Source organism: Rutidosis leptorrhynchoides, chromosome 9 (assembly GCF_046630445.1).
Source record: "Rutidosis leptorrhynchoides isolate AG116_Rl617_1_P2 chromosome 9, CSIRO_AGI_Rlap_v1, whole genome shotgun sequence".
Lineage (NCBI taxonomy): Eukaryota > Viridiplantae > Streptophyta > Magnoliopsida > Asterales > Asteraceae > Rutidosis > Rutidosis leptorrhynchoides.
In genome coordinates this window covers 283,040,893-283,112,981 of record NC_092341.1, presented here as the reverse complement: position 1 = coordinate 283,112,981, position 72,089 = coordinate 283,040,893, and the positions used below count along the sequence as shown (strand labels likewise).

Below are 72,089 nucleotides of genomic sequence, written 5' to 3'. Positions count from 1 at the left end.
AGGTAAAGTTGGTAGAATTGGTTTCACATCAAAAATTGGTTCATCAAACACCTCATCTATTGCAGTAACGCTAGAACTAGGTTTGTTAAACACTTCATTCTCAAGCATTAAAATGTATTTCTCTAGCATGAGTGTTGGGATATAAACCAGTCTACGCTTAGGCACATAATCTTCACGTTGCATGTTCTTTTCAGTTTCAACAAGATTTTTCAAGAAATCAGGATTCGATTTACCTATCTTAGCATTGATTTTTTCATACATTAAGCTAATTTGATGGTATTTCCTAGATTTACGATTTACAATAATATCATCAAAATCAGCATCAGAAGCATGTACAAAATGCGATGGTAAACCAGCTTGAAAATAATCAGAATGATATAATCCTGGAATCTTTTTGGAAGCATCTTCCAAAATTTTCGGATGTTCATAACCCAACCCCCACTTTTCACCATGAATCGTTTTTGGTCTATTCATGAAAATCGTTTGTTTTGAAAGTTCTATATCCATGATAGCTTTGGATTGCTCTGTTCGATAGAGTTTTTCCTCATATCGAGCAAGTTGTGCTTTCATTTGAAAAGATTCTTTTGACAATAAAGAAATTTCAGTGTTCTTTTCAATTATGGTGTTTTCCAATTGAACGATTTTCTTGTTTAGTTTTGAAAGTGTGGGTTCATGTTGGTTTTTCAAATCAGAAAGATCTTTTTTCTAAAAATTGAACTTTTTCTGCAAGTCGTTCCGATTTTAAACGATAATCAGTTCTTTCAACTTTAATTGGATGAATTGTCTTTTTCAGATCTTCCAACTCAGTTTCCTTAGAGTTGAGTTGGAGAGTCAATTGTTGCACATCCGTTTGCAATTTGGATGAGGAAGGTCTGGTCTCATTCATTTTGATTTTATCTTTTAAAACTTTGTTTTTAGATTTTAAGCCTTTGACTTCTTTTGACATTGAGACCAGATTCTTCATCAAGTCATTTTGCATTTTTATAAAATCAGGTGAGATTTCAGATGATTGTACCTCATCATCATCGGATGTTGAGTCAGAATTCTCCATTGCTTCCTTAGCTTTGTCACCTTGCAAACATTTGCATGTTCTACCTCTGAATCTGAATCGTCAGTCCAGTTAAACCAAGTATCATCAACCGGTTTTAGCTCTCCCCCAGTTTCCACAATCTTAGCCATCAACATTTTCTTCTTGTAGTAAGCTGCGTCCTTCTTCTTAGGCATCTTGCACTCACGAGAGTAATGACCAGCTTTGCCACAATTGAAACAAATTGAATCTTCCTTCTTGGAATCATTAGCACGTTGTTGTTTAGATTGATCAGCTTTCTTGTAGTACGAGGAAGATGACGAGTTTTTGCATTGATTGCTTGATTTGCCTTTAAACTTGTGTTTGTTCAAGGCTTTTGTGAACATGGCTGCCATCTTGACTAATTCAAGATGAGAATCATCAACATCAGAAAGATTCAAATCTTCTGAATTAGTTGATTCTTCAACAAGCACTTTCTTGGATAAGCTTTTGGAAGACGTCAACGATTTGCTCTTCTTTTTGGCAATTAGGGCAAGTGGATCGCTCGGAGAAGACTCTTTCCTTCCTTCTTGAAGTTTAGACACTTCAGGTTGGTAATGCATAAGAACTCCAATAAGCTCATAAATAGTCAACTTGTCAATCTCTTTAGTAGATCGAACAATGGTTCCATAAGGAAGCCAATCAGCATTGAGCTTTTTGAGAAACTTCATGTTGACTTCAGCATTTACTTTTATGATCTTGCACCTTTTCAACTCATTGAGAACACCATTGAAACGACGATAGGTATCCTTGAGTGGTTCATCAGTTTCCTGCTTGAAATCTTCATAGAATCCCAGAGCCTTATTCAATTTAGTAACGTCTGACATGTCATAACCTTCTTGCTGTCGTTTGATCTCATCCCATATATTTTTTGCTGTTGTGTTGCTATCAACATTTTCAAACAATTCATACGGGATAGCTTGCATAACAATATTCTTTGCCTCTATGTCACCCCTGAGCTCTCTCACGCTTATCACCAGAAAGTTCATAGACTGGAATTGGCATACCAGTATCCGGATGATAATCAACAACTGGACCATCTCTCAGAGAATCCCAAATGTGTTTTGCTTTCTCACCCTTATAGTCTATGTACTAAGTGATACGGTGAAGCCACTGAGTGTATTTGCCATCAAACAACACTGGAGGACGGGAATCTGATCCAATGATCAAAGTATCTTGAGTAGACATCTTGAAAATGAGGTAGATTCGGTAAAGATTCTGTATTACACAAATGTAAGATGAAAAATCACAACAATCTGATCAGAATGTCAGATTCTGTAACAGATTCGGTACTGTAGCAGATTCGGTAAAGTAGCAGATTCGGTAAAGATTCTGTATATCAGATTCTGTAAAAGAAACTGATCAGAAATACAAGAGACACACCCAGATTCAGTATAGATTCGGTAATCACAAGAATTGTAGCCTGTAACCACTTAAAATAATGGATTAAGTGATATAGAAACTCAGATTCTGTATTTGATTCGGTAGTCAGATTCTGTATGAATTTGAAGTTCAAACTCAATTCAATCCTTTTGAATTAGATTCTGTAACCTTTTTGCACAAGGAAACACGTTAGTATCACACAAAATATCGAAGATACCGAAAGTATAGGATACCGAATGTCAACTGTAGCAGTTGACAATACCGAGTCTAAGTTTAAAACTTATAAATATGACAGAATCCTTTCTCAAACCACACCAATTAGCTGCGTATAATCAAACCAAATGTGATAGAATCACAATCACACCACAATCTGCAACACTTAAGATGAATTTAAGTAATGAAGTAGACTCGGTATGACAGTTACGATACCGAGTGTTGATCAAATCTTCAAAACTTAATGAATTGAAGAAATTGAACCGTCAGAAATGTGATTTAACACCTCACGAACACAACTGAATCCTTAAATCTTCACAAAAATCCAGAATCAAGCTTGAATTAAGCAATACCGAGAGTTTTAGCCACAAACTCTAAAAATCAACTTGATTCTCCATAATTGAAGTTAAAAAGCTGTAATGATGATCGAAACTCTTTCTAAAATACCTAATGCACCTTTGTTGAACTTATCACAAGAATCTGAACGTTAGATTATCAAATTCGATGATACCGAATGTGATTCAAAATACCGAGAGTAATCAGATTCTGTAATCTACAATCTCTGGATCGATATAGTGATGTAGAATCACTTCCTGGAAGCTCTGATACCAAATGATAGGTCAGATCATGTTGAGATTGAGAGAAATGATAAGATAAAGAGAGATTCGGTATGTAAGCATGAGACTCGGTATTAGAGAGAATCGGTACAATTACATTCCACAGCTTCTAGAACTCGGTTACAATGCAATGACTATCTAATTAGCACTACTTAGGTTCCTTATATAGCACTCTTCTAAGAAACCTTCATTTAAGCTTATTTTCACATTAACACTATACAACTTCGGGGCCCTAACACATACATATAAAGCTATCTTATTCGAAGATTTAAACTTCTAATCACTAGAACATAGTTTAGTTAATTCTAAACTAGTTCGTAAACAAAGTTAATCCTTCTAACTTGACTTTTAAAATCAACTAAAAACATGTTCTATATCTATATGATATGCTAACTTTATGATTTAAAACGTGAAAACACGAAGAACACCGTAAAACCGGACATACGCCGTCGTAGTGAAACCGGGGGCTGTTTTGGGTTAGAAAAATAAAAACTATCTTAATATTTGAATTGAAAGTTTGTTTTCTGGAAAAATGATATTACATATGAACATGATACTATATCCAAAAATGATGGTTAAACACAAAGTGGAAGTATGTTTTTCAAAATGGTCATCAAGATGTCGTTCTTTCGACGAAAATGACTACCTCTTTAAAAAATGACATGTAACCTGTATTTCCAACTATAAACTTATACTTTTTCTGTTTAGTTTCATAAATTTCAGTTTATTATGAAACCATAGCAACTTGAATCACTCAAAACGGATTTGAAACTAATAAATGACGGGTAAAACAAAATTGGATAAATTTGCTAGTTTTAGCTACGAAAATTTTGTAACAAATCTAGACTAAACATATCCTAACTAATTTATATTGTATTATACATATTATGTAATCTTAGGATACCATAGACACATATGCAATGTTTTGACATATCATATCGACCCATCTATATATATATTTCGGAACAACCATAGACACTCTATATGCAGTAATGTTTGAGTTAGCTATACAGGGTTGAGGTTGTTTCCAAAATAATATATATACTTTGAGTTGTGATCTAGCCTGAGACTTGTATACACTGGGTCGTGGATTGATTCGAGATAATATATATTGATTTATTTCAGCACATCTAACTGTGGACAACTAGTTGTAGGTTACTAACGAGGACTGCTAACTTAACAAACTTAAATCATAAAAACGTAATAAAAAATATTGTGAATATATTTAAATCATACTTTGATATATATGTACATATTTGTTATAGGTTCGTGAATCGACCAGTGGCCAAGTCTTATTTCCAACAAAGGAAAAATATGTGAAAGTAAGTTATAGTCCCACTTTTAAAATCTATTATTTTTGGGATGAGAATACATGCAGTTTTATAAATATTTTACAAAATAGACACAAGTGATCAAAATTACATTCTATGTTGAATTATCGAACTGAATATGCCCCTTTTTAGCATGGTAGCCTAAGAATTGGTGTTTATTATAATTGCCACCAATTGACGCGAATCCTAAAGATAGATCTATTTGGCCCAACAAGCCTCATCCGAGTTACGGATGCTTTAGTACTTCGATTTATCATGTTCGATGAGAGTCCCGGAATGATGGAGATATTCTATATGCATCATGTTAAGGTCGGTTACCAGGTGTTCATCATATGAATGATTTTTATACAGATTGCATGTTGTTTATGAGAAATGAAAATATGAAATCTTGTGGTCTATTATTACGATTTGATAAATATATAGGTTAAACCTATAACTCACCAACATTTTTGTTGACGTTTAAAGCATGTTTATTCTCAGGTGATTATTAAGAGCTTCCACTGTTGCATGCTAATTTATGGACAAGAGTTGGAGTCAGCATGCTTGTATAATATTATTTAAAAACTGTATTCGAAGACTTAAATTGATGTGTAATATTATTGTAAACCATTATGTAATAATCGTGTGAAAACGCTATATTTTAGATTATCATTATTTGATACTCGTCATAATATTTTTAAACCTTTATCGATAAAATAAAGATTATGGTTTGTTTTAAAATCAAATGCAGTCTTTGAAAAACGTCTCATATAGAGGTCAAAACCTCGCAACGAAATCAATTAATATGGAACGTTTATAAATCGATATGAACGGGACATTTCAGTTGGCATCCGAGTGTTGGTCTTAGAGAACCAGAAATTTACATTAGTGTGCCTTATCGAGTACGTAGGATGCATTAGTGGGTCTGGACTTCGACCGTATATTTTTCTTTAAAAATGATTGCTTAACACTTTTTGTTGAAAACTATATACATTTAACATGTAAATATTATGTGATATATTAATCTCTTAGCGTGTTTGATAATGTGTGATAGATGTCTACCTCTAGTACAAATCCCATCGACTCACCTAATAATAATGAAGAGTCGAATATATTTTGGGAAGATTCACAAATTCCCGAAGAGGAACCGGAAGAAGAGGAACCGGAAGAGGAGGAACCGGAAGAAGAGGAACCGGAAGAAGAGGTTCCGGAGGAGGAAATTTTAGGAACCACTAAAAAATAGACAAATATAAGAAAACCCTCAACTAATGGACCAAAATTAATAATGGTCAATGGTGTTTCCGCCGAGGAAGCAAAATATTGGGAAGATTACCAATTTTCCGATGAATCGGATCCCCATGAGGATTCTGATGATGTTATAGAAATTACCTCGACCCAATTTGAAAAAGCAAAAGAAAATAATAAGGGAAAGGGTATTAAAATAGAGAAACTTGATTTCAACCCCGATGAACTATATATGTATCGTCAACACCCGTATTTCTTAAGTTGTAACAATAACCCAGGAACCTCTAAGCCACCAGGTTTTTCTAGACCATTTGTGAAAAGAACGGCTCGTATTAGGGGAGCACTATATATCCCTAGAAAGTTAGCAAAACAAAACAAGTCCGAAGAGGAAGAAACAAGTGAGTCGGGATAAAGAGTTGTAATCATGAGGTGTAAAATATGTAATATAAGTGTGCTTGTACTATTATGTTGTATGTGAAAATTGCTTGTATTATTTGATAATTATCTTTTACAAATATAACCCTTGTCTATTTTTATAGTATAAAAACAAAATGGATTTTAAGGATAGACAACCAAAAATTTTAGAAGACCTACCCGGGGACATGATTGATGAAATCTTGTCTAAAGTCGGTCAGAATTCGTCGGCACAGTTATTTACGACAAAATTAGTTTGTAGAATATTTGATGAACGTTCCAGGCATGCCTTAGTTTATAAAAGGATTTCATTTGAAAGATGGGGTATATCACATTGGGGACACCGTAAGTTACGCCTTGTTTTCTTTAAAGCGTTAAATGCGGGAAACCCAAATGCAATTTTACGCTACGGGTTAAAACCTATTTTGACTCAACATATCCCAACATAGGACTTCGAACTTTAGAAAGAGCTGCTAACATGAAACATAAAGAAGCATGTTATGCTTACAGGTTAGTGATGTTCGCATCTCACCAAAGTGAGAAAAAGAACATCGGATTTCAACTTTTAAGTAAAACCTTCCCACAAGTGACGGATTCAGTAGTTGGGGTGAGAAACAAGGTTTTTAGATTATTACGGGGCTGTTGGACATTACGAAACCCTCATCCCTTCGACGATATTACAACATGCTGTCTTGTCAACGGCCACAACGGTTATGTTCCACAAGACCAAGGATGGGAAGTAGTCTTAGTAAAACCAGAATGCATGACTTGTTTATGGACGTATGAATTACGTGTCTTTGTTGAACGACTTGCGTATTAACTAGAATTGTCTTCGCAACTACTTTGTATCAAACTTTTTATGTGCTATATTTCATGCTATATGTAAAATAGCGGTATTGTAAGTTTGCAAAATATTGTATATAAGTTTGAATGTGAAATATTATTGTAATCAGTTTTTAATATAGAATTGTAGTAGTTGAATTGTATATTAGCTACTAAGTATAAACTTAACGGGTAGGTACTACCCAAATTAAAACTATAAAACGCTAATATGAAGAAAAAGCTTTTATAAATAAGTTCATATTATGCTACGAAATACTATTGACTACTCTTAATATTCTATATGATTAACTTAATTCTTTTGGCTATTTTTGAAGGAAATGGCACCGACTACTCGTCAGAACTTGAACATGAGCGAGGAAGACTTCTGTGTTTTGCTTGCTGCGAATATAGCTGCGGTGCAAGCCGCAATGCAAAATAACAACAATACCTCTGGTTCTAGCAGTGGAACAAATTTCACAAGAACTCGTGTAGGATGTTCCTACAAAGAATTCACTGCCTGCAAACCTTTGGAATTCGATGGAACCGAGGGTCCAATCGGATTGAAACGGTGGACCGAAAAGGTTGAATCGGTGTTTGCCATAAGTAAATGTACTGAAGAAGACAAAGTAAAGTACGCTACACATACCTTCACAGGTACTGCGTTAACATGGTGGAATACCTACCTCGAGCAAGTGAGACAAGATGCTACTTACGCATTACCATGGTCATCATTCAAACACCTGATGACTGAGCAGTATCGTCCCAAAAACGAGGTCAATAAGCTCAAGGTAGAGCTTAGAGAATTACGAACGCAAGGTTTCGACATCACCACGTACGAACGACGATTTACAGAGTTGTGCCTATTGTGTCCAAGTGCGTTCGAAGATGAAGAGGAGAAGATCGACGCATTTGTAAAAGGGTTACCGGAGAGGATTCAAGAAGATGTGAGTTCACACGAGCCCGCCTCCATACAAAAGGCAATTCGAATGGCTCACAAATTCATAAATCAGATTGAGGAAAGAATTAAGGAGCAGGTGGCCGAAGAGGCCAAAATAAAGCAAGTCAAGAGAAAGTTGGAGGAAAACAGTGACAAGAGTTACCAATACAACAACAACAACAATCACAACCACAATCGCAACAACTATCCCAATAACCGCAACGTCAATCGCAACCACAACAATCGCAATCCCAACAACAACTGCAACAAGCGTCCCAACAATAATAACTTCACCAAACGTCCCAACAACAATAACAACCACATCAATCCCAATAGCAATCTCAATAACAACAACAATCATAAAATTCCATGCTATAGGTGTGAAGGATATCATCCGGGTAAATTTTGTGAAGTAGTATGTACCAAATGTAATAGGAAGGGTCATGCTGCAGCGAAGTGTGAAGCATTCGGACCAGTGACTAAAAGAACAAATACTGCCCACATTATTTGTTTCGGATGCGGAAAGAAGGGCCACTACAAAACTACGTGCCCAAACCAGGGAAATAATAATGGGCAAAGCAGTGGGAGAGTTTTTAACATTAATGCAGAAGAAGCGCAGGAAGACCCGTAGCTTGTTACGGGTACGTTTTTTATCGATGAAAAACCTTCTTATGTTTTATTTGATTCGGGTGCGAATAGAAGCTATATGAGTAGAGATTTTTGTGCTAAATTAAGTGGTCCATTGACGCCTATGAATAATAAATTTTTACTCGAATTAGCAAACGGTTAATTAATTTCGGCAGATAAAATATGTCGAAATCGAGAAATTAAACTGGTTAGTGAAACGTTTAAGATTGATTTGATACCAGTAGAGTTAGGGAGTTTTGATGTAATAATTGGCATGGACTGGTTGAAAAAGGAGAAATCAGAGATCGTATGTTACAAAAATGCAATTCGCATTGTACGAGAAGAAGGAAAAACCTTAATGATATACGGAGAAAAGAGCAACGCGAAGCTAAATATTATTAGTAATTTGAAGGCTCAAAAGCTAATAAGAAAAGGTTGCTATGCTGTGCTAGCACATGTCGAGAAAGTACAAACCGAAGAAAAGAACATCAATGATGTTCCCGTTGCAAAAGAATTTCCCGATGTATTTCCGAAAGAATTACCGGGACTACCTCCACACCGATCTGTTGAATTTCAAATAGATCTTGTACCAGGAGCTGCACCAATAGCTCGTGCTCCATACAGACTCGCACCAAGCGAAATGAAGGAACTCCAAAGTCAATTACAAGAACTTTTAGAGCGTGGTTTCATTCGACCAAGCACGTCACCGTGGGGAGCTCCTATTTTGTTTGTCAAGAAGAAAGATGGTAATTCAGGATGTGTATCGACTACCGAGAGTTGAACAAGCTTACCATCAAGAATCGTTACCCACTACCGAGAATCGATGACTTATTTGATCAACTACAAGGCTCGTCAGTTTATTCAAAGATTGATTTACGTTCTGGGTATCATCAAATGCGGGTGAAGGAGGATGATATTCCGAAGACTGCTTTCAGAACGCGTTACGGTCATTATGAGTTTATGGTTATGCTGTTTGGGTTGACTAACGCACCAGCTGTGTTCATGGACCTCATGAACCGAGTGTGTGGACCATACCTTGACAAGTTTGTCATTGTTTTCATCGATGACATACTTATTTACTCAAAGAATGATCAAGAGCATGAAGAACATTTGAGAAAAGTGCTAGAGTTGTTGAGGAAATAAAAACTGTACGCTAAATTTTCAAAGTATGCATTTTGGTTGGAAGAAGTTCAATTCCTCGGTCACATAGTGAACAAAGAGGGTATTCAGGTGGATCCGACGAAGATTGAAACTGCTGAAAAATGGGAAACCCCGAAAACTCCGAAACATATACGCCAATTTTTAGGACTAGCTGGTTACTACAGAAGATTCATCCAAATTTTTTCCAAAATAGCAAAACCCTTGACTGCATTAACGCATAAAGGGAAGAAATTCGAATGGAAGGATGAGCAGGAGAAAGCGTTTCAATTGTTGAAGAAAAAGTTAACTACGGCACCTATATTGTCATTGCCTGAAGGGAATGATGATTTTATGATATATTGTGACACCTCAAAGCAAGGTATCGGTTGTGTATTAATGCAACGAACGAAGGTAATTGCTTATGCGTCTAGACAACTGAAGATTCACGAGCAGAATTATACGACGCATGATTTGGAATTAGGCGCGGTTGTTTTTGCATTAAAGACTTGGAGGCACTATTTATATGGGGTCAAAAGTATTATATATACCGACCACAAAAGTCTTCAACACATATTTAATCAGAAACAACTGAACATGAGGCAGCGTAGATGGATTGAGTTATTGAATGATTACGATTTCGAGGTTCGTTACCACCCGGGGAAGGCGTATGTAGTAGCCGACGCTTTGAGTAGAAAGGACAGAGAACTTATACGGGTAAAAGCTATGAATATAATTATTTGTACTAACCTTAATACTCAAATAAAGGAGGCGCAACAGGGAGTTATAAAAGAAGGGAATTTGAAAAATGAAATACCCAAAGGGTCGGAGAAACACCTTAATATTCGGGAAGACGGAACTCGATATAGAGCTGAAAGAATTTGGGTACCAAGGTTTGGAGATGTGAGAGAAAAGGTACTTAAGGAAGCACATACAACCAGATATTCAATACATCCCGGAGTGGGAAAGATGTACAAAGATCTCATGAAACACTTTTGGTGGCCGGGTATGAAAGCCGATATTGCTAAATACGTAGGAGAATGTTTGACGTGTTTCTAAGGTCAAAGCTGAACAGCAGAAACCATCAGGTCTACTTCAGCAACCTGAAATCCCGGAATGGAAATGGGAAAACATTACCATGGATTTCATTACTAAATTGCCAAGGACTGCAAGTGGTTATGATACTATTTGGGTAATAGTCGATCGTCTCACCAAGTCAGCACACTTTCTGCCAATGAGAGAAGATGATAAAATGGTGAAGTTAGCACGACTATACTTGAAAGAAGTTATCTCCAGACATGGAATACCAGTCTCTATTATCTCTAATAGGGATGGCAGATTTGTTTCAAGATTCTGGCAGACGTTACAACAAGCATTAGGGACTCGTGTAGACATGAGTACTGTCTATCATCCACAAACTGATGGGCAGAGCAAAAGGACGATACAAATGCTTGAAGACATGCTACGAGCATGTGTTACTAATTTTGGAAACAGTTGGGATCGACATCTCCCATTAGCAGAGTTTTCCTACAACAACAGTTACCATTCGAGTATTGAGATGGCGCCGTTTGAAGCACTCTATGGTAGAAAGTGCAGGTCTCCAATTTGTTGGAGTGAAGTGGAGGATAGACAGATTACGGGTCCGGAGATAATTCAAGAAACTACCGAGAAGATCATTCAAATTCAACAACGGTTGAAAACCGCCCAAAGTCGACAAAAGAGTTACGCGGACATTAAAAGAAAAGACATAGAATTTGAAGTTGGAGAGATGGTCATGCTTAAGGTTTCACCTTGGAAAGGCGTTGTTCGATTTGGTAAACGGGGGAAACTAAATCCAAGGTACATCGGACCATTCAAGATTATTGATCGTGTCGGATCGGTAGCTTACCGACTTGAGTTACCACAACAACTCGCGGCTGTACATAACACTTTCCACGTCTCAAATTTGAAGAAATGTTTTGCTAAAGAAGATCTCACTATTCCGTTAGACGAAATCCAAATCAATGAAAAACTTCAATTCATCGAAGAACCCGTCTAAATAATGGATTGTGAGGTTAAAAGACTTAAGCAAAATAAAATACCAATCATTAAGGTGCGATGGAATGCTCGTAGAGGACCCGAGTGCACCTGGGAATGTGAAGATCAGATGAAGAAGAAATACCCGCATCTATTTCCAGAAGATTCGTCAACACCTTCAACAGCTTAAAATTTCAGGACGAAATTTATTTAACGAGTAGGTACTGTAGTGACCCGAACTTTTCCATGTTTATATATATTAAATGAGATTGATATTTACATGATTAAATGTTTCCAACATGATAAGCAATCAAACTTGTTAAGACTTGATTATTTGAAATGAGTTTCATATAGACAATTGACCACCCAAGTTGACCGGCGATTCACGAACGTTAAAAACTTGTAAAAACTACATGATGTTATATAAATGGATATATATATATATATATATATATATATATATATATATATATATATATATATATATATATATATATATATATATATGGTTAACATGAGATTATGATAAGTAAGTATCTCCATAAATATGTTAACAATGAGTTATATACAAACAAATGTGATTATAGATTTAAGAAACTCGAAAATGATATATATATAACGATTATCGTTATAACAACGTCTTACTAAATACATATGTATCATATTAAGATATTGTTACACTATATTTAACAAGATAAAATGATAATTAAGTAAATCATTAAGTGTGTTAACAATGAACTACATATGTAAAAACAAGACTACTAACTTAAGGATTTCGAAACGAGACATATATGTAACGATTATCATTGTAATAGTATTTTAACATATATATATGAGGTTAAGATATATTTATACACCATGTTATTTTGTTAACATAACAATTTAACATCTTATTTAAGTATTATAACAATGGATTAATTACATTTAACAAGATCGTTAACTTAAAGGTTTCAAAATAACACTTACATGTAACGACTAACGGTGACTTAACGACTCAGTTAAAATGTATATACATGTAGTGTATTAATATGTATTAGTACACTTTTGAAAGAGTTCAAGACACATATCAAAGTACTTCTACTTAGCAAAAATGCTCACAATTACATTCTCATTCATTTTCATCAACAATTCTACTCGTATGTACCCGTATTCGTACTCGTACAATACACAACTTCTAGATGTATTTACGGTTGGTATATACACCTTTAATCATTCATTCTTAGCAGCAATCTTAGAGTCAAAAACATGTGGAACCATTATTTAACAACTTGTATAACTAGTGAGCTAAAAACAAACTTAAGGATCTTTTCTTTTCTTTATAACAAGTAATCCCGTTTTTATGATTTCACCCCATTTTTCCATTCCATTTTCTCATACTTACACTCCAAATTCTCTCTCCAAATACTCCTAACATCATACTTGATCATCTCCAAATATTTTCATCATCTTTTAGCTTCAATTACAAGCTTTGATCATCATAAAAACAACCATTCAAGAACACTTCAAGAAATCTTTCAAACTTGCTAGCTTACTTCCAATCTTGCAAATCCATTTTAAGTGATCATCCAATCTCAAGAAATCTTTCTTATTTACAGTAAGATATCTTTCTAATTCAAGGTAATACTCGTACTCAAACTTTGATTCACTTTCTATAACTATAACAATCTTATTTCGAGTGGAAATCTTACTTGAACTTATTTTCGTGTCATGATTCTACTTCAAGAACTTTCAAGCCATCCAAGGATCCTTTCAAGCTAGATCTATTTTTCTCTTTTCTAGTAGGTTTATCCACAAAACTTGAGGTAGTAATGATGTTCATAACATCATTCGATTCATACATATAAAGCTATCTTATTCGAAGATTTAAACTTGTTATCACTATAACATAGTTTAGTTAATTCTAAACTAGTTCGCAAACAAAGTTAATCCTTCTAACTTGACTTTTAAAATCAACTAAACACATATTCTATATCTATATGATATGCTAACTTAATAATTTAAAACATGGAAACACGAAGAACACCGTAAAACCGGACATACGCCGTCGTAGTGAAACCGGGGGATGTTTTGGGTTAGAAAAATAAAAACTACCTTAATTTTTGAATTGCAAGTTTGTTTTCTGGAAAAATGATATTACATATGAACATGATACTATATCTAAAAATCATGGTTAAACACAAAGTGGAAGTATGTTTTTCAAAATGGTCATCAAGATGTCGTTCTTTCGACGGAAATGACTACCTCTTTAAAAAATGAAATGTAACCTGTATTTTAGACTATAAACTTATACTTTTTCTATTTAGTTTCATAAATTTCAGTTCAATATGAAATCATAGCAACTTGAATCACTCAAAACGGATTTGAAACTAAGAAATGACGGGTAAAACAAAATTGGATAAATATGCTAATTTTAGCTACGAAAATTTTGTAACAAATCTAGACTGAACATATCCTAACTAATTTATATTGTATTATACATATTATGTAATCTTGGGATACCATAGACACGTATGCAATGTTTTGACATATTATATTAACCCATATATATATATATATTTCGGAACAACCATAGACACTCTATATGCAGTAATGTTTGAGTTAGCTATACAGGGTTGAGGTTGATTCCAAAATAATATATATACTTTGAGTTGTGATCTAGCCTGAGACTTGTATACACTGGGTCGTAGATTGATTCGAGATAATATATATTGATTTATTTCAGCACATCTAACTGTGGACAACTAGTTGTAGGTTACTAACGAGGACTACTAACTTAACAAACTTAAATCATAAAAATGTAATAAAAAATGTTGTGAATATATTTAAATCATACTTTTATATATATGTACATATTTGTTATAGGTTCGTGAATCGACCAGTGGCCAAGTCTTATTTCCAACGAAGGAAAAATCTGTGAAAGTAAGTTATAGTCCCACTTTTAAAATCTATTATTTTTGGGATGAGAATACATGCAGTTTTATAAATGTTTTACAAAATAGACACAAGTGATCAAAATTACATTCTATGTTGAATTATCGAACCGAATATGCCCCTTTTTAGCTTGGTAGCCTAAGAATTGGTGTTTATTATAATTGCCACCAATTGACGCGAATCCTAAAGATAGATCTATTTGGACCAACAAGCCTCATCCGAGTTACGGATGCTTTAGTACTTCGATTTATCATGTCCGATGAGAGTCCCGGAATGATGAAGATATTCTATATGCATCCTGTTAAGGTCGGTTACCAGGTGTTCATCATATGAATGATTTTTATGCAGATTGCATGTTGTTTATGAGAAATGGAAATATGAAATCTTGTTGTCTATTATTACGATTTGATAAATATATAGGTTAAACCTATAACTCACCAACATTTTTGTTGACGTTTAAAGCATATTTATTCTCAGGTGATTATTAAGAGCTTCCGCTGTTGCATGCTAATTTATGGACAAGAGTTGGAGTCAGCATGCTTGTATAATATTGTTTAAAAACTGCATTCGAAGACTTAAATTGATGTGTAATATTATTGTAAACCATTATGTAATAATCGTGTGAAAATGCTATATTATAGATTATCATTATTTGATAATCGTCGTAATATTTTTAAACCTTTATCGATAAAATAAAGGTTATGGTTTGTTTTAAAATCGAATGCAGTCTTTGAAAAACGTCTCATATAGAGGTCAAAACCTGGCAATGAAATTAATTAATATGGAACGTTTATAAATCGATATGAACGGGACATTTCAAAAAGCACCCCTTCATGAATCTACATGAACAACGTCGGAGTTTGGAAAACGACCTGTCCAAACAAAAGATAAGGCGCGTCAAGTGTTAATCTAAACCCTCATTTTGGGCGCTCCGCCATCCATGACTGCACAAATTGAACACCTGGCATGGCGGATGGAATGTTGAACAATTGGTATGCCATAATGGGCAGAGACAAGGCGAAGAAACCACTTGAGCCTTCCGCGACGTCGGAGAAATTCATCAGAGAAATCGCGACACACCCGCTGCCCGCTATCCACACGACGCCCCTCACGTTGGGCATGTTTGACGGGAGCAACGACCTAGAAGATTTCATGCAATAGTTTGAGCATGTAATTAAGACCCAACACTGGGACAACGCTACGGCGTTCCATATGTTCCCAGGACAACTCCAATCCAGCGCTCGGGAATGTTTCACTAAGCTACCTCCGCTAAGCGTTTCCAGTTTTGCTGATTTAAGAACAAAGTTCATCCAACGCTTTCAGAACTTTAGGAGGACAGAGTTAACGCATTTGGACGCGTATGGAATCAAACAGAGACCAGGTGAATCGTTGACGAACTTCACTACTAGGTTTACGTCTGAATGTAAAAAAAAAACTGATTTGTCGGAGTCACAGCAGATCTCCACTTAAATAATGGGAATATGCCAGATCAGACACTTGTCGTTAGTTAAGTCCATGAGACGGAAGTTACCGAAAACTTTTGTGGATGCCGTCAGGATGGTACGCGACTACATACGCTCCAAAGAGTTTGCTGACGCAGCCGTTGCGGATCGTAAGTCTGGCGGCAAGGATGACAAGGATGACAAGGGTAACAATCGCTACCAGCATTCTGAAGGACGGTACAAAGGTAACAGCGGAGGCAGCAGTAGAAGCCGTCTCGGAAGTAAATTCGATAGCCGTAACCACCACCCTTATGAGAAATAGGGCACCAAGAGATTGTCAGCAGAGGAAGAATCCCTCATTAAGTATTTATCCAAAACACCCAAGGATATCTTGGCAACGAAAAAAGCCAGCAGAGATTTCCCTCCACCCAAACCCATGAAGCCACACTTTGCGGTAGACGAAAGCTAATACTGCATTTTTCATGAGGATAAGGGACATGACGTCGATGACTGTCGGGAACTGAAGAAGATTATCATTGAACGTCTTATGCTAGGGGAGTTTAACCATTTAAAACCTTCAAACAAAGGAGGCTCCGCCACTAGAAAGTTCGCATGGAAAAAAAGTAAAGATAAAGCACATGAGAAACACATTCACATGATACAAATGTGGCACTCGGGTCATGTTAGGAAAGTTGAAGCGTTGAAAGAGTGGGAATGTGCACCAATCACGTTCCCAGTATTCTGGAAAGTCTGTCCAACAGATTTACCTTTAGCAGTCACTGCTACCATTGGACGTTGTCGCGTATCACGAATCTACATCGATACGGGTGGCGCTATTGACGTTATATACGAACATTGTTTTTTGCAGTTGCCACAGGACGTAAGGGATAAGGTCAAACCGCCGTTGCACCCCGTCGCAGGCTTTACAGGTGAGACAACTTGGCCCCTGGGACGTGTAAGTATCGACGTAATGTTAGGAGATGATCATCAGTTCTGTACCGTACAGTTGACGTTTGTGGTAGTTCGTAGTCAATCCAAGTATAACATAATTCTGGGACGAACAGCGTTACAAGAGTTGGGCGCCATACCTTCTACGGTTAATGGCATGTTAAAATTCCCCACCATGGTAGGCGTTGCGACTTTATTTTCAGATCGCACTCTAGTTTGTGCCGAAGTTAGCCTGCCGGATTTCCAGACCGCACCCGTAAAACAGGAGGGAGGCGTTATAATTAATCACGCATTTCCTGAAAAGATCATCAAAATTGGTAATACTATTTTGGTGGAAACTAAAAGTGCTCTATGTGAACTATTATCTAACAACGCAGATGTCTTCGCTTGGCAAGAGTCAGACATGACGGGAGTACCGAGGGAGATAGCGAAACATCGTTTGAACGCAAATCCAAGCATAACACCGGTAAGGCAGAAAAAGAGAGGCATGGCACCAGAACGCAACGCATTTCTACGTAATGAGGTCGAGAAACTTGTTGACGCTAACATCTTGAGGGAAGTCCGTTACCAAACATGGGTAGCAAACCCAGTTCTAGTTAAGAAAGCTAACAGATCATGGCGCACGTGTGTTAACTTCAAAGATATTAATAAAGCATGCCCAAAGGACAATTATCCATTGCCGAAAATTGATTGGAAAGTCGATCGCTTGCCGGATACCGTTTTAAATTCTTCCTTGATGCTTATAAAGGGTACCATCAAATACAGATGGCTGAAGGAGACGAAGACAAGACAGCGTTTCACACTAACAATGGAATATTTTGCTACACCAAAATGCCGTTTAGGTTGAAGAACGCTGGAGCAACGTATCAGAAAGTGATTGACGCCGCTTTCAAGGGTCAGATTGGGCGTAACGTCGAAGCTTACGTGGACGATATTGTGATCAAGAGCTATACATAAGTCACTCTCCTTAAAGACATCCAAGAAATGTTTAATTCCTTAAGGAAAATTAATATAAAACTTAACCCAAAAAAATGTAGTTTCGATTTTGAAGAAGGCAGTTTCCTCGATCACGTCATAATGCCACGCGACATTAGAGCAAATCCAAAAATGATTCAAGCTGTAGATGAGATGGTAGCACCAAGAACAAAAAAGGAGGTTCAGAGTTTAAATAGAAAGCTAATAGCACTATCCAGGTTCCTGTCAAAGGCAGCAGAACGCTCGTTCCCATTCTTTCAAGTCTTGAAGGCCAGTGTAGGCAAGAATTTTAACTGGACACCGAAAGCAGAAAATGCCTTCTAAGAGATGAAGGCCTTGATCAGAACCCTACCTACGTTAACCGCTCTGGTACCAGGTAAAGTATTTGTTTCGGTTGACGGTACCAATGTTTCGTACTTGTTCACAAATATTTTCAAGATTTCAGGAGAAACTTTGACTGTGTACTTAGCAGCGGGTGCCAAAGCAATTAGCTCAGTACTCATAGCGGAACGTGATGGGAACCAGATGCCGGTGTACTTTGTCAGCAAAGTTTTGCAGCATGGCGAAGTTAACTATAATCCTATGAAAAAATTTGTTTACGCTCTAGTTCATACCACAAGGAGGTTAAGGCGGTACTTTCAAGCACATCACATTCTGGTGCTAACTGACTCACCTATCAAATAGGTATGACGTTATTGGACCGAACAAGTATGACAGAGTACGTTTCTAACATTTGCGTTGTAGGTTCTAAGCAAACCGGAGATTTCTGGCCGAATGGCGAAATGGGCGATTGAACCGGGGGAATGCGAAATCAGCTACGCCCAGCGTAACGCTATTAAGGGACAAATCCTGGCTGATTTCATGATAGAATTTATCAATCTGGGACCGTCAACACCTATCGATGAAATGGCACCTCACGCTGTGACGTGGGAACTCTTTACTGACGGGGCGTCTAGTTCAGAAGGGGCTGGTGCCGGCTTGATACTTACCAACCCAGATGGCGAAGAACACATTTATGCTATATGCTTTGCATTTCCTATTTCTAACAATGAATTCGAATATGAAGTGTTACTTTCCGGGTTACGCATAGCGGAAAAAATGGGTGTTAAGGCATTGAAAGTTGCGGTTGATTCCCAGCTGGTAGCGAATCAGCTGAATGAAAAGTTCGAAGCCAGGGACCCGACCATGCAAAAGTATTTGAAATTAGCGGAGTAAGTTGCCAATAGATTTGATTCTTTTTCAACCACGCAAGTGTCACATTCAATGAACAAAAAAGCTAACGCCCTCAGTAAGCTTGCTTCGTTGACATTTATCCACTTCGATAAGGACGTATAGATTGAAGTTGTTGATTAAAAATCTAATGATGTGGTACAGGTATCAAGCTGTCGTGCTTATATAACCTAAACACTGCTATACAGTTTATTGGCAAAACATGTTCAGGAACGTTCAACTTTCCTTAACATTTATAACGTGATGTTTTACAGGTGGCAGCTCCAGTTGAGGAGGTGAACACTTGGATGAATCCAATCATCAATTATCTAAAAGATGGCAAGCTACCCGTTGACAGTGTTGCAGCTATGAAAATATACATGAAAGCACCCATGTACATCATACGTGACAATGTACTTTACAAGAAGTCCTTTTTGGGTCCGCTACTTCGTTGCGTTGGTCCGCAAGAGGCTGAAATGGTAATCAGGGAAGTACACGAAGGAACATGCGGGATTCATTCAGGGTTCTGTACTGTTGTAGGAAAAATTATGCGTTAGGGTTACTACTGACCATCCATGTACCGTGACACAAGTAACGTCATCAAAAATTGTGTTTTTTTTGTCAACGTCACGTGCCACAAATTCAAGTGTCGTCCCATGAGTTGATTCATATCTCATCTGCTTGGTCTTTTCACAAGTGGGCAATTGATTTGGTTGGTCCGTTTCCGGATGGGCGTCATTTTGTCATAGCGGTTGATTTCTTCACTAAATGGGTGGAGGTAAAACCCTTGAAAAGCATTACCGGCAAGCAGATTGTCAACTTCGTATGGGAGGAGATAGTGTGTCGTTTCGGTGTACTAAAAGAAATAGTTAGTGACAATGGGAAACAATTTGCATATGATCCATTTCGAGCGTGGTGTGATAGCCTAAACATTAAACAAACCTTCAGTTCTGTTGCGCATCCGCAAGCAAATGGACAAGTTGAAGTCACTTACAGGGACATTGTCTCCGGCATCAAAGCTAGGTTGGGTACATAGCGTAAAGGCTAGGTTGACAAATTTCCAATGGTTTTGTGGGCGTTTCGTACCACCCCTAAGGGAAGCAATCGGGAGACGCCTTTCAGTCTTGTATATGGGTCCGAAGCAGTTATTATAGCCGAGATAGCTGTTCCAATGCAACACGTCATGGAATTCAGTGAAGAAACTAATGAGATACATTTAAGGGAAAACTTGAATTTGTTGGAGGAACGCAGGTGCATAGCAGCCATCAATGAAGCGTCGAACAAACAGAATATTTCCAAGTACTACAACTGGCGCATACATGAACGTTCGTTCCATCCCAGTGATTATGTCTGGTATAACAATAATGCTAGCAGGGTTGAGGACCTTGGAAAGTTGGGGCCTAATTGGGAGGGTCCATATGAAGTTGTGGATGCCCTTGGTAACGAGGCGTACAACTTGAAAATGCCTGACGGTAAATTTGTGCTACGCACATGGCATGCAACCAATCTCAAAAAAATCTACATTTAGAATGTTTCGCATGATGAAACTTGGTGTTTTTGAATTTTTAATGTTTACTTTTAGTTTGTGATTGATTACCACAACTTTGTAAGCACGATGAAAAAAATTGTTTGGTTGTTTCGTTTGCATTTTAATGCATTTGCCAGTTATTATTTATGCATTATGTAACTGTTTATGGCAACACTCCGGTGTAATAATTGTAAGTCCATTCCTACGTTACACATGCCTTGAACAAAGTAATCTAGCTTTCGAACGACATGAACGGCACTACGCGTAGAAACGTGCGATGAGTGAAACCATAACGGGATGCCTTCGGATTTCGTACCCATCGTGTCCATCCCGGCATGGTCTAGATACATGCATGTCATGACAAATTTATCAAGTGTAACCTTGAAATGACACGCTACCGTGACAATGACAGCGTGCTAAATGTATGAACAAACGGTACATGTTACAAAATACAACAAGATATAAAACATTAAATAAAATTACACAATGTTATCCTAAATAAATTGTTTAATTACAATCATTAACGGTTGACAAAGAGTTACAATGATAAACACCCGGTCACTTTGGAATCATCTTCTCAATCTTCGCTGCGTCTAGTACTGGCTGACTACTTATTGCCTCAATAAAGGGAACCTTCACCTCCTTTACTTCTATGGCAACCGCATTATACTTGTCGTACTCATCCGGGTCCAAGTGATCTTGAACTACTTCAGGTAAAGGGTCAGGAAGCGTGGCGTTTTCATTAATCACGGTGTATGTTTCCAAACGCCCCACGCCTTTGGCAGCATCATGTAGCCTGCCAAACAGTTCCATGACATGGGACGACGTAATGGCTTTATTGAAGATGGTGGGAATCATGGAGCACAATTGCTGAAAGTCATCTGTTGCCTTCTTATGGACAGCGGTTAGCTCTTGTACCTGCGTTGTGGGGAGCTCCTTGCTTACCTTCTCCTCAGATAATTCCTTTTGGGCCACATTCAAGTCAGCAAGAGCCTGTTTTTCCTTTTTGGCAACGGTGGCCAAATTTTTAGTAGCCCGTTGCGCCTCCTTCAATGCTAAGAGCTTTTCACACTCTGCCTCCGCAACCGCCTTCCTGTGATTCCCCATCTCTTACCTCAAAGTTTTTATCTCAGCATTCACCTCCTTAAAGAGCATCTCGGCCTTGCGGCAACGCTGCTCCAGTAAGTTCGACGGAAAAACTTCGTCATGCATCAGCACTAGGCCTTGGTGAATGTGTTGTATCCTGGCATGGCGCGCAGTGTTATCCGACATTTTTTGTAGTTCCTCCGCTAAAGCAGGCGGGCAGATCCTTTGAAGATATTCGAATTAGGAGTACGCGTCACCATGAGACACGTCCCAAATGGTGTTGAGATGGTTGAAGGTTGGCTATTTTCCAAACCCAGGAGTATGTAGAATCTCCTGTGAACCACTGTGGTGGCTGCTTTGTTGCTGTCCAGAACCAGTACCAGAACTAGATAGCGTTACAGCTTTGTCCTTAACGTGAGATATGTCTTCAATATTGATGATTGGTGGGTTGTTTGTCGCCCTGAAATAATAACTTTTATTAGTTTCCGCCATTGTGATCCTAGTAGCGTATTAGCATTATTATCAGGATTGTAATAGTACCCACCCTGGCTCGGCTCGTGTTGAAAACTTGCCAAGTTGCTCTCAGCAATTTCCTTTGCGCTTTTCGGCCTTTTGTTTCCGCTGGGAGTACCAAAAACGTGGCTGGGCTGTAACGCTTCTGCCTCACTGAGGGTTCCGGAGCAGTGACGAATATTGGTTTTGGGTTGGTGATGGGTGTTGATGTTTGAGTTTGCGTCACGCCTCCCATTTCGGTGGTGGCGTTGGTCAATGACTCGACACCTTGTTCCCCTTCCTTCCGGGGATCACCTTCCGGAAGCTTGGACTTAGGTATCCTTTTAAATCTGAGCCCTTTGATGTTTGGGCGGCACACAACTTGTCCAAAATCCATCTCTGCAAGCAAACACAATTGTTAAATATTAAAAGGTGAAACCAAAAAACTTACAAATGACGCTACGGCATGAAGAGCATACTCGTTCCATTACATATCACCATTGGCACCATGTCCGTCCAAGGCCAGTAACATTGAACGTTACCAAGATTTAGCATCACTTCGCCGTAAGGATGCATGTTGAGCTCCGCGTCCTTGTAGAAATTGAACAACTCCTTTTCTTCCGGAGTCAAATCCGGTGTCTTCGACAGTTCATGTGAACAGGTGAAGCGCCACGGAACCAAATGGGCATGCCCTTCGCCAAGCGTGTCCCTGTGAACAAATATAAACATATCCCTCCAGTCGTGAATGGATAAGGACTTCTTTGAAGTGAAATTACACTTCTTTTTGAACGTATACCAGCCCTTCCTGGACGCTGACAACTTGAACGTTGCTTGGAAAACGTTAAAGAGCGTCGGGCGGTTTTGTCCCCTAAAGAACATCTCGAATATAATCACACGCTACCACGCGTGAGGGTGGAGTTGGGAAACATTAATCGGATAGTGCTCCAAAATAGAAACAATGAACGGCGTAAGTGGCAAACTTAAGTTTCCCACAGAGATCACCTTTAAATATAACGTGAAGTAGTCGGGGGGATTATGTGCACGTTTTTCATAGCCGCCACCACCATCATCTGCCATCCGGCAAGCGGTGGATATTGGGTGACGTACTTTTCTAATAATTCGATCGTTATGTAGATGTACTCATGTTCCACGTCTGCCTTAGACATGATATTTATACTGACCTTTTTAATTCGAAGAAACGGTATGAGAAGGGAGAATACAAGGCACGTGAACTAATTTGTACGATAATAGCTTCAACAATTTGTTTGTAGACAGAGGTAGTAACTAACAAACTAAGGGTAAAAACCCCATATTTATAGGAAATGTTTCGAGTGGGCCTCAACCTTGGGCCTTAATCCTGGATGTACATGTGTCTTTTCACCACGACCTCCTGACCATTAGATTTGCATCGTTTCATTACTTACAGATGTAATGATGGCGTTTACCTAGGGAACAACAAGCTTGACGGCTGATGGGATGGTTTATGTGTCAAAACCACTCATGATGTTCTTTTAATATTATAAAAATGAGGCTGCCCAACACCATTTTGATCGCGTACAAATACCATCACTTCGTGGGGCGCAGCACCTAATATATTTGCCTTATATTTTTGGAAGCAGGCAGATAATGTTAGTTTGGTCACGTACAAGTACATTTTGTACCTAACCAAAATGGGAGGACTTAATGACGTCCGTCATGTCACGCAGCTTCACGTGCAGCGTCATGTCCAGCTTACATGGAACCCTTGGTCGAGCTTAACAGCGTATTCAAGTCAACGCCACGTGTTTGGTTGCGTGACATTTCTAACGGGGTTGACTTGGTATTGCTGAGCTGGACCAAAGCCCTACACATCAGGAACGTGGGGAACGTGGAGTAGGTTGTAGGCATGATTAGAAGGTTCTAATGACAGATATTAAGAGTGGGCATTATTATAGCGGTTATTGTGCATAACCGTCGATTATCTATCTATAAATAATGGCTCTAAGCCTTATTTGAAGGCTAATCAAGCACACATACTCTAATCTTCTCTTCATTCCTACCTTGGAGGCTCAGCAAAATACAAACAACATCACACCCTTCATATCCCATCTAACCGAAGAAACCCCTTCCAAAGATTAGACTATTCTTTTACTTACCTGCACTCAAACCGAATAATTTTGGTTTGATCAACACCCAATTATAAATATTCCACCATGAGACTCGAATACAACCTCAAAGCTGATGAGTTACCTCGATACAGATAGGTAACACATGATTTATTTATATACATTAAACATTGTTTTAGTTGTTTATAATTACAAACATAATTTTTTTTTAAAAGGTAGTATATAGTTTATCTATAATTAGTTAAGGTGGAACACGCCTCCGAGGTCAAGTGGTTTACCTCAATACCTTGAGTATTGGCTGGGTAGAGGTCATGAGTTCGATCCTTGAGGTCTACATTGCCCCCAAGAAGTTCCAATGTGAGGTTTTACAGTTCCACATTTTAGGAATTCGGCATGGTCCACATGCCCGTATGGATTGATGGATAAGGTCCCTGTTATGCGGTTTGAGTTTTCGCCCAAAAGCATGTGTGTGCGTAGAAAATGATCGGGTGAGTGGTTTCTATCTCCGTCAATAATTCGAAACCTTGCATTTCAATAAAAACTAGTTAAGGTGATTACATCAATACAGTAGAGGCGAACTATCAATCCTAACTATTCCTTAACAGATTACTTTAGAAAACAATATGTATAATGATGAATGGAAAAAACCTGTTATCAAGTGAAAAGTATTAATCGGTAGTTTGGTGTAATCGCTAGTTAGCTTAGGCTTAGATTTCAATTGTATTGGTTGTAGTTGTTGATCTTAAAAGTAAAAATCCTTTTTATTCTTCATTTTTAGTGTAATCGGTAGTTTTGTGTCCTTTATTTGGCGCTGAGGCATGGAAGGGAGCCACTACGAAGAAGTTTCAGGAGTTACGAAGGAAGCTTCAAGCTCATATTGGTCATGGGTTGAGAACGGGAATGGAACTCTATGAGATCGAATCTCCCGTTGTTCCTCAGTAGCTCAGTGGTAGAGCGGTCGGTTAACATTGGTCGTAGGTTCGAGCGATGAACCAGAGTATATATTCAGATCCGAGCGACCAACGATTGTGAGTATATAACTATATATTCAGATCTGACCACATGTATCAATGGAATGTCGGATGATTGTTAGGCAATTGTGTCTTGAAGAATTTTAATTATGGATAATGAATATGATGATGGATGATGATGGATTTGAAGATGATGATGGATTATGATGATGATTACAAAGGATGAAATCAAGACGACGATGGATGATTAGTAAACCACTTTCATTTTAATTATTTATATCCATGATAAATAAATAAAGGTAGAAATAATAAGAGCGGCTGATAAAAGAAACATGTGTAGTGTATATATTGCTGTGATAAGGGAATTTTTAATAACTGGGCTAGCCTAAAAGCCTTTTTGTGCCCAACTCTCATGAAGTTCATATATATATATATATATATATATATATATATATATATATATATATATATATATATATATATATATATATATATATATATATATATATATAAATTATTAAGATTAAGATGTTAAAATTAATAACATTGTTTTTTTATAACACTTTGAAGTTTTAATGTTGTTGGTAATTAAGTATATTAGGTTTTCCTAAGACTATAAGTGATAAATATTTTGTGGGTTAACACATGTTTAGAAATTTTTATTGTTTTTAGATATTGAGTTTACATTTAAGTTGGTCATTTAACATTTTTTCTGTTAAAAAAATTTATTTCTTAACAGAAAAAATCAAATATTTATGTCACACCATTTAATTAACAAAATAATTTTTTAACCATCATTTTTTACTATCGATTGCATATTTGCTATTTATTATTATATTATTATATTTGACAGTTAATTTAATTTACTTATGGCAATTAATTTTAAAAATACAAAAGATATTATTATTATTATTATTATTATTATTATTAATATTATTATTATTATTATTATTATTATTATTATTATTATTATTATTATTATTATTATTATTATTATTATTATTATTATTATTATTATTATTATTATTATTAATATCATAAAAGATATGTTTAGCAAAGTCTCGCTTTTTGATTGCAATCATATATAAGCAAATTGTAATTATAAATGTATGGAACAAACTAATTTCTTGCAAGACCGTTAGTTATAATTACCTAAATAGAGTCGTCCATTAATATTAGTTAGTGATTTACATAAGTAAATATAAACGATTAAACTATTGATGTGTATATCATTACCAGACTCAATTATTAATATTTCATCATAACTCCATTTAAAAGCAAATTGTCAACGACTCACAGATCCTACAGTTTTTTTGTACCTGGCCCAACCTGAAATCTAAGTCCATCGAAGCGGGCCTCGGCCTTTTACTAGTTTATCATGTTAACGACATCTCTAAGAATAACCGTTAGAAAATCTTGATTATAAACAAAAGTTAGCAAGAAGATAGTAAATACATCAATTCAAGAAATATGACAACCTAAACAACAAAATCCATACATCGCAACACCTAAAATATAGAACCCAAAACCAAGCCCTAAATTTCCAACCTAAACCCCAACAAAACTACCTTAAAAATTAAATAACAAGAAAAACACGAAAGAAAACTAAATGAAATCTGCAACTTGAATCCTCAAACTACCTAGTACCAAATAAAACCAAAAACTCAGAACATATCATTCTAAGAGTCCAATCCATATATTAATGTTCATCATCTTCATTAGCGATTCTTGTGAAACTGCCTACTACCAACTAAACAAACATAACAGATTTTCAAAACCGGATAATTTTACTAATGAGTATAGGATTTGTCGCGCGTTGTTGCAGCCGGAATGATTATCGTTGTACAAAACGCTATGTTTTCCAATAAAATGTTTTATGTTTCTCAATAAAACATTTTATGTTTTTGAATAAAATATTTTACTCGTAGTGAGCTTAAAAAAACTAAAAAAATAACCCGGTTCAACATATCAAATTCACGTAATTTAATTTTCTATAATTAAACCAATTAAACTCACATAAATTAGATAAAAAATTTTAATCAATAGTAAAATATGAGAAAGAAAAGAAAAAAAATAAGAAAGAAAAAAAAATAGGTTGTATGAGAAAAAAAAGGGTTGCAAAAAAATATTATAGGGTTATCATTAAGTTGCCTAAAATGCAAGTATAAAAAAATAAATGTCAGTCAAAAGTAATTAAAAACTGTCATCTACTAACTATTCATGGTGTTGGAGCAGTTTCTAGCTTCGATTTCGTGTTAATATGGTTTTTTGGTGATTTAAGCTTGAAGAACAAGTGTCGACGGTGAGGATGAAGATACTCTTACTGTTTTTCAACTTGTATGATGTATTTGTGCATTGTACGTGTGTGTTTATATATGAAATCAATAAATAGAAGCAGCAATCAACAACAAACACCACAATTAGATTCAAATGATCATTGGATTGATTATTGAATATAGATTGATATGAATGTATGCTTGTGTACGTGTATGTTTGTGTATCTAGGTGAATACAGTAGACATCAACAATAATTTAAGAAGATGACAAATAATAAAACACCACAAATTTGAATAATAAAGCTTGAGTCAATTGATCAGATGGTGCCGTGTTTGTGTATAAATCAATATGCAATTGATATTCTAAATCGTACCTTAAAATAACTAGCAATATACCTAACAATTATCACACAAATCAGGAAACTAAACCTGTCCGTATAGCAATTATCAAGTAAAAGACTAGTTCATTCCACAAGTTCATTCCACATGGAGAAATGTAATTAAAAAATTAAAACTAGTAATTATCCTAAGTAACTTGAGAGGTTTCTAAGAGTGAAATTAAAACTAAAACATAAATAAACTAGATCTTAAACCAGTAGAGACAAAGGTATCCACTTAGAATCCATTCCCTAGGATCAAGAATGCTCGATTAAATCCGTTGTTGATAATTTTAATGCTTGTGACACTGTATTTATCTGTCGATTCCTCTAATTTGAGAATATTAACCTAAGAAAAACTATCGTTAACCTAGAATTACAAACCAATTCACAATCACAATTACTCAAGTTTATTATCCAACTTAGGTTGTTTTGGTGTCCCTTGCAACCTCAAAATTATCTCAGCAAATATCAAGTTAAATCATGATATATTATCGGTGTCCCTCATATAATCTCATGTATTTCTAAATTATTCACGTTCAATAAGCTAGTAAAATCTATCATTCAAATTAACTTTCGTAATTAATCAATAATTCCATGATCAAACCATTTAATAAGCTTTAATAACAATGGATCTTAGCTAGACATAAAACTAAGCAATTTAATTAATTGTAATCAACCAAAAGATAGCAATCTATCACCTAGGTTCAATCATGTAAGTGAATATTAGTAAATTAGCTACTCATCATCATGCAATCAATAATCAAACATAAAGAATAAACAATCATGGTCATAGTATTAATTAAAAAGATGAAGAATAAAAGTTACCACATGACTAAATTGAACTACAATTGCTATCCAACTTTTAATCCTTCAAAAGTATGAAATAAAAGCTAAAATATTTGTAGCCTAGCCTCTGGAAGTAAAAATTTGTAACTATGAAGTGATACCCAAATTTTGGAGTAAAAATCGACTATTAATACTATTTATAGAAGTTGGAGAAATTTCCAAACCGACCTAACTTCGGGACCGCGAGATACACTTCGCGATCTCATATAAACTTCGTAACCGCGATATAGAAATTCTCTGGCACGAAATCGTTGTTGCGGTCGCAAATGTAGCAGAAGCAGCAACTCGGATTATTTCTTTATTGCACACTTGAAATCTTCACTTTAAAGAACCTTTGAATTGCAAATCTGGTCAAAACCACTTATTCAAAAAATATTTCTTGAACCATAATCACTAAACTAGCTTGAAAACAAACATATTATCTTCAAATAATCTAGAAAATTAAGTGTTGAAACCCGATATTGCGTATGAAAATATAAACAAATGGCGCAGTATCAGCAATCAAACAGTAATAAGATAAGAACTAGGAAATAAGAACGAGTGATATAGATTTCTTATTGTTGTTTACAATGGATTAATAGTGGAAATCAATACCAAGAATTAGTATGATTTTCACAAGCTTTCTTGAACTAAGGTATGGGGGATTGAGAGCAAATACACACACAAAGGTGCCTCTCAAACGTGACTAGTGAATGATGCTAGTAGTGGCGAGATTCTCTTCATCCTCTAAACTTTACGTTCTTGGAGTTCTGAGTGTGGACGTCTCTTAAGCTCTTTATATTGATGAAGATCTCTTTTCAAATAAACTACTTTGAAGTTTATCTTTGCGCGGCGGAAGCTCTGAGTAGTGGTCTTTACTCTGTAGTTAGTCTTTGAGGTGCGTGTGAGTAGTAGACCCTTTGAAGATGTCTTGTAATTTGTCGTTGGATATGCAGGTGAAGTAAGATTTAATCAAGCGTTTTGGCAATTTAACGATCACTCTCTCATGATGGTTTTAAATCTTCACAAACATCATGTTTGGTTGGTTGATATAACACATTACAAAGAAATTTCAACACTTTTTAAGTACTCCTACTATGCAATTACATTAGATTGCATATTAATAAGATCGCCAATGAACTACTTGAGTACTTTTTCATCCTTTACATAAGAGATTACATTGGAATGAATAGAATTCTAAGAATGACAATGTAATGTTTGTGTAAGGTTGGTTATGCCATCCACAGCAAATAATTGGTTTTAGGATTGTGACACGGTACAATCGTTCGGGATAACGATTTCTGAACTAATCCAGACAGAAGCATCTTCGTGGAAGACTTTACTTTCTTTAAAGGTGACTTGGTTTACACCTTTTGCGCTAGATTTTTGTGCAATTTGTTTGACACTTCTGAATTTGCGCTTGGTTAAAGATAAGATAACCTACTCCACCTCAACATTTTCATGTTAAAGTAAGTAAGTTAAGGTATCATAGTCAGTGATCCTGGTGAGCGCATGATGTTTTCATAAAATTTTGAAGGTAGATGAAGTAAAGATTCAGCCTCCGAGAAAAAAACTGAAGTACAGGTTTTTCACCATCATGTGTACAAAAGCCATAAATAAAAAGAAAATATGTTTGGATTTTGTATTTAAGAAATATAAAAACATATTTTGGATTTTATATATTAAAGTAAAACGAAAATATATACAAAGAGTTGGTTTTTATGTTAAGGGGTCAGGACTGACATAAGAGACTTAACATCTTTGTTCATTTCCAAACATTCAGTCTATATACATTATTATGCAATTACTGATATCAATCCTCATTCAACACGAACAGGCTCATCCTTAGTACTTCGACAATCAAGTTGACATTAATTACTTGAACATTATAGAGCGATGATTTTTGAGATCATGCTAAGTTTATTGATCTTAGATTCTTTCATCACTTATGATAGCACGCTGTATTAGGTAACCAATTCATTACGATATTTGGAAACTTTCGGTTGTCACTTTTCATGTACTTTCGATCTAATCGAACAGGAAAGTTCTCACGGCATTTTGAATAACCCAGTCAGCTTTTGGCTTCTACCATTGGTTTATAATTCTCAATCCAGTTGGCTCGGTAGATCTTAAAGTATGTTGGATTATCCGAATAGGCGTAATACTTACCACGGGCATTGGTCTATAGTTTGAGCAGACATACCTGATGACCAGTCGTCACATGAAATGAATCACATGGCCCAATACTTCTTTATTGTTCAAGTTATCATTGAAAAAGGAATCGAAATATTAAACTTTCACTCATTTACATATTTAGAGTATATCTAGGTAAGTATCTTCCTAACTTATAGCCTTAATGGGTATAATTCTAAATCGCAGACAACAAGAATCTTGATAGTTCGATGTGAACGTCGTGATTAACAATTCAAGCCAACGCAGGGACGTCACACTAAGAATAATTTTAGGCATACTTCATGAGTCAGCATACTTCAAATTTGAAACTTCAGGATTTTCCATCATTGATACGCCAACATTTCCACTTTGATTTTCTATGGATATTTCATTGCATAATTCAACATATCATCGTCTTTTTGATTCATTGATTTTGAACAGCGTCTTGAGTGGAGCTTCTATCATTTCTTTGTTTGCATCATGCTTATTTGTGTGTGCTCAAATCATTCGAAGGTGTTCTCCCTTATACACTTGAACGGTCCGCAATAATAAACACACTTTTTGGCTTTAAGCGAGAAGGGACACTTACTTCGAAATAAACTATTTTTCTTTGAATATGGGGGCTTAATTTCGATTATTAAGTATGAAGGCCCGTAACAACGTGGTGTGCACCATCCAGACAGATAAACATCAACTTCTTAATAGCTTTTGAATATCCATATTAGTTTTGACACTGAATGGTAGAGCAAATTTAGAATTTTACTTGGGGGTATCCAACACCACCCTTTTCCAATGATTATAAATTATAGTAGGGGATATGCTCAACCGACAGTCGAGTTTCTCAACAATTATCACTAGATATAATTTCAGAGACAATTAGGTAATTACCCTCAAACGATGTAGATATTTCCATGACTTCTGATTTTTAGGTGATACGTTATTCTTAGTGTGATTGTCTAATGCAAAGAAAGCGTCAATCACGTCTACTCGTACATCACAGAACATATATACATAAACGTTCAGTTGAGTCTTTACTAATCGATTATCAATTCTTAGTTCAGTAATGTTCTCGTCATTTCCAAATGGGTTAAACGCAACTTACTCATTTTCTGGTTTTCCGCATGTTTTGAATTTTATCATATTTTAATGTTTTTGGGGTTTCTAAAAACTACATTTTCTCCCCCTAAAATTCTAAAACATGTAGAATCTGTTTGGATTTTAGAGATTTAGAAAGAATTAAGGAAAGTAAAAATGGGGAAAGCATGGAAATAATTTAGTGAAACTATCCTCAAAATCTATGTTTCGGGTTCAAAGTTATGATCAAGTTATAGAGATTCTTAGTTTCGAAAAAATTGTGACTGAAATCGACTTGTTCATCAGTTTGTGTAATGTTATTGTGAAAGCTGAAAATGGGTTTGAGTTTAAGATGATCAAATGCAGCTATCTGCAATTTTTGGTGGATTAATTTGATGATTTGAGTAGTTTTGAGCATCGCCGCCACTGACCACCGCAGAACCACCACCGATCGCTGCCATGTTCATCCTTCAATTTCTCAAGCGTTTGAGCTTTTCCATGCGTATAAAAACCATGAATATGAAATTCACGCACGGGAGAACAATTTACACGCGACATTTTTGGAATTATAACATGCAAAAAATGCAAATTTTAAATCGGAAAATTTGATGTGTGCGTGTATAAAAATTGGGGAAGAACAACAGAAAAATACAAAATTAACGAGGACTTTTCTTGCAGTTTTTGAAACTTTTGTGTAACTACACCAAGGTCCCTGTCAGCCAATTTGTAGATCCCTTGCATTAGTTGCTAGGATCGATTTGATCATAAACCAAGTATCAATTTGATAAAGTATAAAAATGATGAACAAACCATAAGACCCAAAAAATAAACATGATAAACTGAATCTAAGCATAAATCTGATGTTGTATAAATGACAAGTGTTAAAATTAACGATTACATCGAATTTAAACACAGAAACATGGGTTTTCTAAGGTGAATGAAGCATCAAATCACCTTAGAGCCTCTCTACCATGAAGGTGAATATGATGGAATGCATGATCAAACCAAATGAACAAGGAAACCAACTATTTATAATCTCTTGCCAGTTCTCACACGCATGAGAAGTACATACGCGTGTGTGTACTTTTCATACGTGTGTGAGGTAAAATATCGAATTATCTTAGACGCATATGCTCTCGTGACAGTAGTTTCCAGTGTTCTAGGTGTACAACATAAACATTAAAATTCATAGTCCATTCGACAGCGATGAACACATATAAAATGCATCGACACATGGATGTTAATGAGAGATTGTCATTAGAAAAATCTAAAAAAATTATGTAATTATAAAAGATAAAAACAAGAAACATATGACATCTTTTAAAAAAAACGAAAAAGCTTGAAAGTAAAATGACAAACCTAACTTAAAAGTTGTATCACATTTATTTTTAAAAATAATACGTAATAATATTATTTGTGATTTTGTAACACGCGACATTACAAATTAGCAGAGCATTAAACTCACTTTTACACATAAAACGACTAACCACCATTTCCTCTTTCTTTTTGTGGTATTGTTGAAGTCAAGCATGAGTCAAAAACATATATTCCAACCCTTGTATCAGAGAAATAAATCGTTAATCTAATACAAGAGTTAACGTTAAAGAAAACCATATATACACTTCAACAATGATATCTGTTTATGAGGACTACATACATCAACAATATCATCTATGTTCATCAACGATATCCTCCATATTCTTCAACATAAAAAAATTTATATATACACTACACTAATATTTGATAAATAAAAAATCATCCTAAAGAGTAGAAGATGACAAAGTTGCATCCGCATAATAGTATATATGTATTTTTTGAACAACATTGGATCACCAAAGGAACTTAACCATCCACGCGTCCATCTTCCACAGTATATATGTATTGTCTTAGTGACAATTTGGTATCAAAGAAATGAAAAGAAATACGAGTACATAATATGTCTCTTAGTTTGTATATTTACGTGTCTGTAAAGTTTATTATAGAGCGTTTAAAATGGGGTTAGTTTACACAAGTGACCAATAAATTTTTGACAGAATTACACGGATAGTCCGTGTGGTTTGCAAAAAAAACACACAGATAGTTCAAATTTGATTTTTTCAACTAAATAGTCCAGAAGTATGTACTTATTCCACGGATAGTCCAATTTTCCGTCAGCTGTAAACTTTTCTCTGTTAGCTCCAAGCATGTGCATCGCACATGAAGGTATTTTTGTCATTTGACATCTTTTTCTCCCCTTCACCTCTTTCTTTTACCCTTACATGTTCATCCTACCAAACCAAACTATGAATCGTAATTTCTTTTAATATTAAAATTAATTAATTAATAATCAATTACAAATTCAATAAAAAAAATAGATATATTAACAAACCCATCGAATTAAACAAACCCAATTACATAAAAAGCTATTTACAAGAGTGATCTGTGCACTCTTATTCGATACTATACTGTTCACTCGATTTTCCTTTTTAATCGCTGGAACACCTTACTGTCTTCAACAAAATAGTGGAGATTTAAACAAACCCATTTACCTTCAAATCTGTTATTACACATCAAAGAATACGCACCTAGTTTTGGGAAGACAATGCAACAACTAAGAGTTAAAGCATTATTTAATTTAATAAAAAGTAAATGCTATTGTTAAAAATAAAACTATGTAAATATTGTATTTTGGGATCAGAAAGGTATCATCATTTTCCTCAAATGACAGCAAGGATACAGCTACAAGAAGATCAGCCAGCCAGCCTTCCAAATATAGAAAATACATTCCATTTGTAGGCATATAGTCGTTGGCCTGCTAGCAGTATATATAGGATCCCTTTGTAAATGTAAAAAGCACCAATTCAGCTTTATCAATTCATACAAATCAATAAAACGATCAATACTTTTTCATTTTGTTCTTATTTTTATTTCAAACATGGCATCAGAGCATTGTTAATGATCCTGGATCAGTTAACATTCTTTTTTTTCTCATCATATTCGATTCATTGTTTCTTCAAAATAGCCAACAATGTCTGGAGAAGACACCAATCCCAACAGCCAACTTATCACTGAACTAACCAGCCATTTGGCTAGGTTACTTCAGTCCAATAATGAGAATCAAGCACAGAGGTTACCAGATTCATTAAAAATCAATGTTAACCTCAACAATTCCAATTTTTCATTGTGGTCTAGGATGATTAAGGTTGCCATCGGAGGCAAATCCGAGACCCTCCTTAATCATCTCACAGAAGACCCACCTGCAATCAATAATCAAAAGTGGAACCAGGATGATCTGGTTGTATTTTCCTGGATTATCCAGAACATTGAACCACAGATTGCAAGTGTAAGACCCGAATATTTATTTTGTATACTTGTTTATAAAAGACATATGAGATCGGGCTTCGTTTAATATTTATATGGAATTAATATGCAAAGGAATCTGGTTCAGCTGTGTTGCGCGCCGCACAGGGTTGGGGCGCGCCGCGCCGATTGCTGCTGACAGAACCCTCTTTATTTTTAATTGCTTTAATGAGGGGTAAAAGGGTAAAATCACATGGGGCCGGATTTGTGAGGCTTATGAGCTAGTTTGGATCAGTTTTGGATCCCATTCACATCCACTCATCATCTTCATCCATTCTTAGAGAGAGAGAGAGAGAGGCTTAGAGAGAGATTGAAGGTTTTGGTGAGGAAGAAGCTCGAATCGTTCAAAGTCTCGGGTTTTAAAGTTGTTCTCCTCGTTCCTAGCTACGTTGTGGTGGTATTGGTAAGCTCAAACTCCGAATTTCATTTGTTTAACTTGATATTCAATTTAGGGTTTTGAGTTAATTTGTTGAGTAACCCACTTAGGTGATGAAATGGGTTTATGGTGACTAGTTATTCTTGACACTTGGCGGGTTTTGGGTTGGATGACGTTTTGGCCTTGATTAGGCTTTGGTTTGGAGTTTAATCACTTGGATTAGTGATTATGGAAGTATTGGAACCCATTTAGGGTAATTTCGGTGACTAATTGTGACTTTGGGTCAAATTAGGTTTTGGTGGTAATTATGACCCGATTGGCGAATTAATGAGGTTTATAAACTTAAAATGAATTAAGTTGAAGTATTAAACCGAGTTAAATGTGTTTTGGTGTCAAACTTGTAAAGGATGAGATTTTGACCTTTATGGGTCAAAATTAGGGTTTAAGTGTCAAAATGGGTATGACACGTGTTTAACACTTGAGTTTGGGTTTATTTAGCATATTATGACCATTCTCACTTGTGTTAGTGATTATTGGTTAGTTCGGATACGGTTTGTGCTTGGAAGTGCATTTGGGTCGAAATTGCACTAAGGGTCGAATTGGGTGGTTTGTAAATCCATCCTAATTGTGTTGTGATATTTGTGATAATGGAATATGTACTTTCCATTGACGAGTTCCGGATTACTTGGAAGCTTTCTTCAAGACTTCAAGGTGAGTGATAATATCCTATGTGCATATGTATGTGTAGGATGGGTGCGGGTCGGGTGAAGTGATTCTCGGTTATAGAGCTCACTTCACATATAGGTGGACTTGATGGACTTGTGTATAAGTCCAATTGGCACGGTTGTGCGTTTTGGTTGACCATCTTTGGCGAGGTGCACATTTTGTGTGCACATTATCACACATGGTTGTGATTTGGTTGTTATAACCCTAATGGCGAAGGGTTGATATGGTTGTGTTGTGGATGACCCCGATGTGGTGGATTTTATAATCCCGTGACCGTGGGCTTTAGTAATGAGAAATGAATCTCGGGTAGTGCGGATTCATGGTGACTCGGGTTGTTCGGTCACCTTATTGAGGTAGTGGATCTCGGGTAGTGCGGATTCACGATGACTCGGGTTGTTCGGTCATCTTATGGTTGAGAAGTGAATTTCGGGTTGTGCGAATTCACAAGGCTCGGGTTGTTCGGCCAATGTTCGTGTGATTGAGGTTAAGGGGTTAACCTTGTGTATTATTATTATTGTATTATATTAATGTGTTGTTGTGTTGTAGCTAACCCTCCGGGTGTAGCTATTTGGCGATGTTTACTTTGTCGTTGGTGGACTATCTTTTGTGTTGTATCTTTAGCTCGTTGCTTAGATCGTACGGTATGCTTAGTGTAGATGCTTTATACTTGGATGCTTCGGTATGCGGTATTTGTTTTGTGTGGCGTATTCATTTTATACATATATATGTATGTAGTATATTATCATTCACTAAGCATTAGCTTACCCTCTCGTTGTTGACTCTTTTTATAGATTGCATGCGGATGGTGGCTCGGGTAAGCGCGAGGACTAGAAGACTTGCATAGTTGCTTTAGTGACTTGCTTTTGGATTGTTTAGGATTGGGTAGTGTATTCCCGATCGCCATGCTCGGCTTTGTTTTGTATTAAAATCTTAAAGTCGAAAATTGTATTTTTGGTACTTAAGGTGGTAATATGGGTCGATGTCGGACCCACTCCGTAAACTTAATTTTATTAATTAAACGTGCTAGTTTTATATATATGAATTCATGGTTGAAAGCGTTTTGGCTAAAAATGTCGGGAACTAGTCGAACATTTTCGTTAAATTGACTTCCGGGGACAGCGGGCTGTCCAGGTGGTTTGGCGCGCCGCGCACCCACCTGGCGCGCCGCGCAATTGAACTGCACCAGATTTTTTTTTTTTTTTGTTGTAAAATTTAACGGGAATTGTCGTGGTTTGGTTTGAGTTGTTACAAGTGGTATTAGAGCATGGTCTAAGGGATTTAGGTGACTTGAGATAGGTGCCTAGACTTAGACTTTTGTGTGCGCGTAATTTGTTGCGGGACTTGTAGGATTACGGGTCAGGAACGGGTTTAGTTAGTGCCTTGTTTATAGGTCGACTAACGTTTATATTAGTAATGCGGATATTATTAATATATTATTTGTGTTGTGGTGTAATTCTCGCGTGTGCTTCTATCGCGTAGAATTTTGTTTGTGTTTGTTTATAGCATCGAGCGAGGCGGTCGTTGTACTAACGAGTCGATGCGGCGTGCGTGCGTAATAAGAACTTGCAGACCTTATTACGGGTGCAAATCGTGTCTAACAAGTGATGTACGACGAGTGTTTAGCAAGATGGGAGGGTGTTGTGCGTGTCGTTTTATACGTGCGTGGACTAATCGTTTTGCATTCTTTAGAATGACGACGCGAAACGAGACCGAGATGAACGACACGGAATTTAACGCTAGAGTTACGGCCGCCATTGCGGAGCAAATGAGGGCGTTTCGAGAAGAAATGGATGGGAAGTATTCCGAATTCCAAAATAGGGGTGAAATGGAGCGTTATCTTAAGAGCTTCATGAGGACTAAACCCCCTATGTATGATGGGAAACCGGATCCTTTGGTGAGTACGACTTGGGTTTCGGATGTCGAAGGGTGTTTTCGTACTATGGAATGCCCACCCGAGAAAAAGACGAGACTCGCTACTAGTTTGTTGCGAGGTAGGGCGAAGGATTGGTTGGATGGCAAGATTGATCTTGTCGGTGGTGAGACGTTTATGGCATTATCATGGGACGAATTTAAGGAGGAATTCTTCGAGGAGTTCCGAACTTCAGCCGATTTATCGAAATTGCGTTGTGAGTTGCGAAATTTGCAACAGGGTTCTATGGACTTGAATACTTTAAAGACGACTTTTATGTCGAAGGCTCGTTTTTTCCCGGAATATTTGGGGAACGATCGTTTGTTGATGGAGGATTTCTATCGAACTTTGAGCGATGACTTGAAAAGAAAAATTAGCCGGGGTTACGCGAAGTCGTTTGCGGAGTTATTTGCGATGGCTAGAGGTTTCGAGTCTTATACGCGATCGAAAAAGGCCGAACCTTCAAGTGAGAGAAGGGTTATTTCTTATGGTGCTCCGAGTAAGAGGACTAAGGGTCCGAGTGCGAGTACGAGTAATGTGGTAAAGGGCGCGGTGGATTCTCGTGCGCCTAGGTGTTTCAATTGTGGCGTTAGGGGTCACAAGTTGTGGGAATGCACAATGCCGAGAAGTGATGACGGAATGTGCTACTATTGTCATAAAGAGGGACATCGCAAGCCGGATTGTCCCGAGTTGGCGGCGGCGAATGCCGCAAGGAGACGTTGAGGTACGTTTCGTTTTAATAAATATGTCTTTTGAATATTTATTTATGTGGCGTTTAGGTTCGGATTTGTTAGATGCATTGTGTTGTGCATGTTATTGTTAAGGGTGACGTTCCTAATGGAAGTACCCTGTGACGATGTTTGATTTTTGGGACGAAGGGCGTAAGACTTGGTGCAACCAAGCATTCCTTAGTATTTGGGAAATGTTACTACCAAGCCACGGAAATGGATTTGGTGTTCGATTGTTAAGCGCGTGTTCGCTTCTGTGTTGAAGTGATGAACCATGGGGTTCGTCGGGTGATTGGAACCTTTGAGATCGAGTGTTTAAAATCTTGACGTATGTTGGTAATGGAGTCTTTATGACGCGACATTAGGTGCCTCTTTTATACCTACTAGCGTGGTGTCGACTCCGATTGTGTTGTGGTTACATTGTACTTAGGGTCCCGGGAGAAACCCTTAGGTACATGAGTGACTAAGTGAAACTTGACAAACTAAAGCAATTGGATAATTGCGAGGGTATGGTTTGTGTAATCGTGCTACACTTTTCGTTCGAAGTGTTTAAGGATTGATTGAAATCCTTTGTATGCTCAAGGTTGGAGCAAGGTGTAGTGATGGGTCGTGTGTACCCAATCGTCGGTAAAGTCTACCTTTGGTAGCATTGTACGGTTGTACGAGTTGTGAGATAGGAACGTGGTTCCAAGTGGGGGAGTCGCACTCCCGCACGAGGAAGTTTTAGTGTGATATTTCGGATGATGCTTTTGGTAGATCCGGAAATTTTTGTCGAGACCTAGTTTTGGTCGATTTGTGGTAGGGTACGATTTCGGATAAATTGTACTTATGGTTTGGATTGGAATTACCACCGAGGTGGTAATGTGGTAAATCTCGTTGAGAGATAATGGACGTGTTTGGTGAGCAAGGTGAAATCCTTCGGTTAAGGAAGGTGTGTGTCGGGTTCTCTTTTGGAGAATTCTTGTTCGGTACCTATGCTTGATATAGGTGGTTCTTGCTCGATTATGGTATGTGATTGATGAAGCATGACTTTCGGAGTCCGCTGACTTCATCATGGGATTGACGATTAATGAAGCATGATCTTCGGGTCCGCTGACTTCATTATGGTATGGTTGATTGATGGAGCATGATCTTTAGGGTCCGCTGACTTCATCATGGGAGTACGTGATTGATGGAGCATGATCTTTAGGGTCCGCTGACTTCGTCATGAGCGTGGTGTTGAGATCGGTGAAGCATGATCTTCGGGTCCGCTGACTTCATCCGGTATTGAGATTGGTGGAGCATGACCTTCGGGGTCCGCTGACTTCATCAAGAGAGTTGTGTTGTGGGACGTGAATATCGGGTTGTTCGTATTCACAATATTTCGGGTAGTACGATTGTCCCTGTTGGTTGGGCTCATAGTTTGAGGTAGTGAATGTCGGGTAGTTCGGATTCACTAAGGCTCGGGTTGTACGGCCATCCTCGGTTACACTATGTGGCAGTGGTAGTGAATATCGGTTTGCGCGTATTCACGATGACTCGGGTTGTGCGGTCATTCTGTTGTGAGATATATGGATTGGGTTGGTGGATTTCGGGTTGTGCGAATTCACTAAGGTTCGGGTTGTTTCGACCATCCTCCATATGTGTTTTGGCTCGGGTTGTTTCGGCCATGTTGAGTTGTGATCTATCGGTTGTTTTATACACCGATGGTGGGGTCATGAGGACCGTGTGGTTTGATCTATTGGTTGTTTTATACACCGATGGTGGGGTCATGAGGACCGTGTGGTTTGATCTATTGGTTGTTTTATACGCCGGTAGTGGGGTCGTGAGGACCATGTTGTGTGATTAGTGATGCGATAGCCGTGTTTCGCTCACATGTTGTCACGGGTGTGACGAGAGTTGATTTTGTACACCTTCGGGTTTAGCGTTGCCATAGTCGTTTTGGACGCTATCGGTTTCTAACCGTTGGATTATGATGTTACAGTAGTGGCGTATTGGTCGTATAGCGCACTACAAAGGATGTCTAGTGATTGGTGTTATCCGCAAGGATTCGTTTGGTTCGGTCTTCATCGTTTCGGATTGTTGACTTTAGGTTGAGACTTGGTTGCTTTTAGCGTTGTACTCGGTAATAGTACACTAAGGAATTAATATCTCGGTATGAGATTGGTTGGGTTTTTCCCAGTGTTAGGGAATGAGCATGGTGTTAGTGCTCGGATTGTGGATTTGATAAATCGCGGGTGACGATTTAGTTGTGGAAGGCGATTCGTTGGGAAAAATTGCTTAGGAAAGTCGGATTGGACTTATGTTGAGGACCGTAAAGTGGAGTCCTTTTGGTCAAGTGATGAGGATCACGAGGACGTGATCGAGTTTAAGTGGGGGAGAGTTGTAAGACCCGAATATTTATTTTGTATACTTGTTTATAAAAGACATATGAGATCGGGCTTCGTTTAATATTTATATGGAATTAATATGCAAAGGAATCTGGTTCAGCTGTGTTGCGCGCCGCGCAGGGTTGGGGCGCGCCGCGCCGATTGCTGCTGACAGAACCCTCTTTATTTTTAATTGCTTTAATGAGGGGTAAAAGGGTAAAATCACATGGGACCGGATTTGTGAGGCTTATGAGCTAGTTTGGATCAGTTTTGGATCCCATTCACATCCACTCATCATCTTCATCCATTCTTAGAGAGAGAGAGAGAGGCTTAGAGAGAGATTGAAGGTTTTGGTGAGGAAGAAGCTCGAATCGTTCAAAGTCTCGGGTTTTAAAGTTGTTCTCCTCGTTCCTAGCTACGTTGTGGTGGTATTGGTAAGCTCAAACTCCGAATTTCATTTGTTTAACTTGATATTCAATTTAGGGTTTTGAGTTAATTTGTTGAGTAACCCACTTAGGTGATGAAATGGGTTTATGGTGACTAGTTATTCTTGTCACTTGGCGGGTTTTGGGTTGGATGACGTTTTGGCCTTGATTAGGCTTTGGTTTGGAGTTTAATCACTTGGATTAGTGATTATGGAAGTATTGGAACCCATTTAGGGTAATTTGGGTGACTAATTGTGACTTTGGGTCAAATTAGGTTTTGGTGGTAATTATGACCCGATTGGCGAATTAATGAGGTTTATAAACTTAAAATGGATTAAGTTGAAGTATTAAACCGAGTTAAATGTGTTTTGGTGTCAAACTTGTAAAGGATGAGATTTTGACCTTTATGGGTCAAAATTAGGGTTTAAGTGTCAAAATGGGTATGACACGTGTTTAACACTTGAGTTCGGGTTTATTTAGCATATTATGACCATTCTCACTTGTGTTAGTGATTATTGGTTAGTTCGGATACGGTTTGTGCTTGGAAGTGCATTTGGGTCGAAATTGCACTAAGGGTCGAATTGGGTGGTTTGTAAATCCATCCTAATTGTGTTGTGATATTTGTGATAATGGAATAGGTACTTTCCATTGACGAGTTGCGGATTACTTGGAAGCTTTCTTCAAGACTTCAAGGTGAGTGATAATATCCTATGTGCATATGTATGTGTAGGATGGGTGCGGGTCGGGTGAAGTGATTCTCGGTTATAGAGCTCACTTCACATATAGGTGGACTTGATGGACTTGTGTATAAGTCCAATTGGCACGGTTGTGCGTTTTGGTTGACCATCTTTGGCGAGGTGCACATTTTGTGTGCACATTATCACACATGGTTGTGATTTGGTTGTTATAACCCTAATGGCGAAGGGTTGATATGGTTGTGTTGTGGATGACCCCGATGTGGTGGATTTTATAATCCCGTGACCGTGGGCTTTAGTAATGAGAAATGAATCTCGGGTAGTGCGGATTCATGGTGACTCGGGTTGTTCGGTCACCTTATTGAGGTAGTGGATCTCGGGTAGTGCGGATTCACGATGACTCGGGTTGTTCGGTCATCTTATGGTTGAGAAGTGAATTTCGGGTTGTGCGAATTCACAAGGCTCGGTTGTTCGGCCAATGTTCGTGTGATTGAGGTTAAGGGGTTAACCTTGTGTATTATTATTATTGTATTATATTAATGTGTTGTTGTGTTGTAGCTAACCCTCCGGGTGTAGCTATTTGGCGATGTTTACTTTGTCGTTGGTGGACTATCTTTTGTGTTGTATCTTTAGCTCGTTGCTTAGATCGTACGGTATGCTTAGTGTAGATGCTTTATACTTGGATGCTTCGGTATGCGGTATTTGTTTTGTGTGGCGTATTCATTTTATACATATATATGTATGTAGTATATTATCATTCACTAAGCATTAGCTTACCCTCTCGTTGTTGACTCTTTTTATAGATTGCATGCGGATGGTGGCTCGGGTAAGCGCGAGGACTAGAAGACTTGCATAGTTGCTTTAGTGACTTGCTTTTGGATTGTTTAGGATTGGGTAGTGTATTCCCGATCGCCATGCTCGGCTTTGTTTTGTATTAAAATCTTAAAGTCGAAAATTGTATTTTTGGTACTTAAGGTGGTAATATGGGTCGATGTCGGACCCACTTCGTAAACTTAATTTTATTAATTAAACGTGCTAGTTTTATATATATGAATTCATGGTTGAAAGTGTTTTGGCTAAAAATGTCGGGAACTAGTCGAACATTTTCGTTAAATTGACTTCCGGGGACAGCGGGCTGTCCAGGTGGTTTAGCGCGCCGCGCACCCACCTGGCGCGCCGCGCAATTGAACTGCACCAGAAATTTTTTTTTTGTTGTAAAATTTAACGGGAATTGTCGTGGTTTGGTTTGGGTTGTTACAGCAAGCAATCTTACACAATTCCCAACTGCAAAGTTATTATGGAATGCCTTAATCACAACGTACAGTTCAGGCAAGGATAAACTGCAAACATTTGACCTACATGTCAAAGCAAACAACATCAAACAAGAGGGAAAATCAATCGAAGATCTCTGGTTAAAACTACAAGGAATATGGGGAGAAATCGAAACAAGGGATCCAAATCCCATGGAACACCCAAATGATATTATCAAATACAACAACATCAGAGCAGAGCAAAAATTATTTCAATTCTTGAATGCTCTGGATCATAAACATGATAATATAAAAAGGGAGTTACTTCGAATCGAACCCCTTCCAACAGTTGAAGGAGCTTATGCTGCTATTAGGAAAGAAAACGCTCACCAAAGTATATTTAGCAACAAGATTGAACCCACCAACAATTCAGGCATAGCCTCTGGGCTAATTGCACCAACATCCAAAACCAAAGAAACTGAAACAGATGGCCATGGCTTGTATTCCAGGAACCAACGTCGTTCCAATTTTATTTCATCCAAAGATAAAGACAAACTCGTATGCGAAGAGTGTGGAATGAAACGACATACCAAAGACCAATGTTTTCGACGGGTTGGGTATCCCGAATGGTGGAACGATGGTCACAAAAAGGGAAAAGCATCAATAGCAGCAGGAGTGGCTGCAACTAAAAGCAATCAAGAGACCGCCGATACCACCACTGCTCAAGGAGGTTTCGGGTTGATGGCGGCTGAAGAACCTGCATCATCTTCCCAAGGTGGAGGTAATTTAGGGTTAGGGTTAGGGTTAGGATCCATACCCAAACCCGATCGATTTACAGATGAAAAGGGGATAGGGTTTTTAACCGAAAACAGGTTTCGGTTATTACAAAATGACCCCTCAAACCCTTCTAAGTTATATAACCCACCTTGTGTTAAACCCCTTGTCAAAAACAAACCCCATGTTCATACTAATTTACATAACAGTCCCTCCATTTCCACTATATACTTTGAACAGTCCCATATATTTAAAGAAAACTCAAAATGTCAAAAGTTTTTACAAAGTAGGTCCTTTCCAACAAAAAATGTTTCACATGCTAATGTTATGTCTAATAAAATAAAAAACAAGGAATGGATTATCGATTGTGGTGCCACCGACACCATGACTTTCGATAAAACTGACTTTTATTCGGAATCAAAATCAAATAAAACTCAAATTAAAACGGCTAATGGTGGTAGTGTTCAAGTTAAGGGAGGAGGGACGATTGAAATATCACCGACCTTAAAATTGAAAAACTGCCTTTATGTCCCCGCACTTTCACACAAACTCCTATCCGTTAGTCACGTGACCAAAGAACTTAATTGCACCGTATTATTACACCCAACGTTCTGTATCTTGCAGGACATCAGAACCGGGAAGATTGTTGGTCGTGGTACTGAACGGGATGGGTTATACTATGTGGACGAAGTCACTCAAGATGGTGCAGTCATGCTAGCCCATGGGACTCCTAATAGACAAGCATGGTTATGGCATAGACGTCTAGGACATCCGTCTGCTGGTTATTTAAAAATTTTATTTCCGAATCTGTTTTCTTCAAATAAAGTTATTGAATGTGAAACCTGTATTTTGGCTAAAAGCCATCAAAGTTCGTTTAAAACTAGTAATTCTAAATCCGAACAACCTTTTACCTTAATTCATTCTGATGTGTGGGGACCCGCAAGGGTGAATGGGGGACATAACCTTCGATATTTCTTACTTTTTATTGATGATTGCACGCGAATGACATGGACATATTTTTTAACTAGCAAATCTGAAGTTTTTGAAAAATTTAAAAATTTCTATTCTATGGTTGAAACACAATTCAAAACCAAAGTTCAAATTCTTAGATCCGACAATGGCGGAGAATTTGTCAATACTCAAATGAAACACTTCTGCGAAACAAAAAGGATTATTCATCAAACTTCGTGTCCTCATACTCCCCAACAAAACGGTGTTTCCGAAAGGAAAAACCGAATCCTTCTCGAAATTACCCGTGCTTTAATGATATAGTCAAATGTTCCAAGGTCTTTTTGGCCCGAAGCTCTCGCTACTGCTACTTACCTTGTTAACAGACTTCCAACCAAAGCCTTAGAATACAAAAATCCCCTTGAAACACTTGCTAAATTTTATAAACCTCCGTCAAATCTTACTTTAAAACCTAGAATATTTGGATGCACGGTCTTTGTCCATATTCCCAAAGGGGAAAGAACCAAACTCGACCCTTGTGCTGAAAAATGTGTCTTTGTCGGCTACGGGGTAAATCAAAAAGGGTATAGGTGTTATAGTCCAAAAAGGAAACACATGTTCGTTTCTATGAATTGTGACTTCTTAGAAACTGAATACTATTATACCCAACACACAAGTTAGGGGGAGTCAGAATCAAATGACTCTGTGAGTTGGTTAGATCTGCCGTCATCTGAAGAAGTGCCTCATAGTATCCCTCCTACCAGTACTTCCGACAATGATCTTCCCAATACCACTGAGGTTAGTTCTGAATTTATTACACCTGTTACTACTAACCTTGAAAGTGAGGTAGATTCTTTAGTACAGGAAACAGGTCAAACTGAGGAAACGTGTCATACCGAAGAACAACCTCACCAACAAAGACAACCCGATCAACCAGTTGAACCTGAAACTGAACCTCCACATGAACAATATGTTCTTCCTCCAAGAGTTAATCGGGGAATCCCTCCAAAAAGATATTCTCCCGAAAGGGAAAATCCTAGGTCAAGATATCCAATGGCGAATGTTGTCAAAGGTAATCTATCACAAGAAGCCAAACAATTTACTTCCGCGATATACTCTGAAAAAATTCCAAACAACGTTGAAGAAGCCCTTAAATCACCCGTTTGGAGAAAGGCAATGGAAGATGAAATGAAAGCTCTAATGGAAAACAATACATGGGAAAGATGCACCCTTCCTGAATCAAAGAAAACTGTTGGATGTCGATGGGTGTTCACCATTAAACATAAAGCCGATGGAACCGTTGAAAGATACAAAGCTCGGCTTGTGGCAAAAGGATCGTGGGAAAACTCATCTATCTCGCTCATACTCGCCCAGACATTGCTCATGCTGTTGGGGTCGTTAGTCAATTCATGCATCAACCTCAACATCATCATATGGAAGCCGTATGGCGGATAATCAAATATCTGAAGGGAACTGCAGGAGATGGGGTTTTGTTTAGCAAAAACAATCATCTTGAAACACAAGTATACACAGATGCCGGGTACGGGGGAGAGAAAGGAGATAGAAAGTCAACATCAGGATATTTTTCTCTCGTCGGAGGTAATCTAGTCACATGGAAAAGCAAGAAACAGAAGGTTGTAGCTCTATCAAGTGCCGAGGCCGAATTTAGAGGGATTGCTAGAGGCGTAACCGAAGCATTGTGGATAAGAAAACTCTTAACAGAAATCGGATTTCCTCCTAAGGTTCCTATCAAGATTATGTGTGATAATGAAGCTGCAATAGCTATCTCGGAAAACCCGGTTCAGCACGATCGAACCAAACATATAGAAATTGACCGGTACTTCATCAAAGAAAAACTTGAGACTGAAATAATCTCTCTACCATTTGTTCGATCCGAAGACCAGCTAGCTGATATTCTAACCAAGTCTGTTAATGGAAGACTCTTCAGAGATATCCTCTTCAAGTTGAATATTGAAAACCCCACTATTCAACTTGCGGGAGAGTGTTAAAAATAAAACTATGTAAATATTGTATTTTGGGATCAGAAAGGTATCATCATTTCCCTCAAATGACAGCAAGGATACAGCTACAAGAAGATCAGCCAGCCAGCCTTCCAAATATAGAAAATACATTCCATTTGTAGGCATATAGCCGTTGGCCTGCTAGCAGTATATATAGGATCCATTTGTAAATGTAAAAAGAACCAATTCAGCTTTATCAATTCATACAAATCAATAAAACGATCAATACTTTTTCATTTTGTTCTTATTTTTATTTCAAACAGCTATCACTTAACTTCTCAAGTAAACTATCAATTATATCCAAGAGTTAAAGCATATTATTATTCAACTTCAAAATTAGATTTTTTCCAAAAAAAATAAAAATAAAAAAACCTTCAAAATTAGATCCAAATGATGCGAGAAACATATTTCAATAACCTTTAGCATCATCCTTGAACTTGAACGTGATTAAAATTCATAAAAGTTGAACATTTAGCGCAAAGAATATGAGCAGAAAAATTCAATTCGATAATCCAGACCAATTTAGATTAAAACTTTAACATGAACGTTATCCCAAATCATGAATAGAACACTCGATGAGCACTTTCAAACTCTGAAATTGCTTGATTCTCCACAAAATTGCTAGTCTTCGTTCTTCGTTTTTGGATTCATGGTATAAGATTAATCGTTGATGATGATGAAGATAAATCGATGATATGAAGTCGGTGGTGGTGAAGATGAACGATATGCGATGTAATTTTAACTTAGGGTTTTATTTAATTGTTGTTTGATTTGTGTTTGTTGAATTTTAATTTGGTAATTGTAACTTAGTAGTGTTTGTTTTTGAGTTATTTATTGCAAATAAGGGTTTATGAATTTAGTTTGTGATGGAGAAGTTAAGTGGGTGAAGATGAAGATGAAAGTGAGTTTCTCGGTTATCGTGACCCTCATGTGCCTGACATGTGAGGCCACTTAACGGACAAAATAATGGATATCGGACAGCTGGACTATTCACGAACGAAAATGCATACTTTTGGACTAAAAAGTTGAAAAAATCAAGTTTGAACTATTCGTATGTTTTCCTGCAAACCACACGGACTATCAGTGTAATTTTGTCTAAATTTTTTTACCACATTACTTGTTAAATTGGACTCTGTTATCGAAGGCCAAACAAAACAATCTTAAAAAGGGGCACCACTTTGTTCCTCGATTAATGGCAATTACCAATATTTACTCGAGTTTGTCCCATTTACTTCATCATATAAACCCCAACTTAATACGGAGTATCATTCATTGGTGATTCAAACCCCAAATATGAGACGTAATATTGCAACCAAAAGAAAAACACCACTTCTGTTTCGTTTTCATTCTAAAATAGTACTCGTTTTCTTTGTCTACTTATTGTTTACAATGGCAATGGCTGAAAGCCATAGACCGGTTTTTCGAGGTCAACATCGTTTGAAGAAATCCGTATATTCATTGAGAACTGGAGTGATTAGGAGAAGAGCGTACTCTGGTCCAAGCCATCGTGGTCGTGGTCATTGATCATATTTCTTTTATGCATGGTATATAATATGTGTTTACTGCAACAATATATTAATTCCCTGCCGATACACATGTATTTTGCAACAATATAATATGTGTTTACTAAAATCAAATTATTAATATTAATTCCTCTTCATTCCATTTCATTATGTGTGTATCTAAACTGAGCTTGTATATCGTTAATGGGCTTCTGGCCTAGTATTGAATTCATTGCCTGATTATAGTTAAACGAAGATTAAATTGCCTAGGTTTTTGGATTACGTAACTTTGACTATTAAAAGATGCAAAACAAATAATATAATAAAAGTACACTAGTTTTATATATTTAAGAAATTTTGTTATGACTTACGGTACTTGTTAGTAAGCATACATTGTTTTGTTTGAACAGCATGTTACTAAGCATACATTGGGAAATGTAATTTATAATGTTTTGCTTTTTACAATTGGATGTGAGTTATACTATTCATTATACGAGGTGGTGTGCCGTGTGAGTTGGTAGTGTGTGTATGGGTTAGAGTCAGGGTCAGTCCTAAAGTTATTGATGCCTTGTGCGAAATAAAAAAAATATATGCCATGTAATTTCTAGGAAGCTAACCGATTACGGAGTACTTTGTATGATTTTGACATCTAGTTAAGCTACATGTATGTCCATCTTATCGTATTCTTATTGTATGTCCATCAAAATAGAAATCTGAAATAAAAAATAGATATCAGGTCACGTTATAATTTACTAGACCGATCCTTAATCATAATCTGAGAGTTAATTCATATATTTATTCTTTGAAAATTTAACCTATTTTAATATTAATAATAATTTATTAATTATTAATTAATAATAATATATCTTAAAGACTATTGGAGGCGGCAAGTATAGTCAAAATAAAGATTATCTTAAAGATTATCTCAAGTGGGACTTTATTGAGGAGAAAATGAAAAGCTTAGGATTTGGTAGAAAGTGGATCAAATGGGTTATGGCATGCCTCTCCTCGGCATCAATCTCAGTACTTGTCAATGGTTCTCCAACTTGCGAATTCAAGCCGGAAAGAGGGGTAAGACAGGGAGATCCTTTATCTCCTTTCCTCTTTATCATCGCCGCCGAGGGGCTTAATATTCTTACTCAAAAAGCCGTGGAGAATGGAGTATTGAAAGGTGTTGGCGTAGGTAAGGACAAAGTTTTAATATCCCACCTTCAATATGCAGATGATATAATTTTTTTCGGAGAATGGAGTCGAAGTAACGTGTCCAATGTAATGAAACTTCTCGGATGTTTTGAAGAGTTATCGGGGCTCAAAGTCAATCTTGGAAAAAGTAAACTTTATGGAATCGGGGTCTCTAAAACAGAATTGGATTTGATGGCTGCTCATTTTAAATGTTCATCCGGTACATTTCCTTTATCTTACCTTGGTATCCCACTAGGGGTTAAGACAAATAAAGCTTGTGCCTGGACTCCGGTTATAGATAAATTTAGGAAGAGGCTGTCGGAATGGAAAGCAAGAGCAATTTCGTTTGGAGGTCGATTAACTCTTGTGAAATCGGTGCTTAGTAGCTTGCCATTATACTTCTTTTCCTTGTTCCGTGCTCCAGCTAGTGTGATCAAGCTACTCGAATCCATAAGTTGCAATTTCTTTTGGGGCGGGTCGGGGGTTGGGAGAAAACTTTCATGGGTTAAATGGGATAGGGTTCTTTTACCCTATGGGTCGGGAGGGTTAAATATTGGTTCTCTTATCTCAAAAAATTTGGCGTTGATGAGTAAATGGTGGTGGCGGTTCAAAACGAACCACAATGCTCTTTGGGTCAAAGTGATTACTAGTATTTATGGGCAGGGTGGGGGGTTGGTGGATACTAACAATTTGCGTTTTCCTAGTGGCGGTTCAACTTGGACCAACATAATTAAAGCAGGTAAATCGATTGATGCCATGGAAGTTGCATTCTCCTCCTCGTTTGTAAAGGATATCGGAGATGGGAGCTCTATCAAATTTTGGTCAGATATATGGCTTAGAAGTCTGCCTCTCAAGGAAACATTTAACAGATTGTTTGCATTGGAAAGCGACAAAGATGCTACGGTTAAAGATAGGTTACAGCAAATAATGGAGAGTGGCTTGATTTCGTGGCAATGGACCAGAGAACCTCGTGGCAGATCACTAAGTGACATAAGGGAGCTGGCTAATCTACTATCATCAGTACGGTTACAGGCAAATTCGCACGACAAATGGAGATGGAGTTTGGGATCTGATGGAGCCTTCACCACCAAACAGTTGGCATTAATGATAGATTAGAAAAGGCTGCGAGCAGGCAATCAAGCTGTCGAAACAATTCGAAACAAATCCATTCCTCAAAAGGTTGAAATTTTCGTATGGAGAGCTAAGCTAAAGAGGCTACCGGTACGTTCAGAACTTGATAAGCGTGGTATTGATTTGGATTCTATACTATGCCCGATGTGCGTAGAAGAAATCGAAACAGTGGAACATCTATTGGTAAAATGTAAGAAAGTGATGGAATTTTGGAAGTGCTTCTTTCGTTGGTGGAATATCCCAGAGAGTAATCTACGCAATTTTGAACCTCTTGTCGTAGATTCGATCTTCACATCGTTCTCTAAATATGGTAAGTCATTATGGGAAGCTGTGAAATGGGTAAGCTGCTACACCTTATGGAAGTCTCGGAATGCCAAAGTCTTTAATAATAAAGAGTGGAATCCTGCAAGTATTCTTTCCGAGGTACAAAACACGAGCTTTGGTTGGATTTCTAAGCGTAATAAGAAGCTTTCCTTGGAGTGGCATCAGTGGATTCTTAATCCGGCGTTCTATGTAGCGAGTTCAAATACAAGAACGGGGGTTGGATAATGCTTCGATTTGATCTTCTTTTTGAGTTGTATGTAAATAATTGTGTTTTCTTGCAGTTTGGAGCCTTTATCTGTATATTTCGGTTGCTCTATATGCTGCTTGAACTCTTGTATTTATGTACTCTTGGTTTGGTTTTTATTATAGTGCTTGCTTTTCAAAAAAAAAAAAAAAAAAAAAAATAGTCAAAATAAAGAAAACTACATATGGCCTTTAAAATCTATTACATGCTATGAAAATGACAATTACATGACATCACTTCTTAATTAAAACCATATCTTAAAAAAATAATGTGGACACATGTCACCTCCTAAACACCATTTGATGACATCATTAATCCCTAATTTTTACATTAAATAAATCTTACAAAATTAATTAATCAAAATATATTAAATTAAATTAATTAAATACAGAAATTAAAAAATAAATAAATAATAATAAAAATTTCCCACCAGTAATTTATCTGCCCAAAAATCACGCTTATCTTCACCATCACCTATCGATGCATAGACAATTCAAAAACCAGTTCAAATTCAAAAACGGAAAAAACCTACATGATTCAAATCGATCCTCTTGCACCTTCAAAACCTAAGCCTCTTCCTCTTCACTTTCGACTTTGCAATTCAAATACAGATCGGCACCTGAATCTAATCGATCCTTCTCATCATCTAATCGATACTTATGGCCGATCGATTGATTTTGTTTGCATGTAGCCCTTTTCATGATGATATACTGCAAAAGGAGATAATCAACCTAAAAAGGAAGAAGCTATAATAAAGGTATTTTTGTTGTCTTTTTGGGGTTTTTTTTTTCTTTTGAACTGGTGTCTTACTTATCTTTATTGTCTTTTAGGTATTTAAACCACAACAATCTATAATCATCCCACCTGTGATTATCGTTTTGATTATCTTGATTTGATTATCTGAATGTTCAATAAATTTAATGGATAGTTACACAGTTGCTTTCATCGTTATTTTGGTCTAGAGTTCTAAGTATATGTATTTGGTTTGTTTATGTAAACATGAAGACAAGGTGTTTGATGAAATGCTCAAGATAAGGAAGTATGTTGCACAAAGCCTTTGATTGCTATACATGGACCAGGCAAGTTGACTGCACTTGGTCTTGCTAAGTTGTTGTGATAAGGGTAACTTCACAAACTTTAATAGTAGTTTCTTGATACATTAGTTTATTGGGTTTACAATGGATTTTTTCTTGCTGCAGGTAACTAGAAGTGTTATTATCAGGTAAATTAGTCTGTTTTAACTTCTGTATATTTAGCAATCCGTTAAAGATCTAAGATGTTTAAGGACCAATTTTGTAATCATATGTATTTAATTGTGTTACGGTTTTTAAGTGAGATAATTGTGCCAAAGATATTTACACATTCACACTTTTTGAAACAGTTGCATCATGACTTACTCCGATCTGTTTTTGTTTTCATTTTTACTATTTGCCGTTATATAGCTTTTGATTTGATTGTATATTTGTTTAGATTTTGAGAATGATGGTGATACTGCTTTTCAAATACCTTAATTGACATAAGGTATATGTTAGCTCATGCAAATTATCTCAAAACTGTAAGATATTGTAGTTAAAGAGTATAATTGTTAGTTTTAATTTCAAAAGTTTGTACTTAACAGGTCTCACCCAAAACTAAGTGTGGAAATCCGTATGCATTAGTTTTATGAAATCTTTCAAAATCTGAAACAAATGAAGTATTTTTTAAAGGCACAAAAAGTTGAAAGTATTGGATGTTTGAAGATGAAGTTTATGAAACTTGGATTAAAACCTGATTCATTCAGAATGATGATAACAAACATCTGGTAATATTTACAGTAACTTTTTCCTTTTTTGTTTATAATTTTTGGTTGATAGCATTACTTATTATTATTGATTACTAGAATCTTCTATTTTTGTTATTTTTTTACATTTAATATATTAATAGGCATTATTCGATAATAGAGGTTTTTTTACATTTAGTATTACATGTCAATTGTTAATTGAAACTGAAAAGGTGTTTTACTGATTTGTAGGAAGTTTTTGTTGATGTAAGCATGTATATTATGGTACAGAACTAATTTTCTTAGTCTTTGAATCCGAGGCTCCTATCATGTAAGTAACTGATGGATTATTCTTCTCTTTAATTAAATGTTTCATTTTCTATCATGTCTTCAGATTTTGCATTATAGATTGATGTTCTGTGTTTTGTATCAATTTCTATCTGTATATTATATTTGCTTTATCTGATGCTGTTAAAAAAATTATATTTGCTTAATCTGTTGGATTTGCCTGTGTCGTCAAGTTGTGATTTTTTTCCCACTATTTTTTGTTTGTTTTATTTTGGATAAACAGGTTGGAGGGGAAGTTACTGATTTCATATTCGTGCTAAGAAACAGTGATGCTTTCCGAACGTTTAGCGGCAATGCACATTTATCGGTAGGTACAGGTGTGAGTGTCGCTGCTGGTGTTATTGGGCAGGCTGCTAAAGCTGATTTTAGGGCTGGTGATGGTGGTTATTGTTGGTCCCTTGATAACAACAGGAGTATTGTAGAGGGGGAGTGAATACAATTTCTTTTAAATAACTTAACAGTTAAACACGATTAGTATTCAAGCATGTAAATTAAATAGAGTCACAGGTAATTTTCAAAAGTTATTCTTTATTGGTGGAATGATAGTTGGTTGATACAGATTACCTAGATTATAGCTAAGAGGTAAACTAAAAGCTATTACACGTTTTTGACTCTAAATAAATAAACCCACACCACTCGTTGTTACAATAGTGGATACAACAATTTATAGTAGTCCTATTAACCGTGTAATAGTTCTATTATTCACTGGTACATAGGATGTCTGTACTTGTGGGGACAACTGCATCAGAGAGCATGCTCTCCACTTTCCTCTTTGGTAGTTATTTGCAGGAACACCCCAATTCGGTTTGGCACCACTATTTGATTAAACAAATAGAATGTTGTGTTCCCTAGGTGTTGACAAAGTATAACCCATGTTTGCACATGCGTTAAACTTCTGCATTCCCACGTGGTCTTGTAAGGTCACTTGTCAGCCGCCGACACGTGTCCTTTTCTGTTCAACTTTGTCTTTGACTTCTGTGGAATAGTACCTGTGACGACCCGGAAATTTCCGATCAAATTTAAACTTAATCTTATATGATTCCGACAGGATAAGAAAAGTCTGTGTTGGTCCCTTAATAACAACAGGAGTATTGTAGGGGGGGGGGGTGAATACAATTCTTTTCTTAATTAACTAGTCAGTTAAACACGTTTAGTATTCTGTAGTAAATAAGATAGAGTCACAGGTAATTTTCAACGGTTATTCTTTATTGATTAAATCAGAAAGAATCACAACTATCCTTGGTGGAAATGATAGTTGGTTGATACAGATTACCTAGATTATAGCTAAGAGATAAACTAAAGCTATTACACGGTTTGGACTCTAACAGATAAACCCACACCACTAGTTTTTACAATAGTGGATACAACAATATATATAGTAGTTCTATTAACCGTGTAATTGATCTATTGTCCACTGGTACATAGGATGTCTGTACTTGAGGGGACAATTGTGTAAGGAGGCGTGCTCCCTTTCTTTCCTCTTTAGTAGCTATTTGCAGGAACACCCCAATTCGATTTGGCACCACTATTTGATTAAACAAATAGAATGTTGTGTTCCCTAGGTGTTGACAACGGATAACTTATGTCTGTACATAAGTTAAACTTCTGCATTCCCATGCGGTCTTGTAAGGTCACTTGTCAGCCGCCGACGCGTGTCCTTCTCTGTTCAACTTTGTCTTCGACTTCTGTTGAATAGTACATTTGATGTAGACCACTCAGGGAAACTTATCATGCTTGTAATGGAGCATGGCTGTCTTGTGTTGTATGCTGATATCCAGACTTACTGGTCCTTCATATGCTGAGTCACTTGATATTCTTGATTTGCTGGGTGCACATCCTGTGTGATTCGAAGAATACATTTCTACCTTGTGCTGATAGACTAGGCAGCATACTAAACACTCGACACAGCTATATTAGCTGACTATACATAAACAAACTTGTGCTGGCTGCACATAACACTTTAGTGCAAATAAATATTGTTTTGTCATAATTAAATCCTTAATTATTTTGGGGACTCAACAATCTCCCCCTATTTGATGATGACAAAACCTATGACTTGAAGAGAAAACACTAAAGCCAGCACTTAGGGACCTAGTGAGAGTAGACAGTAAATTCGTCCCTTTAAGTTTGTTTTGGGATCTTTTGCTGAGTTATCTATATCTTATAATTTGATATGATTTTGAAGATAAACTCACTTTACTTTCATTACATCAGATATATACAATAATTACAAGATAATTCGTAATGAAAAGTAAATTACAAAAGATACAAGTTAAGCACATAGGAGACTATCTATCTTTATCCCTTTCTCTTTCTCTTTCTTCATCAGATAGCTCCTCTTGTTTAATCTTCCAGGCTTCAGGGAACAGGAGAGGTAATTCAGCAGGGTCATAAACAGGGATGAAAGGAGGTAGAACAATTCAGCTTCTCCCAGTTGGTCCTTCACCAGTAGGTTGCTTCCCTTTAGGCTTTTGAGCAAGAAATTCATCAACATCAACTACTGGTGCATTCCCAAACTTAGTTGCCTTCTTGAACAGCTGTTGGAGTTCAGTCTTAAGAGCACTCTTGATAGCACTCTCACCTTTACCAATGAAATACTCCAAGATTTCTATCCATTCACTGAATCCAAGAGTTCTTAAGTCATCAAAACTAATCCTTTCTTGAACATTGTTATCCCTGACAACATTGAAAGCCCTTTTTGTCCCTCTGTTTACCTTGATAATTCTGCAGGGATTAGATCTTCTATTCATCACGTTACCATACCTGCTCTTATAATAAGTATCAGGAAACTCAATATTGTGATCAGGTACTACAGGAGCAGTGGTAGGTACTTTCTCAGCAGCTTCTATCTTATCAAAAACCTTATCCTGTTCTTTGACAATGGCTCTGGCTAGTTTGAGGGATTCAGCCTGTTGCTTTCTGTCAGCAGCCAATCTGTCTTCAATATCCTGAAGCCTTGATCGTTCAGCAAGTTCAGCATCAGCAGCTTCTCTGGCTTCCCTTTCAACAGCTAAACCCAACAGATAATCATAATAAGAAATGTTCAGGGATCTTACTGCTTCAACCATCTTTCTACCCTCTTCAGTACTAAGGGCAGCACAATACTCCCTTATATCCATACCCAGCTGGAGAGCATCTTCAAAATGAATTCTTTCATCAGTAGTGGAGAGCCTGAGACCACTGTTATTCAAGTACACCCTAATGTCAATGCCAGAGGTTAGTGCAGCAATATAGTGTGGCTGATCAAGAGGATGATGCAGCAGCCTGACTTGACGAATTCTTTCATTAAGCTCAATTTGTCTTTATTCAAGCAGCTCTGGAACAGTGATCTGAAGTCTGTAGGTTTCTCTTTCATCTGGGTTCAATTTTCTGATGTTCAGCTCACCCTGGGTTACTGAGTCATCTTCCCAAGTGATATGTTTGTCATGAACCCTTGGGGAAGATGGAGGATACATAGATGATTCATAGCTGCCAGATGAACTAACTGGATGCTGATTGACCCGGTTATCCTTTGTTCTGTCAAAGTAAGCTTGAATCTGGGGAGGAAGAGGAGATAGAACAAATGTTTGGCCATCTCTTCCCCAGACTGTGAAGTCAGCAGGATCAACCGTTTCATCATCTACTTGTTTAGCACCCAGCTCAACCGACTTTGCTGGGTCTTCAACACTTGTACTACCCAGCAGCACACTTCTGGCTGGGTCTTCTATCACAGCACTCCTTGCTGTGTCTTCAATGCCAGCTGACTGATTAGTATCAGCTGGCTCAACCACTTCAGTACCTTCATCAGCTGCCTCGAATATGGGTCCTTTCCTCAGGGGCTGATTGTCCCTAGGAGCAGATTTCACCCTGTGTTTGTCAATAGGCCTGGGTTCAGCTGATGGTTTTTGTGTCGATACTGGTTGAATAGGAGGCAGGTAAGGAACAATAGCAAGATGCTCCCCCTGACTAATAACATCATCATCATCATCAAGGATGATTGTTTCTGTTGGCTGTGTTTGTTGTGTAGCTGGCTGAGCAGCAGATGCTGGTTGAGGAGTAGAGCTGGCTTCTAACATAGCATCAACCCATTTCATGAAAATATCAGCTCTAACTCCACCAGTTGACTCAGTAGAATCAAGGTAATCCTTCATCTCAGCAGGAGTCATGTTCCTGATTCTTTCTGCTCTCTGTGCATACAGCTTTGCCCTCTGTTTGTCGTATTTGACCATGAACTTGGCATTTCTTTTTCTTGCCTCTTTTCTGTGTTTATCAAAGGCAGTCAGGTCATCATCGATTGCCATTGCTTTTGGACTCAGCCATCTTCTGTGCATAATCTTACGACGTTTAAGTTCAGCAAAGGCCTCAAACTTGGCATTGAAGGCATCATCTAGTTCCTACTGTCGCTTTTGATGTCTCTCTAACTTCTTCTTCATTTTACGTTCAATAGATTGAGACAGCACAAAAGCTTCAGCTACAGCCATATCAGAAACATCACTGGGCTTACTGCCAGAACCAATATCATCCACTGGTGTGGCAGACACACTGGGTTGAGTACCACCAGTTGCCTGTGCACCACCAGCTTCAGTATGAGAGTTGCTGGGCTTAGGGCCAGTGTCTTGACCATCACCATCACCATCTCCATCTCTCCTGGGGTGTTTAGGAGCCTTTTCATGTTCATGCTCCCCCTCAGACTGTTTTCTCTTTTTAGATTTCTTTTTGGACTTTTTCTCCCCCTTTTTGTCATCAGCACGGGCAGTAGGGTGAATAGTAGGGGAGACAGTAGCATCAAGATCACTGTCTGACTGAGGAGCAGAGAAGGCAAAATTGTTCCACTCAGCAACCTCTGGAGTAAGATGGGCACCAGGATCCACACCAAATTGTCTTAGCAGAAGATTGGAGGATCTAACTTCATTCCTGGCTACACCCATAGCCATTTGTTCAACGATGGCTCGAACATCACCTTGCAAAGCAGCCATTCGTTGCATGTTTTCAACCATCTGAACATAGGCAGCAGCAGGAATCATGTTAGCCATTTGAGCTTCCTGCGATTCCAATCTCTCATGTAACACCCTGTTCTCCTCATTTAAGAAAGTATTTCTACGGTTAGCAGCATCCAAATCAGCTTGGAGTCGGGTGATATTTTCACAGTACTCATTGTGAGAGATAATTCGCCTTTCAAGCTCCTCTTCATCTTCGTGGTGCTTTGTGATTGCTCCGACTGCCACATCAGCAAAAGCACACACCTGCTGGAGTTTAAGATCAATAGGAGTTGTAACAGCCTCTCCAGCAGATCTGACAGCAGCAGAGACACTATCAACAATAGCTCTGCGAATAGTTTCCTCCAAATTTGGTGTGATCCCTTGCAGTGTCTTATAGACAGCAAAGGTGGAAATATCAGCAACCTCATCTGCATTGAACTTTAAGTATGCAGAGGTTGAAGGTTGGTCAGCACCAGCTAACAGAGGAGTATCACCGTGGGGTGGTGGAGGTGGAAGGTCAGGAGCTGACTCATCACCATGATCACCATCATTTTTACCTTCGCCCGAAGGCTTAGAACCACTGATATCCTTGTCAGCATTATTATCAGCATTGTCATCAATAAGATCCACTGGTTTGTCTTTGGAACCAGTCACGTTATCATGAATGACTGGTTCGCCCTTACCAGTACCTTCATCAGCATCCCCATCAGAAGAAGATGATGAGGAAGAAGCTGAGGAAGAAGAAGGTACTGGCGAATCAGGGACATTTTGCATAACACACTTACCAGTAGTAGGATCGATGACAAACTTGAGAGGCCTCCATGTACCAGGAAATGGCGAAGCAGCTGGAGCCATACCAAAAACATGATAGTAAGGCTGTTCATTGATTTGCTCCAGCAGGGCTATCCTCTCATAAATTTCTTCTCTAGCTGGTCTATCAAGCTGAGATAATAGCTCAACCATCTCTTCACGAGGTAATCTGCTGGCTGAGACTATTGCAGATTCGGGATCAATGGTCAGCTGATCGACCAGCATAGCAATCTTGGGAGAGATTGAAGCTCCCTTGAAAATGAAGTTAGGAACAACTTCATCTGGATCTGGTACCTGCACAACATATGGCTTTTTTTTTCTCAGTAACAGGAGCCTTAGTCGAATCAGTAGTTGTGTCAGCAGAGGTACCAGCATCCTTAACATCAGCAACCTGTGCACCAGTATCAGAAGGAAAAGTAGCACTAGTACCAGCATCCATAGCAGAATCAGATGGAAATGTAGCACTAGCACTAGCATCAGCTGTAACAATACCAGAATCAGAACCAGGAATGATAATAACATTAGCTGCATTCGGCTGAATGGTTTCAAACTCCATCTCAGCAGTTGGTTCAGTAGCAACCAAAATTGGACCAATAGGATGACGAACTGCAGATTCTGTAAGAACTTGACGTTCCATAGTAGAAGAATCAGAAGAATCAGCAGGCTCATCAGATATTAATGCAGAGTCCACTCTTGGCTGGGTGACAGGTTCATCAAGAAGAACATCCTTGATAATATTGTCAATAACCTTCTCAAGAACAGGAGGTTCTTCCATGATAACATCTTCCACATCATGCTCAGTAGTGGAAGTAGTGGTACTGAGAGTTTGAGGAGGAACAGTAGTAGCAGTAGTATCAGTATCCATCTCCTCAGTAACAACAGTTGGACCAGTAGTAGTGGCCAACTCCTCAGTAACATCAGCAGCAGCAGAATCAACAGTACCAGCATCAGCACCACCAGTAACAGAATCAGTGGTACCAACACCAGTAGCAGAGGCAGCAATATCACCAGTAGGAATAACAACATCTTTATTTTGCTCCCCCTCTGCCTGTTCATCTATCCTGCTAAGAACTGAAACAATAGAACAAGTTATGTTATCAACTGTAGAACCAAATAAATTTGACTCAACAATTGCATCTGTTTTTTGGTCTATGGGGACAGACTTGTGATTTGGTCAGCCCTTCGAATGAGATAGAAGAAGGTGTCTGTAAGTACAGTGGTGACTCTGCTGACTCATTGACAACACATGTTGACCCATATAGTGTAAGAGATCTGGCTGGTAATGATGTAGGAGTGTGACTCTTATCAGTATCCGAGTAACATACTGGCTGTGCAGTCACCTGAGCTGGTTCAACACGATGAAGACCCAGCTCAAGCCTGCTTTGGGGGTCAGTTATGTTCTCTGCTGGTTGTACTGTCAGCAGAGAGTATTGCATTAAGTTCATTTCAGAAAAATGTGGAAGTGCCTGGTTAGAAGAGTATGGGTTGCTACTCTTCTTGACACCTGTTTTAAAACCAGTCAGCTTGGGAGCCAGGGTTATACCTTTAACTCCCTCAACATTTTTCAAGTCAGCAGTTAAAAAATTTTCAATTAAGTTAGATTGTTCTGCTGTTTGGTCTAGAAACGCACCAGGTTCCATAGCTACATCCTTTACAGGAGCAGCAGCTGAGACTGGTGCAATCTCCCCTGTGGTTCGCTTGGAGCCAGCTTTAGCACACTTAGGTTTGCCTGTTACCAAGAAATAGATGAGCAACGGATTCCAACACTAGAATTGGGTAGTCAGTATATAAGACTAGGGCTGTTCTTTATGATCAGAGAACACTAGATTCTAATACAACTACTGCTTTACCAGTATATGAGACGGTGGCTGTACTAGTTGAGGTAGCTGGCTGCTTCCTTCGCGTTGCTAGCTTTCGCTGAGGACCCTCCCCCTCAGCTGGTGCAGAACCAGAGGCAGTCGATTGGGTGGCTCCACGACGAGCAGCAAGATACTCGTTCATTGCTGGTGTCAACTCAGCATATGGAGCAGCAGGTACATCCTTTGGCATGCCCCCTTGTTTTACTGGGATCTCAAATGATTGATCAGCAATTTGCTGATAAGCTTCACCCAGTTCACTTTCAAATACCAGGCTTAAGAATCGTGGAAATGGAATCAAGTTGGTTCTTACTCTAGCAGTCACCATTTCCCTTAGCCTCAAATAAATTTCAAGGGCGTAATCGATGTTCCTGTTGAACAACAACCCATGACCAAGCTTGAGCTCAAAATCTGAGCATTGGTCAAAGCTTCCTGACTTTTGACTCATGCACTGAGTCATCAACCCAAAGAAGTAGTACCACAGTGGTGGCATATGCTTTCTCAACGGTGTATGTGCCACTGGTCCAGCAAACCCAATGGTCTCCAACACCTCCCTTCTGAATTCGTCACTAGTAGGTGAATCAACAAATGGTCCACCGGGCAATTGAAGAGCACGTCTAATAGCTTCGACGGTGACAGAGCAATTTAGGGTTTCAGTCACCATGCCACGAATACATGGAACGTTGCCGGGAGTGGTGGCAACAGTGGCAGTATACCAAAATCGTGCCAAACAGGCAGCATAGAATCGGGAAGGTACACCGGTGATGGCTCTTTTGCCAGAGGTGATTGACGGATATATTCGATGAGGGCCTCATACCCTTTGTTAACCTTCGATTTGGGGATAGAGAGGGCATGTGCAGCATTGCCTCTAGATAGGCGAATCAGTGAGTGATCAGGTGCATTGGGAGCCCTAATCAGGTTGGGGTGGAGATTGAACAGTGGTCCTTGAACGACTTGTTCTTGAACCACCGGTTCCTCCGGTGCCGGTGCCGGTTGCGGTTGTGGGGCAGGTTGTGGTTGCTGTTGTGGTTCGACTGTTTGAGGTTGTTGTTGCTGTTGTTCCTCTTGCTGGCTTGCAGCACGTGGTGATTGTTGTTGTTGTTCTGCCATTGATGAATGTAGGATGAAGATTTGAAGATTGAAGATTGAAAAGATTTTGAGAGTAAAAGTGTGTGTGTTTTGAATAATGAATAACCGAAGGTTATTATGGAAGATGAAACACACTTTTATCCGTTGTGATTGGGTGAAAAAGTGCAGGAGAGAGAAAATTACTGTCATCTGCAGGCGCGTGGGCAGATGTGACAGACTGGCACGTTTTCAAGGGGACACAGACTGTTGACATGACATTTATACGGCTTAAACACTCATTCCTCCCATTCAGCATTAAATGCATCAGATTTCATTTCAAACAAATTGATTTAAAACCTCAAAAATAATTTTTGTATTAAATACAAAATACTTTTGTTACATTTAATATGTCATGAATTTAATTTAAATCATTGGAAGTAAATGAGTTTCCAGTTTTAAGGAATCATTAAATTTGGAGAGCTATTTATTATTTCATTGAAAACATTTAGTAACCAAAATATAAAAGACCTTGCTGTGCTGGTTGTTTGACATGTAGGCAGTAAGTAAATAAATGTGACTTACTGGTTTGCCCTACACGTTGTAGAGCCAGCACACCAACAAAAGTTGTCTTTTATTTAAAGTTCAAGCATACCCAGCTCAGAGATGAGATAGTTAAAACGTTTCTCATCTAATGGCTTTGTAAATAGGTCTGCTAATTGCTGGTCTGTAGAAATAAAATGTAACTCAACATCACCCTTTTGAACATGATCCCTTATGAAATGATATCGAACATCAATGTGCTTAGTCCTTGAGTGCATCACAGGATTGTTGGTGATAGCAATTGCACTGGTGTTGTCACAGTAGATTGGAGTTTTTGTAACATGAACACCATAGTCCTTTAGCTGGCTTTGCATCCACAGTACTTGAGCAGTACAACTACCAGCAGAGACATATTCTGCCTCAGCAGTAGATGTGGACACAGTATTTTGCTTTTTGCTTGTCCAGCTGACTAGCCTACTACCCAGTAACTGGCAACCACCAGTAGTACTTTTCCTGTCTATTTTACACCCTGCAAAGTCAGCATCTGAATACCCAATTAGTTCAAAATCCTGGTCTTTGGGATACCAAAGACCACGTTTAGTAGTACCTTTTAGGTATCTGAATATTCTTTTTACTGCCAGCAAGTGTGACTCTTTAGGATCAGCTTGATATCTGGCACAGAGACATGTGGCGAACATAATATCTGGTCTGCTGGCTGTGAGATAAAGTAGGGATCCAATCATACCTCTATATTCAGTGATATTGACTGGTTCACCATTTGGATCAGCATCTATTTTAATGGATGCTGCCATTGGAGTCCCTATGTCTTTTAAACAGGTCAGACCAAATTTCTTTAACATATCTTTGATATATTTATCTTGACTTATAAATATTCCATCATCAAGTTGTTTGATCTGCAATCCTAAAAAGTATTGCAGATCTCTTTGTAAACTCATTTCATATGCCTTTGACATACGTTTTGAAAAATCTTGACAATGTTTTTCATTTTTAGAACCATAAATAATATCATCCACATATATCTGTACCATCAAGAGATCACCATCTATCTCTTTTGAGAATAGAGTGGTATCAATTGTTCCAACTTTAAAACCTATACCAGTGAGATACACATGAAGTGTCTCATACCATGCTCTTGGAGCCTGTTTAAGGCCATAAAGAGCTTTGTCTAACTTGTAGACATGGTCTGGATATTTACTGCTTACAAAACCAGGAGGCTGTTTGACATAAACTTCTTCTTGCAGCTTCCCATTCAGAAATGCAGATTTAACATCCATCTGAAATACTCTAAAGTTCATCCTAGCAGCATATGCTAAGAACAATCTGATAGCTTCCATCCTAGCCACTGGTGCATAAGTTTCCCCATAATCCAATCCTTCTTCCTGTCTAAACCCTTGAGCAACCAATCTTGCTTTGTTTCTAATAACGACACCATCTTCATCCATCTTGTTTTTAAACACCCACTTAGTACCAATGATCTTCTTTGTCTTATCCTCAGGTTCAGGTACCAATGTCCACACTTTGTTCCTATCAAACTGAGTAATTTCTTCTTGCATTGAACCAACCTAGCTAGGATCTTGAAGTGCTTCCTCAGGACACGTGGGCTCAATGGTAGACACAAAATTAACATGCATACAAAAGTTGCTGGTTGCATGCCTCCGTGTTTTAACACCACTCGCAAGATTACCAATAATCTGCTCAATCGGATGCTCCCTTGTCCATTTGGTGTTATGAACAGGTGAGCTGGTTGTAGAACACACAGCATCTTGATCATCAGCTGGTTCAGATGAGTGAGCAGCAACAGAAGGTTGCTGATCAATATCAGTAGAATCAGTACCAGCTTGTGATCTCTCAGAACCAGCAGACCTAGGCTCAAGTTGCAGCACTTCAGTAGAGCCAGTAGGTCCACTTGGTTTACACACAGATGGAACAGAATGTTCCATTTCATCATCAGAGAACCCAGCAGCATGGATTGGTGAGGGTTGTGCTGCTGGCTCTTCATCATCAAGAGCTTGCTGAGTAGGCTCTTCAAACAGTAACACTTCATCTTCACGATCAGTAGATGAAGCAGAGGCAGTTTCATCGAATGTAACATTAATGGATTCTTCAAAACAACCCCTTCTTTTGTTGTAGACCCTATATGCCTTTGACATGTTAGAATATCCAAGGAATATACCTTCATCAGCTTTAGCATCGAATTTGCCCAGCTGATCCCTATTATTTAGAATGTAACAGGGAGTGCCAAATACATGAAGAAATGAAATTGAGGGTCTTCTTCCTTTGAGAACTTCATAAGCAGTTTTCTGATGTCTTTTCACAATAAGAGATCTATTCTGGGTAAAACAGGCAGTATTCACAGCTTCTGCCCAGTAGGAATTCTTCAACCCAGACTCAGCCAACATAGATCTTGCTGCTTCAATGAGAGTTCTGTTTCTTCTTTCTGCAACACCATTTTGCTGAGGTGTTCTCACAGCAGAGAAATTTTGGGAAATACCTTTGTCAGCACAAAATTCTTCTAATGTAGCATTTCTGAATTCTGTACCATGATCACTTCTTAGTTGCTTCACCAGTTGCCCATTCAAAAGCTCCATTCTTTTGATAAAATTGATGATTTCATCAGCAGCTTCACTCTTTTGCCTCAAAAAGAACACCCAAGTGTATCTCGAGTATTCATCAACAATAACCAGTGTATACTTCTTCCCACTACAGCTGGCCACATTCACTGGACCAAATAGATCCATATGAAGTAAGTGAAATGGTTTCTCAACAGATGAGATTTTCTTTGATTTGAACGAGGCATGGTGATGTTTCCCCTTTTCACAACCAGGACACAATCTGTCCTTCACATAAGACATTGTGGGTAGCCCAGACACCAAACTTCTACTGGATAATTTGTGAATATCTTTGAAGTTGAGATGTGAGAGTCTCTTGTGCCATAACCACTTCAGGTTGTCTGCTACCTTCGAATAGAAACAAGTATCAGTTGTTGTGACTGCTGTGTTCATGTCAATTTGATACATGTTTTCATGACGTTTTGCAGTCAGCAGTGGCTTCCCTGTCTTATCAAAAATAGTACCAATTTTCTTTCTGAATTGGACTATCTTATTCTTGCTTGTCAGTTGGCTTATGCTGAGTAAGTTATGTTTAAGCTCAACTACATATGCAACATTTGAGAACGTGACATTCCCATTTGTCAAAGTACCAAAACCCTTTGTGTAACCCAACGAATTATCTCCATACGAAACAACTGGACCATCCTTTTCCTGATAGTCCATCAGCAGGGACTTACTTCCGGTCATATGTCTCGAACAACCACTATCGAGATACCAGATTTGCTTGTTTTGAATGCCCTGCACAATAGCTTAGAGATTAGTTCTTTTTGGGAACCCATCCAAGGATGGGTTCTGAAGGAGTCACCTTTGATGACTTCTTCTTTTCTACTGGCTTGCTAGAAGAAGCAGCAGATGGGGTTTGGGTTTGAGTACACTGGTTAGCCAAGTGAGCTTTGCTGCCACATTTGTAGCATTTTCTCACTTTTGGCTTTTGTGGCTGGTCATGCACAGATCTAATAGGGGCAGTAAGATCGGGTCGACTTTTGGTTACTGCCTCAATTAGCTATTCAAGCTTGACTGTCATTATCTCAGTGATAGACAGCTCATCAGTCGAGTCAATTTTTGCTTTTCCCTTATGGGCAGCTTTCCTTTTGGAACCAGTACCATGACCATGGCGAACTGTCTTCCCTTTATCATTTGACAAGTTAGCGTGGGAAGTTGCTGGCTTGTCTTCTGATGCTGATGAACCAGTAGGTATCTTAACTGCTGCCTTAGATTTGCCAGTATTTCGTTTCACTGGCTTGTCTGCAGCTACTGGGTGACCAGTAGATTGGTCATCAGCTGGCTTAGCACTGGTAGAACTCGAACACGAAGGGGAATCAGTTGGTTTAACTTTTCTCAAATTGTTTTCAGTGATTTCCCTTTTAATACGTCTTTCTTTCGGAGTCATGTAGTAGATGCTTGAGGGGTCAGTAGTCTCATCAATTGAGTTACTGGCTTCTCTTGCTCTAACTTCATCCTCCAAAATTTCTTTCATGGCAGGTGGTGGGGACACAGTAGGTCTAACAAATTTGTTTGTCACAACCTTTTTACCTTCAACTATCTTGGCAAAAGTATTTGGCAAGACAGCTTCAGGATCAGTTTCAAGAATCGGGTCCATGAAAGTAACTTCTGCAATAGCAGCAGCAGCAGCATAGTCACCAGTAAAGAAGGCTTCAACTTGGGCAGGCACCTGCTCGTTAACACATTTAGCTGTGCGTTGAGCAGATGTGCACCATGAAGCAACAACTCTTTTGAGATTGTCCAGCTGGGTCTTGACTTCTGCTGCCTCAACGTGAAGAGTTTCTAAAGCAAAGTTTTGTTTTTCAAGTTTGGAAATTGTATCTTTTAAGATCTTAATTTCATCATTTTTGCCTTTGAGTTTTTCATTTAAAGATTTGTTACTAGATTTCAAACTCTCTTCACGTTTGCAGCTTCTGCATAAGTCAATTCTTAGGTATTCAAACATTTCAGCTTTTTCATCATCAGTATAAGTTCGAAAATTATCAACCTTATACATCATTTCAGTTTTCCATTGAGGAGAATCTCTGTTTTGATCAGCTTCCCTCATATCAGCCAAAAACGTACTACCACCATCATCCTCATCAGACTCCTCGACCTCTTTGGCCATCAAACACAGCTTTTTACCAGTAGCGTAACCAACACCATCATCATCAGTATCACTATCAGAAGATGAAGACGTGCTGGCTTCATCCCAGTCATGATGTTCAGCAACTAGAACCTTTTCTGGCTGTTTACCCTTCTTGTCAGTCTTTGCACTTTCCTTCATCTGAGCTTTCATAGCTTTGTACTTGTTTTTGTACTTATCAGCTTTTGAGAAAGAGTTAGCATGTGACGTGGAAGGTTTCTTGGACATGCATTCAGCAGCAAAATGTCCAACCTTCCCACAATTAAAGCACTCAGATTTAGGACCCTTGACTGACTTGCTGTTGTACCTAGCACTTGGCTTTTTGCTCCCTTTGTATGACTTGCTGGTTCTACTACGATTAAACCTTTTGAACTGCCTAGCCAGCAGAGCCATACCTTCAGCAAACCCTTCTACATCACTTTCATCAGTACTGCTTTCTTCAGACCCAGTACCACTTTCCTCAACACTATCAGCTGACTCTTGTTCTGCCAGTAACTTTTGAACCAGTAAAGCTTTTTGAGCTTTCTTCCATTTAGCAGCAGCAATAAGAGCAGTATCATCATTTTTAGATGATTTTGAAGTGGTGGGGGCAGACCTAAAGTTTTCTTTCATGTTAAGTTCAAACTTGGCTTCTGCCTTCTCATGATTCCAAAGGGAACTGTAGAGAGAAGACAGGTTAAAGTTCTTTAGGGTCTGTGTGGTTCTTAATGGGTCAGTAACAGGTCTCCATTTACATGGCAGTGCATCAATGAATTTGTTCACTTGTTCAAATTCAGTGTAGGTCACATTTAAAGTGATCAGGTCTGCTATCAAAGAGTTAAACCTAATGAAGGTTTGCTTAAGGGTTTCATTCTTATAGGCAAAGAACATTTCATATTCTCTTTTAAGAGCTATCATCCTGTTCTGCCTAACTTCTCCCATACCCTCATAGGTGACATCTAGGTAGTCAAGCATAAGCTTAGCATTTTCTTTTCCCTTGATCAGTTTGAACAGTGGGTTAGGCAAAGTTATGGCTAACAGGGTTCTGATTTTAGGGTCAAGACCAACTCGACGTTTATCCTCATCATCCCATCTAGAGGGAGTGAGAATAACCTCTCTGCCAAGGATGGCAGGAGTGTCAGCTGTTGCTGGTGCACTACCAACTGTCTCAGTGGGAACAAAAGGGCCATCTTTGGCAATTCCAGGCATGAGTGGATCCACAGACTCAAGATGGAGCATGAACTTTGCCTTCCAGGTTTCATACTCATCTTCATCAAACTTAGGTGGTCTGTTAGACGAGCCATTCTCAAGGTAAGCTGAGTTTGAATACGAAGCCATAAGAGAATTCAGATCCAAGATATTAATTATCAAGACTGACGCTCTGATACCAGTTGTTGGTCCCTTAATAACAACAGGAGTATTGTAGAGGGGGGGGGGGTGAATACAATTCTTTTCTTAATTAACTAGTCAGTTAAACACGTTTAGTATTCTGTAGTAAATAAGATAGAGTCACAGGTAATTTTCAACGGTTATTCTTTATTGATTAAATCAGAAAGAATCACAACTATCCTTGGCGGAAATGATAGTTGGTTGATACAGATTACCTAGATTATAGCTAAGAGATAAACTAAAGCTATTACACGGTTTGGACTCTAACAGATAAACCCACACCACTAGTTTTTACAATAGTGGATACAACAATATATATAGTAGTTCTATTAACCGTGTAATTGATCTATTGTCCACTGGTACATAGGATGTCTGTACTTGAGGGGACAATTGTGTAAGGAGGCGTGCTCCCTTTCTTTCCTCTTTAGTAGCTATTTGCAGGAACACCCAATTCGGTTTGGCACCACTATTTGATTAAACAAATAGAATGTTGTGTTCCCTAGGTGTTGACAACGGATAACTTATGTCTGCACATAAGTTAAACTTCTGCATTCCCATGCGGTCTTGTAAGGTCACTTGTCAGCCGCCGACGCGTGTCCTTCTCTGTTCAACTTTGTCTTCGACTTCTGTTGAATAGTACATTTGATGTAGACCACTCAGGGAAACTTATCATGCTTGTAATGGAGCATGACTGTCTTGTGTTGTATGCTGATATCCAGACTTACTGGTCCTTCATATGCTGAGTCACTTGATATTCTTAATTTGCTGGGTGCACATCCTGTGCTGATTCGAAGAATACATTTCTACCTTGTGCTGATAGACTAGGCAGCATACTAAACACTCGACACAGCTATATTAGCTGACTATACATAAACAAACTTGTGCTGGCTGCACATAACACTTTAGTGCAAATAAATATTGTTTTGTCATAATTAAATCCTAAATTATTTTGGGGACTCAACAGTCTGTAATGTTGAGTCTCAAAACTTTAAACTGTGTTCAGGTATTCAATTACCCTGTGACCATCCCCGATGATTCACGAGCAGTTGTGTGTAAATAACAATGTATATATATATATATATATATATATATATATATATATATATATATATATATATATATATATATACACATACATACATACATACATACATACATATATATATAAATAAATGTGTATATATATAATATTTTAAATTAATAAAATATAATTTAATCATTTGAGTTAATAATGTAAAATAATAAAACAGAATTATTAAGTAATTATTAAAAGTGAATTTATATATAAATATATATGACTTCTAATATATTATAAAATATATATATCTTAGAAATAATAAATAATCAATAAAAGTTATTATATGATATTAATATGTTAAATGTATTTACAAATTAAAAATATGATTGTTATACTAACGTCATCAATACTAATATTAATATTAAAATCAGTGTTAGTCATATTATTATTATTTTTAATAGATAAAATATAGATAGGATGGTTGATACATATAATTTGTATGATATTATTATTACTAATATTATTGTTATCATTGTTAACATCATTATTATGTTAGAATAAGTAATAAAATTTTGATTAAGATTATTATGATTATTAATATTATTATTTTTGTATTTACCATTAAAATCATTATATTTTTATAAATTATCATATTATTATCATGAATAATCTTATTATTATTATCTTTACAACTATTATTTCCAGTATTTATTATTGATACTACTACTACTACTACTACTATTATTATTATTATTATTATTATTATTATTATTATTATTATTATTATTATTATTATTATTATTATTATTATTATTAATATAAATATAATTAATATTATATAGCTTTAAAGAAAAAAGAAAAAAATATATATGTATATATATATATATATATATATATATATATATATATATATATATATATATATATATATATATATATATATATATATGAGTATCAGTCTAACATGTACGATCGAAGATTTTCCTGTCTCAAACTTTATTTCCAGTCCATTTTATATAACAATACATCCAAAATCTGTTACAAGTCATAATCCAATTTAGTTTTTTTTTTTTTTTTCCTGCTGGATATACATTCGACACCCATACACACTTCATTATTAATCAATCTGTTCAATTGTAAACGTTTCCATTAAATTTTCTCCACTATCAATAACAATTAGTATTAACTGCTGTTAGTGAATCAAATTAAACAGAAAAGTCGAAGAACTCTGGTATTGCTCTGGTCGTTTAATTTTTTTTAAAAAGCTCTAATTCAAATTTTATTGCAAAATATATAAATGTAGTTTCATTAGGAATACTTTAATTAATCTATCTGCAAAGTCGCTAGTATTAATTTGCAAAATCAAGAACGAATTTTGAGGTCAAAGTTTCAAAATAAAAAGTCAAAGGATTTGTTCATCTTAAAATTCAATTTCGTATTAATGTTTTTAAGTCAATTTATGATTCAGAAAGCTTCCATGGTT

General features: G+C 37.5%; 3 protein-coding genes across 3 annotated transcripts; all 3 read left to right on the top strand.

Moving 5' to 3' along the window:
• Nucleotides 1-18,410: 18,410 nt before the first annotated feature.
• Nucleotides 18,411-20,328, top strand: LOC139868821 (uncharacterized). Its single transcript, XM_071857164.1, has 5 exons — nucleotides 18,411-18,740; nucleotides 18,828-19,294; nucleotides 19,458-19,470; nucleotides 19,568-19,820; nucleotides 19,940-20,328. Exons 1-5 carry the CDS (start codon nucleotides 18,411-18,413, stop codon nucleotides 20,326-20,328), a joined length of 1,452 nt encoding a protein of 483 aa, XP_071713265.1.
• A 27-nt stretch (nucleotides 20,329-20,355) lies between these two features.
• Nucleotides 20,356-20,820, top strand: LOC139868820 (uncharacterized). The gene has a single exon (XM_071857163.1). The coding sequence runs from the start codon at nucleotides 20,356-20,358 to the stop codon at nucleotides 20,818-20,820; it is 465 nt and encodes a 154-aa protein (XP_071713264.1).
• A 14,388-nt stretch (nucleotides 20,821-35,208) lies between these two features.
• LOC139868819 (uncharacterized) lies at nucleotides 35,209-47,728 on the top strand. Its single transcript, XM_071857162.1, has 4 exons — nucleotides 35,209-35,521; nucleotides 44,008-45,716; nucleotides 46,401-46,985; nucleotides 47,027-47,728. The coding sequence occupies exons 1-4, from the start codon at nucleotides 35,209-35,211 to the stop codon at nucleotides 47,726-47,728; spliced, it is 3,309 nt and encodes a 1,102-aa protein (XP_071713263.1).
• Nucleotides 47,729-72,089: the final 24,361 nt, after the last annotated feature.

What these genes read in the sequence shown, in the direction of transcription:
- LOC139868819 (XM_071857162.1), top strand. Translation starts at nt 35,209, where the DNA reads ATGTCTGGAGAAGACACCAATCCCAACAGCCAACTTATCACTGAACTA. An exon ending in CATTGAACCACAGATTGCAA is followed by an intron (nt 35,522 to 44,007) that starts GTGTAAGACCCG and finishes GGGTTGTTACAG; the next exon opens with CAAGCAATCTTACACAATTC. An exon ending in ATGTGTGGGGACCCGCAAGG is followed by an intron (nt 45,717 to 46,400) that starts GTGAATGGGGGA and finishes CACACAAGTTAG; the next exon opens with GGGGAGTCAGAATCAAATGA.
- LOC139868820 (XM_071857163.1), top strand. Translation starts at nt 20,356, where the DNA reads ATGGTTTTGTGGGCGTTTCGTACCACCCCTAAGGGAAGCAATCGGGAG.
- LOC139868821 (XM_071857164.1), top strand. Translation starts at nt 18,411, where the DNA reads ATGAAGGCCTTGATCAGAACCCTACCTACGTTAACCGCTCTGGTACCA. An exon ending in TTCAAGCACATCACATTCTG is followed by an intron (nt 18,741 to 18,827) that starts GTGCTAACTGAC and finishes TTTGCGTTGTAG; the next exon opens with GTTCTAAGCAAACCGGAGAT. An exon ending in CGGGATTCATTCAGGGTTCT is followed by an intron (nt 19,821 to 19,939) that starts GTACTGTTGTAG and finishes CACAAATTCAAG; the next exon opens with TGTCGTCCCATGAGTTGATT.